This window comes from Mustelus asterias, unplaced genomic scaffold (genome assembly GCF_964213995.1).
Source record: "Mustelus asterias unplaced genomic scaffold, sMusAst1.hap1.1 HAP1_SCAFFOLD_655, whole genome shotgun sequence".
NCBI lineage: Eukaryota > Metazoa > Chordata > Chondrichthyes > Carcharhiniformes > Triakidae > Mustelus > Mustelus asterias.
Window position 1 is genome coordinate 176785 of NW_027590604.1, and position 64289 is coordinate 241073.

Genomic DNA, 64289 nt, shown 5'->3' on the forward strand with positions numbered 1-64289 from the left:
ACAGCTAATCGCCCACTCTGCTATCCAGGGAACAAGGGAGGTGGCTCCTAGATACCTACACAGGGACAGGAGGAGGCCATTCAGCCCTTCAACACTTACACAGGGACAGGAGGAGGCCATTCAGCCCCTCAATACCTGCACAGGGACAGGAGGAGGCCATTCAGCCCCTCAATACCTGCACAGAGACAGGAGGAGGCCATTCAGCCCCTCAATACCTGCACAGAGACAGGAGGAGGCCATTCAGCCCCTCAATACGTGCATCAGGACAGGAGGAGGCCATTCAGCCCCTCAATACCTGCACAGGGACTGGAGGAGGCCATTCAGCCCCTCAATACATGCATCAGGACAGGAGGAGGCCATTCAGCCCCTCAATACCTGCACAGGGACTGGAGGAGGCCATTCAGCCCCTCGAGACCAACACAGGGAGACAGGGGAAGACCATTCCTAGAATCCCTGCAGTTCAGAAGAAGGCCACGTGGCCCATCAAGTCTGCACTGACTCTCCAACAGAGCATCTTGCCCAGACCCTCTGCCCGCCCTATCCCCGTAACCCCACATATTCAGCATAGTTAATCCACCTAACCTGCACATCTTTGGACACAAAGGGGCAATTTAGCACGGCCAATCCACCTAACCTGCACATCTTTGGACTGTGAGAGGAAACCGGAGCACCCGGAGGAAACCCACGCAGACATGGGGAGAACGTGCAGACTCCACACAGACAGTGACCCGAGCCGGGAATCGAACCCGGGTCCCTGGCGCTGTGGGGCAGCAGTGCTAACCACTGTGCCGCCCCCAGATGTCATTCTATCATTACCCTCCCCTCTCACCGGAGAGGGGGAGTTAATGTCTCACAGGCTAACAATAATCCAGCAATGACCCAGAGTGAAGGGTGGTCACAGAACAACCCCACAGGGCAAGGTCCGAGGTCAGCACTGGGCAGCCCATTGGACAGGGTGAAAGGTCAACTCTGAGCAGCCCCACAGGGCAGGGTCAGAGGTCAGCACTGAGCAGCTCCACAGGACAGGATCAGAGGTCAACACTGAGCATCCCATTGGACAGGATGAAAGGTCAACACTGAGCATCCCATTGGACAGTGTGAAAGGTCAACACTAAGCAGTCCCACAGGGCAGGGTCAGAGGTCAACACTGAGCAGCCCCACAGGACAGGGTCACAGGTCAACACTGAGCATCCCATTGGACAGGGTGAATGGTCAACATTGAGCATCCCACTGGACAGGGTGAAAGGTCAACACTGAGCATCCCATTTGACAGGGTCAGAAGTCAACTCTGAGCATCCATTGGACAGGCTGAGAGGTCAACACTGAGCATCCCACTGGACAGGGTGAAAGGTCAACACTGAGCGTCCCATTGGACAGGGTGAAGAGTCAACACTGAGCAACCCCACAGGAGAGGGTGAAAGGTCAACTCTGAGCAGCCCCTCTGGACAGGACAAGTGGTAAACACTGATACTGAGGCCTGAGTGAAGCCAGCAGCCTTGCATCAACCTCGACTCTGGTATGGGAAAGATCTCGCAACAAGGCGGATGGAGAATGATGGAATTCCTGATACGGGAATCGCAAGTGTCCAAAACACCAGCGGCATTCCGATTTTTGGGGACAGCAAGACACTAAGTTTGGAACAATTGGATCTCACATGACTTTACACATTTTTGACTCCCACTTTCTCCTCCAGTTCGGACATTCCTGGTCATTCCCGTTGGTGGAACTCCTGGACTCCTGTGATCCTGAAGTTAAGCTGAAAAATAAAGAGAGAGGTGAGGGTTCTGAGGCCAATTCCCCCCCCAAACCCCGCCCCCCCCCACCCCCCCACTCACCTCTCCTAAACATACCCCACAAAATGGGGATATGTCTGGAGAAAGAGCATCCCCCACAACGCCCCCATCAAACACTCCCAGGACAGGTACAGCACGGGGTTAGACACAGAGTAAAGCTCCCTCTACACTGTCCCCTTCAAACACTCCCAGGACAGGTACAGCACGGGGTTAGATCCAGAGTAAAGCTCCCTCTACACTGTCCCCCTTCAAACACTCCCAGGACAGGTACAGCACGGGGTTAGATATAGAGTAAAGCTCCCTCTGCACTGTCCCATCAAACACGATGTGGAGATGCCGGCGTTGGACTGGGGTGAACACAGTAAGAAGTCTCACAACACCAGGTTAAAGTCCAACAGGTTTATTTGGTAGCAAATACCATACCACACTGTCCCCATCAAACACTCCCAGGACAGGTACAGCACGGGGTTAGATACAGAGTAAAGCTCCCTCGACACTGTCCCCATCAAACACTCCCAGGACAGGTACAGCACGGGGTTAGATACAGAGTAAAGCTCCCTCTACACTGTCCCCATCAAACACTCCCAGAACAGGTACAGCACGGGGTTAGATACAGAGTAAAGCTCCCTCTACACTGTCCCCCATAAAACACTCCAAGGACAGGTACAGCACGGGGTTAGATACAGAGTAAAGCCCCCTCTACACTGTCCCCATCAAACACTCCCAGGACAGGTACAGCACGGGGTTAGATACAGAGTAAAGCTCCCTCTACACTGTCCCCATCAAACACTCCCAGGACAGGTACAGCACGGGGTTAGATACAGAGTAAAGCTCCCTCGACACTGTCCCCATCAAACACTCCCAGAACAGGTACAGCATGGGGTTAGATACAGAGTAAAGCTCCCTCTACACTGACGAAACAGGGTTGTGGAAATTTGGATTTGCCATGTTATCCACACGTTAACATTCGCTGATGATTGCAGTGTCGAATCCGTGGTGATTCTGAACTCTAAGCTGGGAATTGGAATTCTGGGACCAATGCTTCGCTCCCCCAATCCCACTGGATATTTGAGATTGCCGAAACCAAGGCCTGCAGAGGCCAGTGACACGAAATTCCACCATGCACCAGGAATATTCAGACCTACCCTTGCTCAGCGGTCAACGTTCGCCCCAGCCTGAATGTCTCGTAGAAATGATCACCTGGCACGGAGAGAGAACGGGGAGAGTTGGTGGACAGAGTGGTGAAGAAGGCATTCGGCATGCTTGGTTTCATTGGTCAGAACATTGAATACAGGAGTTGGGGCGTCTTGTTGAAGTTGTACAAGACATTGGTAAGGCCACACTTGGAATACTGTGTACAGTTCTGGTCACCCTATTATAGAAAGGATATTATTAAACTAGAAAGAGTGCAGAAAAGATTTACTAGGATGCTACCGGGACTTGATGGTTTGAGTTATAAGGAGAGGCTGGATAGACTGGGACTTTTTTTCCCTGGAGTGCAGGAAGCTTTGAGGTGATCTTATAGAGGTCTATAAAATAATAGAAACATAGAACATAGAAAAACTACAGCACACAACAGGCCCTTCGGCCCCACAAGTTGTGCCAAACATATCCCTACCTTTTAGGCCCAACTATAACCCTCCATCCTATTAAGTCCCATGTACTCATCCAGGAGTCTCTTAAAAGACCCTATTGAGTTTGCCTCCACCACCACTGACGGCAGCCGAATAATGAGGGGCATAGATCAGCTAGAGAGTCAATATCTTTTCCCACAATGTGGAGATGTCGGTGTTGGACTGGTATACATAGTTGGACTGTTGGACATAGTAAAAGTCTCACAACATCAGGTTAAAGTCCAACAGGTTTATTTGGAATACGAGCTTTCGGAGCGCTGCTCCTTCACCTGATGAAGGAGCAGCACTCTGAAAGCTCGTGATTCCAAATAAACTTGTTGGATTTTAACCTAATGTTGTGAGATTTTTTACCCTTTTCCCAAAGGTAGGGGAGTCTAAAACCAAAAGGCATAGGTTTAAAGTGAGAGGGGAGAAATACAAAAGTGTCCAGAGGGGCAATTTTTTCACAGAGGGTGGTGAGTGTCTGGAACAAGCTGCCAGAGGTAGTAGTAGAGGCGGGTACAATTTTGTCTTTTAAATAGCGTTTAGACAGTTACACGGGTAGAGAGGGATTCATAGAATCCCTACAGTGCAGAAGGAGGCCATTTGGTCCATCAAGTCTGCACCAACCACAATCCCACCCAGGCCCTATCCCCGTAACCCCACATATTTACCCTGCTAATCCCCCTGACACTAAGGGTCAATTTAGCACGGCCAATCCACCGAACCCGCACGTCTTTGGACTGTGGGAGGAAACCGGAGCGCCCGGAGGAAACCCACGCAGACACGGGGAGAACGTGCAAACTCCACACAGACAGTGACCCGAGCCGAGAATCGAACCCGGGTCACTGGCGCCATGAGGCAGCAGTGTTAGCTACTGTGCCACCGTGCCACCCAAACAATATGGGCCAAATGCGGGCAATTGGAACGAGCTTAGTAGTTAAAAAAAAGGGGCGGCATGGACAAGTTGGGCCGAAGGGCCTGTTTCCAGACTGTAAACCTCGATGACTCTATGTTGGGGGTGGGGGTGTTGTGGGGTGGGGGAGGGGCTCAAACAAATGGAAAAAAAACCACTTGTATTTTTCCCGTGTCCTTCTGAACCGTTAGATGTCGCTGAGTGCTTTGTGTTCATCACCAATCCAATCATTTTGAGATACAGCCACTGAGGAGGAACACAGGAACAGGAGGAGGCCATTCAGCCCTTCGAGCCTGTTCTTGCCACTCTGATTCTCAATGGGACCCTGGTTATTCTGTGAAGTGCAGGCTGTCCATCTTCCCTTTGCCCACACCCATTGGTTCACAAGGTTTTTGGTTAACAACTGGTCTAGCGTCAGCCACTGTTCGTGAAGGAGTTTTCCAAACCTCTGCCACTCTGTGCCGTTCAGGGTGGCTCCCGCCTTCATCCCAAAAAGATTGAGTTCTTATATTTAGACTCACCTTTGTACACTGAGGGGCAATTTAGCATGGCCAATCCACCTAACCTACACATCTTTGGGCACTAAGGGGCAATTTAGCACGGCCAATCCACTCAACCTTTGCGTCTTTGGACACTAAGGGACAATTTAGCACGGCCAATCCACTCAACCTTTGCGTCTTTGGACACTAAGGGACAATTTAGCATGGCCAATCCACCTAACCCGCACATCTTTGGACACTAAGGGACAATTTAGCATGGCCAATCCACCTAACCCGCACATCTTTGGACACTAAGGGACAATTTAGCACGGCCAATCCACTCAACCTTTGCGTCTTTGGACACTAAGGGACAATTTAGCATGGCCAATCCACCTAACCTACACATCTTTGGGCACTAAGGGGCAATTTAGCACGGCCAATCCACTCAACCTTTGCGTCTTTGGACACTAAGGGACAATTTAGCATGGCCAATCCACCTAACCCGCACATCTTTGGACACTAAGGGACAATTTAGCATGGCCAATCCACCTAACCCGCACATCTTTGGACACTAAGGGACAATTTAGCACGGCCAATCCACTCAACCTTTGCGTCTTTGGACACTAAGGGACAATTTAGCATGGCCAATCCACCTAACCCGCACATCTTTGGACACTAAGGGACAATTTAGCACGGCCAATCCACTCAACCTTTGCGTCTTTGGACACTAAGGGACAATTTAGCACTGCCAATCCACCTAACCTGCACATCTTTGGACACTAAGGGGCAATTTAGCATGGCCAATCCACCTAACCCGCACATCTTTGGGCACTAAGGGGCAATTTAGCATGGCCAATCCACCTAACCCGCACATCTTTGGACACTAAGGGGCAATTTAGCATGGCCAATCCACCTAACCTGCACATCTTTGGACACTAAGGGGCAATTTAGCATGGCCAATCCACTTAACCTACGTATCTTTGGTCACTGAGGGGCAATTTAGCATGGCCAATCCCCCTAACCTACACATCTTTGGACACTAAGGGGCAATTTATCATGGCCAATCCACATAACCTTCACATCTTTGGAGTGTGGGAGGAAACCAACGCAGACACGGGGAGAACATGCAGACTCTGCACAGTTACCCGAGCCGGGAATTGAACCCGGGTCCCTGGCACTGTGAGGCAGCAGTGCTAGCCACTGTGCCACTGGACAGCTGATTTATCCTGGGTTGTGAAGCTGGTCTCTGCAATACTTACTCCTCTCTGCGGCTTTGAGGGTCTGGAGTGGTGGGTTGTTCAGATACGTGGGGTCCGGCTGTAGATACGTGTTGTTTAAGTTCCTGTGGGGGTGCGGGGGAGGGAGGGGAGAGGAAATAAGGCAGTTATTGGAAGCTGTAACCGTTTTGTGGCTTCGTCCCAAAACAGCCCGCATCTCAGAGTCACTGCTCCAATCAGTGGACAGTCCAACAAAGGAGGAGGGCTCCATTTCCCTCACGCCTTTGGCCACCTCAGGACATCGCAAAGTGTTTCACAGAGCGAAGTGCGCTCACTGTTGTAAGGTAGGAAACATGGCTTCCAACATGTGCACAGCAAGATCCCACAAGCAGCAATGTGATGATCTCCCAAATCATCTATTGTTTTGGATACATTGGTGAGGGAGGGGCTCAGGGTGGGGTGGTGCGACAGTGCGGCGCTCCCTCAGCACCGACCCTCCCACAGTGCGGCGCTCCCTCAGCACTGACCCTCCCACAGTGCGGCGCTCCCTCAGCACTGACCCTCCCACAGTGCGGCGCTCCCTCAGCCATGACCCTCCCACAGTGCGGCGCTCCCTCAGCACTGACCCTCCCACAGTGCGGCGCTCCCTCAGCACTGACCCTCCCACAGTGCGGCGCTCCCTCAGCAATGACCCTCCTACAGTGCGACGTACCCTCAGCGCTGACCCACAGTGCGGCGCTCCCTCAGCACTGACCCTCCTACAGTGCGGCGCTCCCTCAGCACTGACCCTCCCACAGTGTGGTGCTCCGTCAGCACTGACCCTCCCACAGTGTGGCGCTCCCTCAGCACTGACCCTCCCACAGTGCGGCGCTCCGTCAGCACTGACCCTCCCACAGTGTGGCGCTCCCTCAGCACTGACCCTCCCACAGTGTGGCGCTCCCTCAGCACTGACCCTCCCACAGTGCGGCGCTCCGTCAGCACTGACCCTCCCACAGTGTGGCGCTCCCTCAGCACTGACCCTCCCACAGTGCGGCGCTCCCACAGCACTGACCCTCCCACAGTGCGGCGATCCCTCAGCACTGACCCTCTCACAGTGCGGCGCTCCCTCAGCACTGACCCTCCCACAGTGCGGCGCTCCCTCAGCACCGACCCTCCCTCAGTGCGGTGCCCCCTCAGCACTGACACTCCCACAGTGCGGCGCTCCCTCAGCGCTGACCCTCCCACAGTGCGGCGCTCCCTCAGCACTGACCCTCCCACAGGGCGGCGCTCCCTCAGCACTGACCCTCCCACAGTGCAGCGCTCCCTCAGCACTGACCCTTCCACAGTGCGGCGCTCCCTCAGCACTTGACCCTCCCACAGTGCGGCGCTCCCTCAGCACCGACCCTCCCACAGTGCGGTGCCCCCTCAGCACTAACCCTCCCACAGTGCGGCGCTCCCTCAGCACTGACACTCCCACAGTGCGGCAGTCCCTCAGCACTGACCCTCCCACAGTGTGGCGCTCCCTCAGCACTGACCCCCCCACAGTGCGGCGCTCCCACAGCACTGACCCTCCCACAGTGCGGCGATCCCTCAGCACTGACCCTCCCACAGTGCGGCGCTCCCTCAGCACTTGACCCTCCCACAGTGCGGCGCTCCCTCAGCACCGACCCTCCCACAGTGCGGTGCCCCCTCAGCACTAACCCTCCCACAGTGCGGCGCTCCCTCAGCACTGACACTCCCACAGTGCGGCAGTCCCTCAGCACTGACCCTCCCACAGTGTGGCGCTCCCTCAGCACTGACCCCCCCACAGTGCGGCGCTCCCACAGCACTGACCCTCCCACAGTGCGGCGATCCCTCAGCACTGACCCTCCCACAGTGCGGCGCTCCCTCAGCACTTGACCCTCCTACAGCGCTGCGCTCCCTCAGCACTGACCCTCCCACAGAGCAGCGCTCCCTCAGCACCGACCCTCCCACAGTGCGGCGCTCCCTCAGCACTGACCCTCCCACAGTGCGGCGCTCCCTCAGCACTGACCCTCCCACAGTGCGGCGCTCCCTCAGCACTTGACCCTCCTACAGAGCAGCGCTCCCTCAGCACTGACCCTCCAGCTGTGCAGCAAACCCTAGGTGTTGTACTGATACTTACAGAATTAAGAGCCCCAACCGGAAACTGAGTCCCCCACCATCAACATCCTGGGGGTTACCATTGACCATCACTGAATCCCCCCCACTGTCAACATCCTAGCACCATGATAGGGCAGGTGTCTGCGAGGATGAAATTGGAACACACATTAGCCGTTACCTGTTGGCCTGAGGGGCGTTGTTTCCGGAGGGGTTGTCCTCCCGGAAAAATTCCTCATCTTCTGTGACGTCTGTGAGGTCTTCCTCCCCCTCCTCCGTCCCCTGTGTCTCAGCCCCGTGGCGGTGCTCATTTTCACTGTTCTCACGGTGTTCCACGCCACTCCCGATCTCCTCTGTTTCTGAAGGGAGACAGTTTGGGACATTTCTATCTGGGTCTAAACTGCGTTAATGTGAGAGGTGACAACACTCCTTTATTTAGAATCAATTCTGGCTATCTATATCGGTGTAAGGAAAAAGATTGTTTGCCCGCAACTGTTTCCTGGTCACGTTTCGTTTCGCTTGCGCTTTTGCATGTCAACACGTCAATTTAGCACGGCCAATCCACCTAACCCACACATCTTTGGACACTAAGGGGCAATTTAGCATGGCCAATCCAGCGAACCCGCACATCTTTGGACACTAAGGGACAATTTAGAATGGCCAATCCACCTAACCTGCACCTAACACTCCCCTCCCCTTCCCCTCTCCCACCCCCTTCCCTACCCCCTCCTCCTACCCCCTCCCCTCTCTGCCCTCCCCCTCCCCCTTCCCGCCTTCCCCTACCCCCTCCCCTCTCGCCTCCCCTTCCCCTCTCTCCCCTTCCCTTCCCCTCTCCCTCCCACCTTCCCCTCCCGTCGTCCGTTTCCCTCCCCCTCCCGCCTTTCCCTCCCCCTTGCCCTTCCCCTCTCCCCCTTCCCCTTCTCCCTCCATCCCCTCTCCCTCCCTTCCCCTCTCCTTCCCCTCCATCCCCCTCCCTCCCTTCTCTTCTCCATCCCCCTCCCCCTTCTCCCTCCATCACCTCCCCTCTCCCTCCCTTCCCCTCTCCTTCCCCTTCTCCCTCCATCTCCTCCCCTCTCCCTCCCTTCCCCTCTCCTTCCCCCTCCCTCCCTTCTCTTCTCCATCCCCCTCCCCCTTCCCCCTCCATCCCCCCTCCCTCCCCTTTTTTCGATTACCTCCGGTTCCGTTGCCGAGAGGCTGCTTGCTCCCTCCGGTGGGGGTGCCTGGGACTGCGGAGTCTCGGGGAGCGTACCCAGTGTCCCTCTGCCCTTGATGTTGGCACGTGCGCTGTGTCCCTTGGGCACCGGAGGGGCTGGTGGGAAATCTGTTCTCCACAGGCCTGCTCAACACAAGAGAACAAAAGGAGAGGCGAGGAACGCGGGAGGGGACGCCACATCGCCCACAAAACTTAACACACAGTTTTGTATTGTTATAAAGATTGATTCCCCCCCTCTGAGAACTAACACCCAAACCCCCAAAGAGGAATACCTCACCCTATAATCTGTAAAAAGTGTGTGTGAAGTGGTGTGACCTGCTCTTCAGCGTCCTCTAGTGGTTAAATACAAAATAAATCCCTGACACACTCTCTACAATCAACACCTAACAATGTATTTTGTTATTCATTCATGGGACACGGGCATCGCTGGCTGGTCCAGTATTTATTGCCCATCCCTAGTTGCCCTTGGAGGGCAGTTGAAAGTCAACCACATTGCTGTGACTCTGGAGTCACATGTAGGCCAGAGCGGGGTAAGGACGGCAGATTTCCTTCCCTAAAGGGAACCAGATGGGTTTTTCCGACAATGGGTCATCAGTAGATTCTTAATTCCGGATATTTTTTATTGAATTCAAATTCCACCATCTGCTGAGGTAGATGGGGATTGAGGGATATGGGGAGAGGGCAGGGAGTGAGGGATATGGGGAGTAGGTGGGATTGAGGGATATGGGGGAGTAGGTGGGATTGAGGGATATGGGGAGTAGGTGGGACTGAGGGATATGGGGAGTAGGTGGGATTGAGGGATATGGGGGAGTAGGTGGGATTGAGGGATATGGGGAGTAGGTGGGACTGAGGGATATGGGGAGTAGGTGGGATTGAGGGATATGGGGGAGTAGGTGGGATTGAGGGATATGGGGAGTAGGTGGGACTGAGGGATACGGGGAGAGGGCAGGGAGTGAGGGATATGGGGAGAAGGTGGGATTGAGGGATATGGGGAGAGGGCAGGGAGTGAGGGATATGGGGAGAAGGTGGGATTGAGGGATATGGGGGAGTAGGTGGGGTTGAGGGATATGGGGGAGTAGGTGGGATTGAGGGATATGGGGAGTAGGTGGGATTGAGGGATATGGGGGAGTAGGTGGGATTGAGGGATATGGGGGAGTAGGTGGGATTGAGGGATATGGGGAGTAGGTGGGACTGAGGGATATGGGGAGTAGGTAGGATTGAGGGATATGGGGGAGTAGGTGGGATTGAGGGATATGGGGGATAGGTGGGACTGAGGGATATGGGGAGTAGGTGGGATTGAGGGATATGGAGTAGGTGGGATTGAGGGATTTGGGGGAGTAGGTGGGACTGAGGGATACGGGGAGTAGGTGTGATTGAGGGATATGGGGAGTGGGTGGGATTGAAGGATATGTGGAGTAGGTGGGACTGAAGGTTACGGGGAGTAGGTGGGATTGAGGGATATGGGGAGTAGGTGGGATTGAGGGATATGGGGAGGTGGGATTGAGAGATACGGGGAGTAGGTGGGATTGAGGGATATGGGGAGTAGGTGGGATTGAGAGATACGGGGAGTAGGTGGGATTGAAGGATATGGGGAGTAGGTGGGATTGAGGGATATGGGGCAAAGGTGGGATTGAGGGATATGGGGCAAAGGTGGGATTGAGGGATATGGGGCAAAGGTGGGATTGAGGGATATGGGGCAAAGGTGGGATTGAGGAATATGGGGAGTAGGTGGGATTGAGGGATATGGGGAGTAGGTGGGATTGAGGGATATGGGGGGTAGGTGGGATTGAGGGATTATGGGGAGTAGGTGGGATTGAGGGATATGGGGAGTAGGTGGGACTGAGGGATGTGGGGGGAAGCTGGGTCTGAGGGATACGGGGAGTAGGTGGGATTGAGGGATATGGAGGGAAGGTGGGATTGAGGGATATGGGGAGAGGTTGGGTCTGAGGGATATTGGGAGTAGGTGGGACTGAGGGGTATGGGGGAAGGTGGGATTGAGGGATAGGGGAGTAGGTGGGATTGAAGGATATGGGGAGTAGGTGGGATCGAGGGATATGGGGAGTAAATGGGGATTGAGGGATATGGGGAGTAGTTAGGGATTGAGGGATATGGGGGAAGGTGGGATTGAGGGATATGGGGAGTAGTTAGGGATTGAGGGATATGGGGGAAGGTGGGATTGAGGGATATGGGGAGTAGGTGGGATTGAGGCATATGTTGAGTGTGGGATATGGAGACAGGGTGGGGATTGAGGGATATGAGGAGTAAGTGGGATTGAGGGATACGGGGAGTAGGTGGGATTGAGGGATATGAGGAGTAAGTGGGATTAAGGGATATGGGGAGTAGGTGGGATTGAGGGATATGGGGAGTAGGTGGGATTGAGGGATCTGGAGGAGTAGATGGGATTGAGGGATATGGAGAGAGGGTGGGAATTGAGGGATATGGGGAATAGGTAGGGGTTGAGGGATATGGGGGAAGCTGGGGCTGAGGGATATGTGGACTGGATGGGGCTGAGGGATGTGGACGAGGTGGTGGGACTGAGGGATATGGCGGGAAAGTGGGATTGAGGGATATGGGGATTAGGTAGGATTGAGGGATATGGGGACGAAGTGGGATTGGGGCATATGCTGAGTGTGGGATATGGAGAGAGGCTGGGAATTGAGGGATATGGATTGCAGTGATGGTGGAGTCAGACACTTTAGGGACATTTAAGCGGTTATTGGATAGGCACATGGAGCACACCAGGATGATAGGGAGTGGGATAGCTTGATCTTGGTTTCTGTGCTGTACTGTTCTATGTTCTATTTATATGGTGAGTAAGTGGGATTGAGGGATATGGAGAGTAAGTGGGATTGAGGGATATGGAGGGAAGGTGGGACTGAGGGATATGGGGACTGAATGGGGCTGAGGGATATGGGCGGGGTGGTGGGATTGAGGGATATGGGGGTAAGGTGGGACTGAGGGATTATGGGAGATGTATTTTAAGGCTCCTTTTACCCTGGTGAATGAACAAAGAGAAATAGGAGGGACCTGAGGATCGGTACAGCATTCTCCCTGGAGACTTGCTCTGACATTAAGAGTCACTTAACAATGGAGCCGGAATCTCAGGAGTGGGCAATGGGTAACGGGCAGTCAGAGGCAGGGAAATATGGCCTTGTGACAATGTCACTGGGCTACCAAAGCAGAAACCCAAGCGAATATCCTGGGGGAGTTGAAATATAAAAACAAAATCCAACACTAATAAATACCTCGAATTGAAGACTTGTCATAGGAACAGCACATGGAATTATCTGGATCATTGATGGTTGGCTCCTGCAGTCCAGGGATAGATAAGGACTAATCAGCTGAAGTCCCATCTAACCAAAAGCAGGGATGTACTTCTGAGGCTGTATAAGGCTCTGGTCAGACCCCATTTGGAGTATTGTGAGCAGTTTTGGGCCCCGTATCTAAGGAAGGACGTGCCGGCCTTGGAAAGCGTCCAGAGGAGGTTCAGAAGATCGATCCCGGGAATGAAGAGCTTGTCGTATGAGGAACGGTTGAGGACCCTGGGTCTGTACTCGTTGGGGTTTAGAAGGATGAGGGGGGGATCTCATTGAAACTTACAGAATACGGAAAGGCCTGGATAGAGTGGACGTGGAGGGGATGTCTCCATGAGTCGGAGAGACTCGGATCCGAGGGCAGACACAGAGTAAAGGGACGACCCTTTCGAACCGAGATGAGGAGGAATTTCTTCAGCCAGAGGGAATGGGTTTGAGAAACTTATCAGCCATGGCGGAGCAGACTCGATGGGCCGAATGGCCTATTTCTGCCCCTATAGTTTTATTTATTAGCCATGATGTGGAGATGCCGGCGTTGGACTGGGATGGGCACAGTAAGACTTACAAGATCAGATTAAAGTCCAACGGTTTATTTGGAATCACCAGCTTTCGGAGCGCTGCACCTTCACCAGGCGAGTGGGGAGCGGCGCTCCAAACGCTCGTGATTCCAAATAAACCTGTTGGACTTTAACCTGGTCTTGTGAGACTTCATGTATTAGTGTCACAAGTAGGTTTACATTAACACTGCAATGAAGTTACTGTGAAAATCCCCTAGTCGCCACACTCCGGTGCCTGTTCGGGTTACACTGAGGGAGAATTTAGCATGGCCAATCCACCCTAACCAGCACGTCTTTCAGACTGTGTGAGGAAACTGGAGCATCCGGAGGAAACCCACGCAGACACGGGGAGAAAGTGCAAACTCCACACAGACAGTGACCCGAGCCGGGAATCGAACCCGGGTCCCTGGCGGTGTGAGGCAGCAGCGCTAACCACTGAGCCCCCACCCTGCCGCACTGTAATGGTCTTAGGATCAATGAAGATTCCAGCACAGGAGGAGGCCATTCGGCCCTTCCTGACTGTGGTTGGCCATGGGTGGTGTGCGGGTCGCAGGGAAGGGGATCAGAATGGGCTGTCAATTCTGACTCGAAGGTGAGAATGCGGTACCAATTGGTTCACACTGAGTGAAATCCTCACGTTGTGCACACACAGACAGAACAGCTACTGACGGGAAGATAACTGGGGTATCAGGACCCCGAACAACAGGTTTTTAGGTGTCCAGATCACCAACAACCTGTCCTGGTCCCCCCACGCCGACACTATAGTTAAGAAAGCCCCACCAACGCCTCTACTTTCTCAGAAGACGAAGAAAATTTGGCATGCCCACTACGACTCTCACCAACTTTTACAGATGCCCCATAGAAAGCATTCTTTCCGCATGTATCACAGCTTGGTATGGGCTCCTGCTCTGTCCAAGACCGCAAGGAACTACAAAGGATTGTAAATGTAGCCCAATCCATCACGCAAACCAGCATCCCATCCATTGACTCCGTCTACACTTCCCGCTGCCTCGGGAAAAGCAGCCAGCATAATCAAGGACCCCACGCACCCCGGACATTCTCTCTTCCACCTTTTTCCGTTGGGGAAAAGGATACAAAAGTCTGAGGTCACGCACCGACCGACTCAAGAACAGCTTCTTCCCTGCTGCCGTCAGACTTTTGAATGGACCTACCTCGCATTAAGTTGATCTTTCTCTGCACCCGAGCTATGACTGTAACACTACATTCTGCACCCTCTCCTTTCCTTCTCTATGAACGGTATGCTTTGTCTGTATAGCGCGCAAGAAACAATACTTTTCACTGTATCCCAATACATGTGACAATCATAAATCAAATCAAATCAAATCAAATCAAAAGGACCCACCCCAGCGAGGGGCAGCACTTGACTTACTGAAGAATTTGTGTCCGATGCCCATTAGTATGTCCATGGGTTACAGGGACTGGGGCCCTCAGTGGATTCGTCCGAGGGAAATTTCCAGGCAGGCATTTCTGCAAAAAAAAACAGGTTGCTATTTATTCATCAAATCATGACTCAACTGTTCAAGGCACTGTCCCATCAAACACTCCCAGGACAGGTACAGCACGGGGTTAGATACAGAGTAAAGCTCCCTCTACACTGTCCCCCATCAAACATTCCCAGGACAAGAACAGCATGGGGTTAGATACAGAGTAAAGCTCCCTCTACACTGTCCCCCATCAAACACTCCCAGAACAGGTACAGCACGGGGTTAGATACAGAGTAAAGCTCCTTCTACACTGTCCCCATTAAACATTCCCAGGACAGGTACAGCACGGGGTTAGATACAGAGTAAAGCTCTCTCTACACTGTCCCCATTAAACATTCCCAGGACAGGTACAGCACGGGGTTAGATACAGAGTAAAGCTCCCTCTACACTGTCCCCCCATCAAACACTCCCAGGATAGGTGCAGCACGGGGTTAGATACAGAGTAAAGCTCCCTCTACACTGTCCCCCATCAAACACTCCCAGGACAGGTACAGCACGGGGTTAGATACAGAGTAAAGCTCCCTCTACACTAACCCCATCAAACACTCCCAGGACAGGTACAGCACAGGTTAGATACAGAGTAAAGCTCTCTCTACACTGTCCCCATCAAACATACCCCGGACAGGTCCAGCACGGGGTTAGATACAGAATAAAGCTCCCTCTACACTAACCCCATCAAACACTCCCAGGACAGGTACAGCACGGGGTTAGATACAGAGTAAAGCTCCCTCTACACTGTCCCCCATCAAACACTCCCAGGACAGGTACAGCACGGGGTTAGATACCGGATAAAGATCCCTCTACACTGTCCCCATCAAACACACCCAGGACAGGGACAGCACGGTGTTAGATACAGAGTAAAGCTCCCTCTACACTGTCCCCATCAAACACTCCGAGGACAGGTACAGCACGGGGTTAGATACAGAGTAAAGCTCCCTCTACACTGTCCCCCATCAAACACTCCCAGGACAGGTACAGCACAGGTTAGATACAGAGTAAAGCTCTTTCTACACTGTCCCCATCAAACATACCCCGGACAGGTCCAGCACGGGGTTAGATACAGAATAAAGCTCCCTCCACACTAACCCCATCAAACACTCCCAGGACAGGTACAGCACGGGGTTAGATACAGAGTAAAGCTCCCTCTACACTGTCCCCCATCAAACACTCCCAGGACAGGTACAGCACGGGGTTAGATACCGGATAAAGATCCCTCTACACTGTCCCCATCAAACACTCCCAGGACAGGTACAGCACGGGGTTAGATACAGAATAAAGCTCCCTCCACACTAACCCCATCAAACACTCCCAGGACAGGGACAGCACGGTGTTAGATACAGAGTAAAGCTCCCTCTACACTGTCCCCATCAAACACTCCGAGGACAGGAAAGGTTAGATCCAGAGTAAAGCTCCCTCTACACTGTCCCCCATCAAACACTCCCAGGACAGGTACAGCACGGGGTTAGATACAGAGTAAAGCTCCCTCTACACTGTCCCCATCAAACACTCCCAGGACAGGTACAGCACGGGGTTAGATACAGAGTAAAGCTCCCTCTACACTGTCTCCCATCAAACACTCCCAGGACAGGTACAGGACGGGGTTAGATACAGAGTAAAGCTCCCTCTACACTGTCCCCATCAAACACTCCCAGGACAGGTACAGCACGGGTGGGGGGGTGGTCATGGCTGAAACTTCAAATTCAATATCCTGATTCCCCCCCCCCCCACCCCCCCCCATATTCCTCGATCCTTTTAGAACACTTACCAAGGGCATAGCTGGAGAAATACCCCTGGCGTGGGGCAGTGCACTGTTCAGAGACAGCTTGTACTGAATGGCATCTGCAAGCTTATTCACAATCCGTTCCTGTGCCGCGCCAGTGGGTTCCTGCAGGATGTCGAGGGAGAATCCGGCATTAGTTGGGAATATTTAATTCCCTTTGAAGTTAGTCAAACTCGAGGTTTGTTCACAGATGGACTGTGACACTAAGGGGCAATTTAGCACGGCCTAAAACAGGGCATGTCAGGAGCAGCACAGTGGTTAGCACTGCTGCCTCGCAGCGCCAGGGACCCGGTTTTGATTCCCGGCTTGGGTCACTGTCTGTGTGGAGTCTGCGCGTTCTCCCCGTGTCTGCGTGGGTTTCCTCCGGGTGCTCCAGTTTCTTCCCACAATCCACAGATGTGCAGGTTAGGTGGATTGGCCAGGTTAAATTGCTCCTTAGTGTCCAAAGATGTGTTGTCAATGATCAGTCATTAGGTGTGCCACAATCCCGGTTGTGGGGCCTGCCTACATGCCTCTGAGTTGGGGCTTGGTTCCAGCCGTTCTAAGATCCCACGGGATTATTGGAAGGGGGAGTTCTCCCCGAAACCCCGGTGAATGATTTCTCCCTCACCTCCCGACCCAATCCCTCACCAGCCCCCCCCAGTGGAAAATGGCAGCACATCCCGCTGGCCTTCGTAACGCCAGTGACTGCACTCGGGGAAGGCCAACGTGACGGGTATCTGAAGCCTCGCAGCTGATCCCACACGGCCCCCACCCCACTCCCTACCCAACCGAGACCCGGGCCGTCAGCGCAGGGCCGGGAATGGGACTCAGGACCCTCCCGTTCCTCCCGGTTCCGCGCCACTCCCACCTGGCTGCTCCGACACCGCTCGGGTACCTGTGCTTTGCCAAGAGCGGCTAAGGCCTGCTTATAGTAGAGAATGGCCTTCTCGGGGTCTCCCAAGCGAAACTTGGCTGCTCCGAGGCCCTCACACGCCTGCCACTGTCCATGGAAATCGCCTGCATTCGGCAGAGAGAGGGAGATAGAACAAAGAAAATTACAGCACAGGAACAGGCCCTTCGGCCCTCCAAGTGCACCGACCATGCTGCCCGATTGAACTAAAAACCCCTACCCTTCCGGGGACCATATCCCTCTATTCCCATCCTATTCATGTATTTGTCCAGACGCCCCTTAAAACTCACTACCGTATCCGCTTCCACTACCTCCCCCGGCAGCGAGTTCCAGGCACCCACCACCCTCTGTGTAAAAAACCTGCCTCGTACATCTCCTTTAAACCTTGCCCCTCGCACCTTAAACCTGTGCCCCCGAGTAATTGACTCTTCCACCCTGGGAAAAAGCTTCTGACTATCCACTCTGTCCATGCCTCTCATAATCTTGTAGACTTCTATCAGGTCGCCCCTCAACCTCCGTCGCTCCAGTGAGAACAAACCAAGTTTCTCCAATCTCTCCTCATAGCTAATGCCCTCCATACCAGGCAACATCCTGGTAAATCTTTTCTGTACCCTCTCCAAAGCCTCCACATCCTTCTGGTAGTGTGGCGACCAGAATTGAACACTATGTTCCAAGTGCGGCCTAACTAACGTTCTATAAAGCTGCAACATGGCTTGCCAATTTTTAAACTCAATGCCCTGGCCGATGAAGGCAAGCATGCCGTATGCCTTCTTGACTACCTTCTCCACCTGCATTGCCACTTTCAGTGACCTGTGTACCTGTACACCCAGATCCCTCTGCCTATCAATACTCCTAAGGGTTCTGCCATTTACTGTATATTTCCTATCCGTATTAGACCTTCCAAAATGCATTACCTCACATTTGTCCGGATTAAACTCCATCTGCCATCTCTCTGCCCAAGTCTCCAACTGATCTATATCCTGCTATATCCTCTGATGGTCCTCATCGCTATCCGCAAATCCACCAACCTTTGTGTCGTCCGCAAACTTACTAATCAATCCAGTTACATTTTCCTCCAAATCATTTATATATGTTACAATCAGAAACAGAGATCAGGATAAAATCCCGGAGGATCGAAGCCCCTTAGCAATGTCCTGCCTTGGATCTGTTCTGCCCCTTCTGCCACCCACTGTTCTGTATTGACGGAAGCAGAGTACTTAACACTGGAGGAGGAGCTCATTTGGCCCATCCTGCCCATGTAGGCCCTTTGATAAAGCTATTGCAACCCATCCCAGCCCTTCCCCTTGACTGTCCGAATTGTCCAATCTCTGGCATTGCTCCATTAAAAACTCCCTCTAATGTCTTTGGTCAGGCAGGCGGTGTCTGCATCATGGAGACGCCAAATAAAGGCATGGAAGGCCATTCGTCCCATCGAGCTGATGCTAGCCCTCTATAACAGCAATCCAGTCAGTCCCATTCCCCTTCATTCGATTGAATCATCGAATGCCAACAGTGCAGAAGGAGGTCATTTGGCCCATCGAGCCTGCACCGACCACAATCCCACTCAGGCCCGATCTCTCAAACCTATGCATTTACCTTGTTAACCCCCTGACATTAAGGGGCAATTTATCATGGCCAATCCCCCCTAACCTGCACATCTTTGGACATTAAGGGGCAATTTAGCATGGCCAATCCCCCCTAACCTGCACATCTTTGGAGTGTGGGAGGAAACCGGAGCACCCGGAGGAAGCCCACGCAGACACGGGGAGAACGTGCAGACTCTGCACAGACAGTGACCCGAGCCGGGAATCAAACCGGGGTCCCTGGCGCTGTGAGGCTATGTTGTGGAGATGCCAGGGTTGGACTGGGGTAAGCACAGTAAGAAGCCTCACAACACCAGGTTAAAGTCCAACAGGTTTATTTGGCAGCACAAGCCACAAGCTTTCGGAGCGCTGCTCCTTCATCAGGTGAGTGGGAATTCTGTTCACAAACAGGGCATATAAAGACACAAACTCAATTTACAAAATAATGGTTGGAAAGCGAGTCTTTACAAGTAATCAAGTCTTAAAGGTACAGACAATGTGAGTGGAGAGAGGGTTAAGCACAGGTTAAAGGGGTGTGTATTGTCTCCAGCCAGGATAGTTAGTGAGATTTTGCAAGTCCAGGCAGGTTGTGGGGGTTACAGATAGTGTGACATGAACCCAAGATCCCGGTTTAGGCCGTCCTCATGTGTGCGGAACTTGGCTATCAGTTTCTGCTCAGCGACTCTGCGCTGTCGTGTGTTGTGAAGGCCGCCTTGGAGAACGCTTACCCGAAGATCAGAGGCTGAATGCCCGTGACTGCTGAAGTGCTCCCCCACAGGAAGGGAACACTCCTGCCTGGTGATTGTGCAGCAGTGCTAACCACCATGCCACCATGCCACCCAGTATTTCCTGCAATTTTATTTCCATTGAGCGCCCACTCAAATTCCTTTCGAAAGCATTCACTGGCCCCGCTTCCACCACCCTGATAGGCAGCGGAATCGAGCTGCAGTCTACGTGCTTCTGTATATCACCCTGTATTCCCTCTGTATTCGTTCTGTATACTGCTGTCTGTACAGGGGCTTGGTATCCCCTCAAAGGCACAGTGGGATGATCCTGCGTTCTCACACACTGCGTACAGCTCCTGTACCCCCCACTCTGTATTCTCACACACTGCGTACAGCTCCTGTACCCCCCACTCTGTATTCTCACACACTGTGTACAGCTCCTGTACCCCCCACTCTGTATTCTCACACACTGCGTACAGCTCCTGTACTCCCCACTCTGTATTCTCACACACTGCGTACAGCTCCTGTACCCCCCACTCTGTATTCTCACACACTGCGTACAGCTCCTGTACCCCCCACTCTGTATTCTCACACACTGTGTACAGCTCCTGTACCCCCCACTCTGTATTCTCACACACTGCGTACAGCTCCTGTACCCCCCACTCTGTATTCTCACACACTGTGTACAGCTCCTGTACCCCCCACTCTGTATTCTCACATAATGCGTACAGCTCCTCTACTCCCCACTCTGTATTCTTACACACACTGCGTTTAGCTCCTGTACTCCCCACTCTGTATTCTCACATAATGCGTACAGCTCCTGTATTCCCCACTCTGTATTCTCACACACTGCGTACAGCTCCTGTACTCCCCACTCTGTATTCTCACACACTGCGTACAGCTCCTGTACTCCCCACTCTGTATTCTCACACACTGCGTACAGCTCCTGTACTCCCCACTCTGTATTCTCACACACTGCGTACAGCTCCTGTGGTCCCCATTCTGTATTCTCACACACTGTGTACAGCTCCTGTACTCCCCACTCTGTATTCTCACACACACTGCATACAGCTCCTGTACTCCCCACTCTGTATTCTCACACACTGCGTACAGCTCCTGTACTCCCCACTCTGTATTCTCGCACACCGCGTACAGCTCCTGTACTCCCCACTCTGTATTCTCACACACTGCGTACAGCTCCTGTACTCCCCACTCTGTATTCTCACACACTGTGTACAGCTCCTGTACTCCCCACTCTGTATTCTCACACACTGCGTACAGCTCCTGTACTCCCCACTCTGTATTCTCACACACTGCGTACAGCTCCTGTGGTCCCCATTCTGTACTCTCACACACTGCGTACAGCTCCTGTACTCCCCACTCTGTATTCTCACACACTGCGTACAGCTCCTGTACTCCCCACTCTGTATTCTCACACACTGCGTACAGCTCCTGTGGTCCCCATTCTGTACTCTCACACACTGCGTACAGCTCCTGTACTCCCCACTCTGTATTCTCACACACTGCGTACAGCTCCTGTACTCCCCACTCTGTATTCTCACACACTGCGTACAGCTCCTGTGGTCCCCATTCTGTATTCTCACACACTGCGTACAGCTCCTGTATTCCCCACTCTGTATCCTCACACACTGCGTACAGCTCCTGTGGTCCCCATTCTGTATTCTCACACACTGCGTACACCTCCTGTACTTCCCACTCTGTATTCTCACACACTGCGTACAGCTCCTGTGGTCCCCATTCTGTATTCTCACACACTGCGTACAACTCCTGTATTCCCCACTCTGTATCCTCACACACTGCGTACAGCTCCTGTACTCCCCACTCTGTACTCTCACACACTGCGTACAGCTCCTGTGGTCCCCATTCTGTATTCTCACACACTGCGTACAGCTCCTGTATTCCCCACTCTGTATTCTCACACACCGCGTACAGCTCCTGTATTCCCCACTCTGTATTCTCACACTCTGTGTACAGCTCCTGTATTCCCCACTCTGTATCCTCACACACTGCGTACAGCTCCTGTACTCCCCACTCTGTATTCTCACACACCGCGTACAGCTCCTGTACTCCCCACTCTGTATTCTCACACACCGCGTACAGCTCCTGTGCTCCCCACTCTGTATTCTCACACACTGCGTACAGCTCCTGTACTCCCCACTCTGTATTCTCACACACTGCGTACAGCTCCTGTATTCTCTTCTCTACACCCTTTTATTTATGCCTCTCACCAGTATCTCTGAAGGCCTGGAGGGCGTGTAGGTAGTTTTCCGCCGTGTCTTCGTGGTCTCCCAGCTGACTATAGGCGTAAGCCAGATTACAGAAGCACTGCCCCTGTGCATTCCTGTTCCCAAGCGACCCTGCGGAGAGACGTGGGATCCCGTTATTCCTCAGATCAGGTTGATTCCCGGGATGCAAGGGTTGACGTATGAGGAGAGATTAAACAGTTTGGGCTTGTACTCGCTGGAGTTTAGCAGGGTGAGAGGGGGATTGAGTAAAGTAAATGTAGACCGAATGTTTCCCCCCTTGCGGGGCAATCTGGAACAACAGGTCACGGGGACAGGTTGAGAGACGGTCGATTTAGAATCAAATCACAGAATAGAATCCCCACAGCACAGTTAAAGTGAAAGTTTATTTATTAGTCACAAGTCGGCTTACATTAACACTGCAATGAAGTAACTGTGAAAATCCCCTAGTCGCCACACTCCGGCGCCTGTTCGGGTTACACTGAGGGACAATTTAACACGGCCAATGCATCCTAACCTACACATCTTTCGGACTGTGGGAGGAAACCAGAGCACCCGGAGGAAACCCACGCAGACACGGGGAGAACGTGCAAACTCCGCACAGTGAGTGACCCAATCCGGGAATTGAACCTGGGTCCCTGGCGCTGTGAGGCAGCAGTGCTAAACCACTGTGCCACCGTGCCGCCCCTACAGAAGGATGTCATTCGGCCCATGGAGTCTGTACCCGCCACAATCCCACCCAGACCCTATTCCCGTGACCCCAAGTATTTACCCCAGCCAGTCCCCCTGACACTAAGGTTGAATTTAGCACGGGCAATCCACCTAATCTACACATCTCTGGACACTAAGGGGTAATTTAGCATGGCCAATCCAACTAACCTGCACATCTTTGGACACTAAGAGGCAATTTAGCATGGCCAATCCACCTAACCCGCACATCTTTGGACACTAAGGGGCAATTTAGCACGGCCAATCCCCCTAACCTGCACATCTTTGGACACTAAGGGGCAATTTAGCATGGCCAATCCACATAGCATGCACATCTTTGGACACTAAGGGGCAATTTAGCACGGCCAATCCACCTAACCCTGCATATCATTGAAGTGTGGGAGGAAACCGGAGCATCCAGAGGAAACCCACGCAGACACAGGGAGAGAACGTTCGAACTCCACACAGACGGTGACCCGAGGCTGGAGATTAAAACTGAGATGAGGAGGAATTACTTCTCGCAGAGGGTGGTGAGTTTGTGGAACTCGCTGCCCCAGAGCGCGGGGGAGTCTGAATCATTGAATGGTTTCAAGAAGGAGAGAGATATATTCCTAATAAAAAAGGGATCGGGGATGCGGGGAACAGGTGGGGAGGTGGATTTGAGACCAGGGAGAGATCAGCCAGGATCTGATTGAATGGCGGAGCAGGCTCGAAGGGGCTGAATTTACCCAATTCCGATGTTCCGATGACTGGTGGACGGGTGGGAGAGGTCACCAAGTCAAAGGGAATCTCTCCTCACAACAATCAAACGGTGGTTGGAATTAACAGTAAGAAGTCTCATAACACCAGGTTAAAGTCCAACGCCGGCATCTCCACACCATGACTACCATCGACACCGCAAACTGCCGGCTCCAAGTGGAGAGGATCTCCAAGAAGATTGCGCATATCGACAAAGACATCAAGTTTCTACAAAGATGCAGGTTGGACTTTAACCTGGTGTTGTGAGACTTCTTACTGTGCTTACCCCAGTCCAACGCCGACATCTCCACAGGTTGGAATTAAACCAAGGCACCTCACTCCAACAGCAAGGCCATCCATTCACCCCAGTTATCGGTGTCACTGTCCATGCGGTCAACCCAATGTGGTTACATTAGCCTTCAGCTGCCAGGGGGAGGCCCTAAGCTCTGGAAATCCCTCCCTAAACCTCTCCACCTCTCTCTCTCCATCTCTCTCTCTCTCAATTTCCGTCTCTCTCTCTCTGTTCTTTCTCTCCCTCTCTAAAACTCTCCTTACAAACTGGCTTCTTTGACTAAGCTTTTGGTCACCTGTCCAACTCGCACGCATTCCCCCCCCCCCCTCCAACCCTTGCCCTGTCACCAACGCTCCCCCATAATTAACCCTTCACCCCGGCTGAGATCACAGAAACATTGAAAGTAGGAACAGTAGGCCATTCGGCCCTTCGAGCCTGCTCCGCCATTCATTATGATCATAAAATCATAGAAGGATCATAGAATCCCTACAGTGCAGAAGGAGGCCTTTCGGCCCATCGAGCATGCACCGACAACAATCCCACCCAGCCCCTATTGCCGTAACCCCAAGTATTTACCCTGCTAATCCCCCTGGCACTCAGGTTCAATTTAGCACGGCCAATCCACCTAACCTACACATCTTTGGACGCTAAGGGATAATTTAACATGGCCAATCCCCCTAACCTGCACATCTTTGGACACTGAGGGACAATTTAGCATGGCCAATCCACCTAACCTACACATCTTTGGACGCTAAGGGATAATTTAACATGGCCAATCCCCCTAACCTGCACATCTTTGGACACTGAGGGACAATTTAACATGGCCAATCCCCCTAACCTGCACATTTTTGGACACTGAGGGACAATTTAGCATGGCCAATCCACCTAACCTACACATCTTTGGACGCTAAGGGATAATTTAACATGGCCAATCCACCTAACCCGCACATCTTTGGACACTAAGGAGAAATTTAGCATGGCCAATCCACCTAACGTACACATTTTTGGACACTAAGGGATAATTTAGCATGGCCAATCCACCTAACCCTGCATATCTTTGAACTGTGGGAGGAAACCGGAGCACCCAGAGGAAACCCACACCGACACGGGGAGAGAACGTGCAAACTCCACACAGACATTGGGCGGAGAAATGGCAGATGGAATTTCATAGAAATCATAGAAACCCTACAGTGCAGACGGAGGCCATTCGGCCCATCGAGTCTGCACCGACCACAATCCCACCCAGGCCCTACCCCTACACCCACATATTTTACCCGCTAATCCCTCTAACCTACGCATCTCAGGACTCTAAGGGGCAATTTTTAACCTGGCCAATCAACCTAACCCGCACATCTTTGGACTGTGGGAGGAAACCGGAGCACCCGGAGGAAACCCACGCAGACACGAGGAGAATGTGCAAACTCCACACAGACAGTCACCCGAGCCGGGAATCGAACCCGGGACCCTGGAGCTGTGAAGCAGCAGTGCTAACCACTGTGCTACCGTGCCGCCCGGTTTAATCCAGATAAATGCGAAGTGATGCATTTTGGTAGATCTAATGCAGCGGGGAGCTATACAATAAATGGCAGAACCATCAGGAGTATAGACACACAGAGGGATCTGGGTGTGCAAGTCCACAGATCCTTAAAGATGGCAGCACAGGTGGAAAAGGTGGTGAAGAAGGCATATGGCATGATTGCCTTTATTGGACGGGGCATAGAGTATAAAATTTGGCATATGATGTTGCAGTTATATAGAACATTGGTTAGGCCACATCTGGAATACTGCATCCAGTTCTGGTCGCCACACTACCAGAAGGACGTTGAGGCTTTGGAGAGCATGCAGAAAAGGTTTACCAGGATGTTGCCTGGTATGGAGGGTATTAGCAATGAGGTGAGATTGAGTAAACTAGGGTTGTTCTCCCTGGAAAGACGGAGGTTGAGGGGCGACCTAATAGAAGTTTATAAAATTATGAAGGGCGTAGATAGGGTGAACAGTTGGAAGCTTTTTCCCAGGTCAGAAATGACAAACACAAGGGGTCACAAGTTCAAGGCAAGGGGGGCAAGGTTCAATACAGATATGCGGGGGGCGTATTTTACACAGAGGGTGGTGGGGGCCTGGAATGCACTGCCAAGCAAGGTGGTTGAGGCAGACACGCTGGGATCATTTAAGACTTATCGAGATAGCCACATGAACAGACTGGGAATAGAGGGATACAAACGGATGGTCTAGTTAGGAACTCATGATCGGTGCAGGCTTGGAGGGCCGAAGGGCCTGTTCCTGTGCTGTATTGTTCTTTGTTCTTTGACAGTGACCCGAGGCCGGAATTTAAAACTGAGATGAGGAGGAATTACTTCTCACAGAGGGTGGTGAGTTTGTGGAACTCGCTGCCCCAGAGCGCGGGGGAGTCTGAATCATTGAATGGTTTCAAGGGGGAGATAGATATGTTTCTAATAAAAAAGGGATCGGGGATGCGGGGAACAGGTGGGGAGGTGGATTTGAGACCAGGGAGAGATCAGCCAGGATCTGATTGAATGGCGGAGCAGGCTCGAAGGGGCTGAATTTACCCAATTCCGATGTTCCGATGACTGGTGGACGGGTGGGAGAGGTCACCAAGTCAAAGGGAATCTCTCCTCACAACAATCAAACGGTGGTTGGAATTAAAACAGGGCACCTCCCTCCAACAGCAAGGCCATCCATTCACCCCAGTTATCGGTGTCACTGTCCATGCGGTCAACCCAATGTGGTTACATTAGCCTTCAGCTGCCAGGGGGAGGCCCTAAGCTCTGGAAATCCCTCCCTAAACCTCTCCACCTCTCTCTCTCTCCAACTCTCTCTCTCAATTTCCGTCTCTCTCTCTCCCTCTGTTCTTTCTCTCCCTCTCTTAAACGCTCCTTACAAACTGGCTTCTTTGATCACCTGTCCAATTCACACGCATTTTCTACCCATCCCCCCCTTGCCCTGTCACCAACGCTCCCCCACAACTGACCCTTCACCCTGGCTGAGATCACAGGAACATGGAAATCAGAGAAACTAGGAGCAGGAGTAGGCCATTCGGCCCTTTGAGCCTGCTCTGCCATTCATTATGATCATAGAATCATAGAAGGATCATAGAATCCCTACAGTGCAGAAGGAGGCCATTTGGCCCATCGGGTCTGCGCCGACAACAATCCCACCCAGGTCCTATTCCCGTAACCCCAAGTATTTACCCTGCTAATCCCCCTGACACTAAGGGCAATTTAGTATGGCCAATCCACCTAACCTACACATCTTTGGACACTAAGGGGCAATTTAGCATGGCCAATCCACCTAACCTGCACATCTTTGGAGTGTCGGAGGAAACTGGAGCACCCAATGCACAGTGGTTAGCACTGCTGCCTCACACCACCAGGGACCCAGATTCGATTCCCGGCTGGGTCACTGTTTGTGTGGAGTCTGCACATTCTCCCAGTGTCTGCGTGTGTTTCCTCCGGGTGCTCCAGTTTCCTCCCACAGTCCAAAGATATGCGGGTTAGGGGGATTGGCCATGCTAAATTGCCCCTTATTGTCCAAAGATGTGTGGGTTAGGTGGATTGGCCATGCTAAATTGCCCCTTAGTGTCCAAAGATGTGTGGGTTAGGTGGATTGGCCATGCTAAATTGCCCCTTATTGTCCAAAGATGTGTGGGTTAGGTGGATTGGCCATGCTAAATTGCCCCTTAGTGTCCAAAGAAGTGCGGGTTAGGGGGATTGGCCATGCTAAATTGCCCCTTAGTGTCAGGGGGACAAGCAATGATAAATGCATGGGGTTATGGGAATAGGGCCTGGGTGGGATTGTGGTCGGTGCAGACTCGATGGGCCGAATAGCCTCCTTCTGCAATGTTGGGATTCTATGATACTATAATACAGAAACATAGAAACTAGAAGGGGAACTAGATCAGTGTTTGGTGGTGGGTCTGTGGGTCACGGCAGGACCCTCTCCCCTCCCCCTGCCAGGGCTCGATCCTCGCCGCGATCCTCACCGTGCAAGGAGGCGGCGCTCTGGTGGAAGGCCAGGGCCCTGCTGTAGTTGCCCGTGGTGTTGTAGACGGCGCCCAGGTTCTGAAGGACCACGGCCTCCTTGCGGCGCTCCGAGCTGTCCCGCTGGCAGTAGGGCAGGGCCAGCTCGAAACACTCAGCTGCCTGCCGGAAGATCTTCAGCTGCGAGTAGCTGAGCCCAATATCGTTGTAGAGTTTCCCTTGAAGAAAGGAGAGCAGAAATGGTGAGTCACTCAGTCCACGGTACACACATGCCGTCTTCACACAACCTTTTGGGGAACTGTTGGCAGGACTAGCAAGGACCATTATCAACCATCCAAAGAGCGACATGGAACGCTCCTTCCATTTGTTTCTATTTATTTGTGGGACCAGGACTTCACTGGCTGGCCTAGAATTTATTGCCCATTAATTACACATTTGCTGTGTCTCTGGATTCAGTAAGAAGTCTCACAACCCCAGGTTAAAGTCCCAACAGGTTTATTTGGAATCACGAGCTGTCGGAGCGCCGCTCCTTCATCTGGTGAGTGGAGAGGTCGGTTTCACAAACACGGCGTATAGAGGCCAAGACACAATTGCAATTGGAATGCGAGTCTTTACAGGTAATCAAGTCTTTACAGGTACAGACAGTGCAAATGGAGAGAGGGATAATCACAGGTTAAAGAGGTGTGAATTGTCTCAAGCCGGGACAGTTTGGAGGATTTCGCAAGCCCAGGTCCAATGGTGGGGGTTACACGTAGTGTGACTGAACCCAAGATCCCGGTTGAGGCCGTCATCATGCGTGCGGAACTTGGCCATCAGTTTCTGCTCGGCGATTCTGCGTTGTCGTGTGTCGCGAAAGCCGCCTTGGAGAACGCTTCCCCGAAGATCTGAGGTTGAATGCCCGTGACCGCTGAAGTGTTCCCCAACTGGACATTCCTGCCTGGCGATTGTCACGCGGTGTCTGTTCATCTGCTGTCGTAGCGTCTGCGTGGTCTCGCCGATGGACCCTGCCTTTCCTGCAGCGTAACCCTCTCTCCACTCGCACTATCTGTACCTGTAAAGACTTGATTACCTGTAAAGACTCGCATTCCAACCATTATCCTGCAATTGTGTCTTGGTCTATGTGTTTGTGAAACCGACCTCTCCGCTCACCTGGTGAAGGAGCAGAGCTCCAAAAGCTCGTGATTCCAAATAAACCTGTTGGACTTTAACCTGGTGTTGTGAGACTTCTTACTGTACCCACCCCAGTCCAACGCCGACATCTCCACCTCAACTCTAGAATCAAATGTTTTTTTTTATTCATTCCTGGGACATGGGCGTCGCTGGCTGGGCAGCATTTATTGCCCATCCCTAGTTGCCCTTGGAGGGCAGTCGAGAGTCAACCACATTGCTGTGGCTCTGGAGTCACATGTAGGCCAGACCGGGGTAAGGACGGCAGATTTCCTTCCCTAAAGGGAACGAGATGGGTTTTTCCGACAATCGACAATGGGTCATCAGTAGATTCTTAATTCCAGATATTTCTTTTGTTGAATTCAAATTCCACCATCTGCCGTGGCGAGATTCGAACCCGGGTCCCCCAGAACATTAGCTGAGTTTCTGGATTAATAGTCTAGCGATAATACCACTAGGCCGTCGCCTACCCTAAACTCAAAACGTTAACTTGCTTTCTCACCCGGCCGGCCTGTTGAGTATTTAGATCATAGATCATAGAATCCCTACAGTGCAGAAGAAGGCCATTCGGCCTATTGAGTATGCACCAACCACAATCTCACCCAGGCCCTATCCCCGTAACCCCATGCATTTACCCTAGCTAGTCCCCCTGACACTAAAGGGCAATTTACCATGGCCAATCCACCTAACCTGCACATCTTTGGACAATAAGGGGCAATTTAGCATGACCAATCCACCTAACCAGCACATCTTTGGACACTAAGGGACAATTTAACATGGCCAATCCACCTAACCTGCACATCTTTGGACACTAAGGCACAATTTAGCATGGCCAATCCACCTAACCTGCACATCTTTGGACACTAAGGCACAATTTAGCATGACCAATCCACCTAACCAGCACATCTTTGGACACTAAAGGACAATTTAACATGGCCAATCCACCTAACCTGCACATCTTTGGACTGTGGGAGGAAACCGGAGCACCCAGAGGAAACCCACACACACGGGGAGAACGTGCAAACTCCACACAGACAGTCATGCAAGGCCGGATTTGAAACTGGGTCCCTGGCTCTGTGAGGTAGCAATGTTAACCACTGTGGGACTACACGAGGATGTGCCTGGCGTGAGGGAAATGCAATTCTTTCCAATCAGGCAGAGATTAGTCATCTAAAAGAGACACTTGAGAGAGCAGACTGACCGAGCAGGCCCTTGTTCTGGATGTTTCCGCAGACGTTCCGGCATTCGTCCAACACCTCTGCAATCTCCCCGGCGCTGAAGCGCCGGCACTGCAGCATGTGGCGGGCGGCCTCTCCCAGGGCGACGGCGGCGAGATCCGGGCTGCCCGCCTGCCGGTAGGCCCGGCCTGCCCCCTGGTAGCAGCGGCCGGCCTGGGCCAGCTCGCCCGCCCTGGCCTGGCAACTGGCCAGCTTCATGCGGGTGTCGGCCTCTCCCTGGGCCTGCCCGCTCCGGTAGTGATCCAGGGCCTGCTGGTAGTGCTCCGTGGCCCCCGGCAGGTCGCCCAGCCCCTCGCGGGCCAGTCCCAGGTTGAAGTGGAGGTCGGCCAACCTCTCGCCGCCCTCGGTGGGCTGCGAGCGGAGCAGGAAGTCCAGGCCTTTCCCGGGCCTGCCCGAGGCCACGTAGGCCGCGCCCAGGTTGAAGGCGCAGGCTCGCCGCACCCCCTGCTCCCTCACGTCCAACGAGAGGAGGAAGGCCTTCTTGAAAGCGGCCAGCGCCTCCTCGGGACACTCCCGAGCCAGGGCCTGGCTCCCGACCCTGGTGAGGCCCTCGATCTCGGCCTGGGCTTCCAGTGGCTCCGGGTCGCCTTCTGCTGCCTCCCGTCCACTCTGCCGTTTCTTCTTCTTCATACTCTTCTTCTCGTTCCCCGGCTGGACCCGGCCAGCACTCGCCGCCTCAGCCGGACTTGCCACATCGGAAGACATCGTCCAACGTCCAAGGTCGGAACCTGTCAAGAGAGGACAGAACGTTAACCCTCCGAGCATCGATCTCCCGGCGCTGTACTTGAGAAAGCCCCACCAACGCCTCTACTTTCTCAGGAGAACATTGAGTACAGGAGCTGGGACGTCTTGTTGAAGTTGTACAAGACATTGGTAAGGCCGCACTTGGAATACTGTGTGTAATTCTGGTCACCCTATTATAGAAACAAAGAAAAGTACAGCACAGGAACAGGCCCTTCAGCCCTCCAAGCCTGCGCCGATCATGATGCTGCCTAAACTAAAACCGTACGCATTTACGTTGTCCTTATCCTCCCATTCCCATCCTATTCACGTATTCGTCTAGTTGCCCCTTAAATGCCGCTATCGTACCCGCTCCCACCCCCTCCCCGGGCAGCGCGTTCCAGACATTCACCACCCTCTGTGTAAAAAAACTTACCTCGCATATCTCCTCTAAACTTTTCCCCACGCACCTTAAACCTGTGTCCCCGAGTACTTGACTCTTCCACCCTGGGGAAAGAGCTTCTGACTATCCACTCTGTCCGTGCCCCTCATAATCTTGTAAACCTCTATCAGGTCACCCCCTCAACCTCCGGTGTTCCAGTGAGAACAAACCGAGTTTATCCAACCTCTCCTCATAGCGAACACCCTCCAGACCAGGCAACATCCTGGTAAACCTCTTCTGTACCCTCTCCAAAGCATCCACATCTTTCTGGTAGTGTGACAACCAGAATTGTACACAATATTCTAAATGAGGCCTAACTAAGGCCATGCAGCATGACCTGCCAATTTTTATACTCAATGTCCTGACCGATGAAGGCAAGCATGCCATATTCCTTCTTGACTACCTTATCCACCTGTGTTGCCACTTTCAGTGATCGATGGACATGTACACCCAGATCCCTCTGCCTGTCAATACTCCTAAGGGTTCTACCATTTACTGTATAATTCCGACATGCATTGGACCTTCCAAAATGCATTATCTCTCACTTGTCCGGATTAAACTCCATCTGCCATTTTTCCGCCCAAGTCTCTAACCGGTCTATATCTTGCTGTATCCACTGACAATCCTCTTCACTATCCGCAACTCCACCAATTTTTGTATCATCTGCGAACTTACTAATCAGACCAGAATAGTATTAGAATCATAGAATCCCTACAGCGCAGAAGGAGGCCATTCGGCCCATCGAGTCTGCACCGACCACAATCCCACCCAGGCCCTACCCCCACATATTTACCCGCTAATCCCTCTAACCTACGCATCTCAGGACACTAAGGGGCAATTTTTAACCTGGCCAATCAACCTAACCCGCACATCTTTGGACTATTTATATTATATTTATTATAGAAAGGATATTATTAAACTAGAAAGAGTGCAGAAAAGATTTACTCGGATGCTACCGGGACTTGATGGATTGAGTTATAAGGAGAGGCTGGATAGACTGGGACTTTTTTCTCTGGAGCGTAGGAGGCTGAGGGGTGATCTTATAGAGGTCTATAAAATAATGAGGGGCACAGATCAGCTCGATAGTCAATATCTTTTCCCAAAGGTAGGGGAGTCTAAAACTAGAGGGCATAGGTTTAAGGTGAGAGGGGAGAAATACAAAAGGGTCCAGAGGGGCAATTTGTTCACACAGAGGGTGGTGAGTGTCTGGAACGAGCTGCCAGAGGCAGTAGTAGAAACGGGTACAATTTTGTCTTCAGACTGTTACATGGGTAAGATGGGTACAGAGGGCAAATGTGGGCAATTGGGACTAGCTTTAAAAAAAAAGGGCAGAATGGACAAGTTGGGCCGAAGGTCCTGTTTCCATGTTGTAAACCTCTATGAGGCCAAGGAAATTCGGCAAGTCTGCTATGACTCTCTCCAATTTTTATGGATGCATCAAAGACTTTTGAATGGACCTACCTTGCATTAAGTTGATCTTTCTCTACACCCTAGCTATGACTGTAACACTACATTCTGCACCCTCTCCTTTCCTTCTCTATGAACAATATGCTTTGTCTGTATAGCGCGCAAGAAACAATACTTTTCACTGTATCCAATACATGTGACAATAATAAATCAATCAATCCATCACGCAATCCAGCCTCCCATCCATTGACTCCGTCTACACTTCCCACTGCCTCAGGAAAAGCAGCCGGCATAATAAAGGACCCCACACACCCCGGACATTCTCTCTTCCACCTTCTTCCGTCGGGAAAAAGATACAAAAGTCTGAGGTCACGCACCAACCGACTCAAGAACAGCTTCTTCCCTGCTGCTGTCAGACTTTTGAATGGACCTACCTCACATTAAGTTGATCTTTCTCTACACCCGAGCTATGACTGTAACACTACATTCTGCACTCTCTCCTTTCCTTCTCCCCTCTGTATTCTATGAACGGTATGCTTTGTCTGTATAGCGCGCAAGAAACAATACCTTTCACTGTATCCCAATACTTGTGACAATAATAAATCAAATCAAATACTGAAGATAATTCTATGGATTTAACACAGAATAACAGATACCCGGGGGTGAGTTACAGACTGGAATCTAATCGAGGGGTTCGGGGTGGTTTATATATAGAATAACAGATACCCGGGAGTGAGTTACAGACTGGAATCTAATCGAGGGGTTCGGGGTGGTTTATATATAGAATAACAGATACCCGGGAGTGAGTTACAGACTGGAATTTAATCGAGGGGTTCGGGAGGGTTTATATATAGAATAACAGATACCCGGGGGTGAGTTACAGACTGGAATCTAATCGAGGGGTTCGGGAGGGTTTATATATAGAATAACAGATACCCGGGGGTGAGTTACAGACTGGAATCTAATCGAGGGGTTCGGGAGGGTTTATATATAGAATAACAGATACCTGGGGGTGAGTTACAGACTGGAATCTAATCGAGGGGTTTGGGGTGGTTTATATATAGAATACCAGATACCTGGGAGTGAGTTACAGACTGGAATCTAATCGAGGGGTTTGGGGTGGTTTATATATAGAATACCAGATACCTGGGAGTGAGTTACAGACTGGAATCTAATCGAGGGGTAACCCCCAGGATGTTTATAGTGGAGGGAATTCAGCGATGGTCAATGATAACCCCCAGGATGTTGATATTGGGGGGGATTCAGCGATGGTCAATGATAACCCCCAGGATGTTGATATTGGGGGGGATTCAGCGATGGTATTGCCATTAAATGTCATGGGGCGATGGATGATAAGATTCTCTCTTATTGGTGACGGGCATTGCATGGCACTTGTGTGGCGCAAATGTTACCCGCCACTTGTCAGCCCCGAGCCTGGACATTGTCCAGGTTTGGATCCGGACTGCTTCAGTATCTGTGGAGTGGCGAATGGTGCTGGACATTGTGCAACCATCAGCGAACATCCCCACTTCTAACCTTCAATAAAAATGCAAGGATATAAGGATATATTAACAACTCTCTTGACTTCCACTGTCCCTTCTAATGATCTTTTTGAACATAAAGCATGGCCAAGGAGAAGAAAAACAGTAAAATGTGGGAATGACTGGCACTGGTCTGAACTGGAGTTCTACTGGTCTGAACTGGAGTTCTACTGGTCTGAACTGGAGTTCCACAGACCGGTACTGGTCTGAACTGGAGTTCCACCGACTGGTACTGGTCTGAGCTGGAATTCTACTGACTGGTACTGGTCTGAACTGAAGTTCCGCTAACTGGTACTGGTCTGAACTGGAGTTCCACAGACCGGTACTGGTCTGAACTGGAGTTCTACTGACTGGTACTGGTTTGAACTGGAGCTCCCTCGAGTAGTACTGGTCTGAACTGGAGTTCCACTGACTGGTACTGGTCTGAACTGGAGTTCCACAGACCGGTACTGGTCTGAACTGAAGTTCTACTGACTGGTACTGGTCTGAACTGGAGTTCCACCGACTGGTACTGGTCTGAACTGGAGTTCTACTGACTGGGACTGGTCTGAACTGGAGTTCCACTGATCGGTACTGGTCTGAACTGGAGTTCCATTCTAAGGAGCCCATTTAAAAGTCCTTTCCTAGGTTTTACTGGCTTTTCTTTAAGGACTAAGTAATTTAGGATTATATTCACTGGAGTTTAGAAGAGTGAGAGGGGATCTCATAGAAACTTAAAAATTCTAACAGGGTAGATTTAGAAAGAATGTTCCCGATGGTGGGGGGAGTCCAGAACGAGGGGGTCAGAGTTTGAGGAAATGGGGTAAACCTTTTAGGGCTGAGGTGAGGAGAAATTTCTTCACCCAGAGGGTGGTGAATGTGTGGAATTCACCCCCACAGAAAGTAGTTGAGGCCAAAACGTGTGATTTCAAGAAGGAATTAGATATCGCTCTTGGGGCTAAAGGGATCGAGGGATATGGAGGGGAAAGGGGAATCAGGATATTGAATTTGATGATCAGCCATGATCAAAATGAATGGCGGAGCAGGCTGGAAGGGCCGAATGGCCTCCTCCTGCTTCTGGTTTCTATCTTTCCAAGACACTCTCCTGATTTTACCATCCAAAATGCATCAATTCAATGAACAAAATCAGTCTTTGTTCTCCTGGGCTTTGTTACTATGCACCCCACTGTTTACAACCTTTCCAAATCCTGTGTCAAGTTAAGAAGTGCCTGAGTAAATACAGCAAAACATTGCGGTCCTTTCCTGAGAGAAAGGGATTGAAAAAAAAAGCCAAGTTACATCGAACTTCAGTGCAACGTCTGTGAGGTGACACTTTTAGTGCACAGTTCTGGCTTCTAAACCGGTGAGGTGGGCTGGGGAGAAGGTTCTGCAAAAGTTTACAAGAATCTGCGAGGTCGCAAAACAACCAAAAACGCCTGAGACCAAAACAGAAAATGGTGGAAAGACTCAGCAGATCTGCTGACTTCCTCGCTGTTAGAAGTTTAACAACACCAGGTTAAAGTCCAACAGGTTTATTTGGTAGCAAAAGCCACACAAGCTTTCGGAGCTCTAAGCCCCTTCTTCAGGTGAGTGGAAGTCCACTCACCTGAAGAAGGGGCTTAGAGCTCCGAAAGCTTGTGTGGCTTTTGCTACCAAATAAACCTGTTGGACTTTAACCTGGTGTTGTTAAACTTCTTACTGTGTTTACCCCAGTCCAACGCTGGCATCTCCACATCATGACTTCCTCGCTCACAGACCACAATCAGTAAGGACAGGCAACAACACCTCCTCCACGATCATCCTCAACACCCGTGCCCCACAAGGCTGTGTTCTCAGCCCCCCGACTATACTCCTTATACACCTATGACCGCGCGGCCAAATTCCCCTCCAACTCCATTTTCAAGTTTGCTGACGACACCACCAGAGTGGGTCGGATCTCAAACAATGACGAGACAGAGTACGGGAATGAGATAGAGAATCTGGTAAACTGGTGCGGCAACAATAATCTCTCCCTCAATGTCAACAAAACGAAGGAGATTGTCATCGACTTCAGGAAGTATAATGGAGGACATGCCCCTGTCTACATCAACGGGGACAAAGTAGAAAGGGTCGAGAGCTTCATGTTTTTAGGTGTCCAGATCACCAACAACCTGTCCTGCTCCCCCCATGCCAACATTATAGTTAAGAAAGCCCCACCAACGCCTCTACTTTCTCAGGAGGCTAAAGAAATTTGGCATGTCTAAGCTACGACTCTCACCAACTTTTACAGATGCACCATAGAAAGCATTCTTTCTGGGTGTATCACAGCTTGGTATGGACTCCTGCTCTGCCCAAGACCGCAAGGAACTACAAAGAGTTGTGAATGTAGCCCAATCCATCACGCAAACCAGCCTCCCATCCGTTGATTCTGTCTACACTTCCCGCTGCCTCGGGAAAAGCAGCCAGCATAATTAAGGACCCCACACATACCGGACATTCTCTCTTCCACCTTCTTCCATCGGGAAAAAGGTACAAAAGTCCGAGGTCACATACCAACCGACTCAAGAACAACTTCTTCCCTGCTGCCATCAGACTTTTGAATAGACCTACCTTGCATTAAGTTGATCTTTCTCTACACCCTAGCTGTGACTGTAACACTACATTCTGCACTCTCTCCTTTCCTTCTCTATGAACGGTATGCTTTGTCTGTATAGCGCGCAAGAAACAATACTTTTCACTGCACACAAACACATAAATCAGTAAACCAACACACAGACAAAGAGTGAGAATAGGTCATTCAGCCCCTTGAACCTGTTCCGCCATCTAATAAGATTATGCCTGATGTGAGGGCAAACTCAAATCTGCATACCGCCAACCCTCCAGATAATTCAGTGATGGTCAGTGATAACCCCCAGGATGTTGATAGTGGGGGTTTCAGTTTCTGGTCAGTGGTAACCCCCAGGATGTTGATAGTGGGGGCGATTCAGTGATGGTCAGTGATAACCCCCAGGATGTTGATAGTGGGGGGATTCAGCGATGGTCAGTGATAACCCCCAGGATGTTGATAGTGGGGGCGATTCAGTGATGGTCAGTGATAACCCCCAGGATGTTGATAGTGGGGGCGATTCAGCGATGGTCAGTGGTAACCCCCAGGGTGTTGATAGTGGGGGCGATTCAGTGATGGTCAACGGTAACCCCCAGGATGTTGATAGTGGGGGGATTCAGCGATGGTCAGTGGTAACCCCCAGGATCTTGATAGTGGGGGGATTCAGCGATGGTCAGTGGTAACCCCCAGGATCTTGATAGTGGGGGGATTCAGCGATGGTCAGTGGTAACCCCCAGGATGTTGATAGTGGCGGGGTAGGCAATGCCATTGAGCAGGTCTCCTGCCTGGATCCTGTAAACACAAGAACAACCATTGTAACATTGAATGGCAGTGTCTTACCTCAAGGGGAGGATGGTGCAGCTGGTCTCAGGTCCCCCCTCTTGCTCCTGGGCCAGAGAGGAGCCATGGAGGGGAGCTTGTGCAGCAACAGGGGCTCCAGGCTGCCTGATAGCGGAAAGCTCTCCCCACTCACCCTGGCTTGTGTGCCTCCATTGCCATGGCAACAGGTCCCGCCCCGCGCCCTGCCGCCGATTGGCGCCGCCTGAACCTGATTGACAGCAGCCTGGGCCAATCGGCTGCCCGCGTCTCAGCGCGCAGACGCAGCTTCCCTCCTGGCATTTGATGGCCCTCGCTTGGGTTTGAAGTAGACGATAACGCATGGTACGCATGCGCGCATCGGCGCCCTTGACTGCTGGGAGTTGTAGTCCCACTGCACGGGTTGGGGGACTACAACTCCGGGTGCGCAGGCGCAGGGAGCCCTTTGCATTCTGGACGTGGTCGTCAACTTCGGGTTGGCCGGGTCGCTACAAATCCAGGTGCGCATGCGCCTGTCGCACTGCATTTTGGAGGTTGTAGTCCTCACCGAGGGATTGGGGGAACTACAACACTGTGCGGCAGCATTGCACCCTGGAAATCGTAGTCCCTTCCGGAGGGGTTGGGGGGACGACAACTGCCAGTGCACAGGCATCCTGGGAGGCGTTGTCCTCTCCCATGAGCTGGGAGGGAACACTAAAAAATCTCCTGTTGCGCACGCGCAATGTAGCCTGGAGCTGCAGTCCCTGAGGACTGATGAGGACTACAAATGCCAGTGCGCCGGCGCAGTAGCGTTGTTGCATCCCGGGAGTTGTAGTCCTTTCTGTCTGGTTAAAGGACTACAACCACCAGCGCGCAGGCGCGGCGGCGCGGCATTGCATCCTTCTGGGAGGGGGCACAGGACGAACTGCCGCTGCGCACGCGCGGACAGCATTGCAACTTGGGAGTTGTAGTCCCTGCAAGCTGGTTAAAGGACTACAACCTCCAGTGCGCAGGCGTAGCCTCGCTTTGCATCCCGGGAGGCGTTGTTCTCTCCCTTGAGCTGGGAGGGCGCTGGAGGAACTCCCGTTGCGCACGCGCGCGGCGCAATGCCGCCTGGGAGCTGTAGTCCCTTCGGACTGATGAGAGGACAAACAAGTGCCAGTGCGCCGGCGCGCGGTAGCGTTGCATCCCGGGAGTTGGAGGCCGCTGCGGACTACAACTCCCGGCGCCCCTCGCGCCGCCAATGGCCGTTGGGATTGTGGCGGGATTTTCAGGCGTCCACAACAGCCGCCGCTGCCTCTCAGGAGGAAAGATCCGTTTTTTAATCGTTTTCTAAATAAATTGCCTGTGAGGAAAGGATTGAATCGGCGAGTTAAAGTGTGAGGAGGACGATGGAGAGCGGGCAATGCCAAGTTGGATGTGAGTAGAAAGTCCTTGAGGCAGACAGTGGGAGCTTTCCCCCTCACTCCCCTCCTATAAATCAGTATAATTGTGTCAAGGATGTGATTTAGTTCACTTGCTGCAACACTTGTTCTGTTACAAATAGCCAGAAAGATGCTGTGAACCTGTGCAGTGGGGTTGCCAACCCTCCCGGATTGCCCGGGAGCAGTCAAATTCCACCTTTTTATCTTTACATTTTCAAACTTTACTTTGGACTCTTTAACCCCTTCGGGTTCAATCCCCACCACCCCGCGATGTTGGACAAGCTGTTGTGGGGCTGGGAGGTTTCTTTTTCTCCCTTTCCCCCGCCTTGTCTGGTGCCTGTATCTCCCGGGAATCTGATCCTGAAATGTTGGCAACTCAAAAGTTGGGTTTTATTTTCTATCTTTTATAATTCAAACCTTTTGGAATTGATTTACAGCGATCACTGGGTGGAATAAAACCCCAGGTAGGGAACTGGAGGCCAAAGAACAGCCCCTGGTTACCTCCAAAGGAGGCCATTTGGCCCATTTATGCCCATGCTAGCTATCCAATTCATGCCATTTCTCCTTTCCCTTCATGATCATGCCGGTTTCTCCTTTTAAAGTATTTATTGTAGCCTTGTGCAGATTACTGACACTATTTTCACGCTCTTCAGATTCCAATTCCCCAAATCTGCTCATCTTTGGACACTAAGGGGCAATTTAGCACGGCCAATCCCTCTAACCCACACATCTTTGGACACTAAGGGGCAATTTAGCATGGCCAATCCACCTAACCCGCACATCTTTGGACACTAAGGGACAATTTAGCATGGCCAATCCACCTAACCTACACATCTTTGGACACTAAGGGGCAATTTAGCATGGCCAATCCACCTAACCTGCACATCTTTGGACACTAAGGGACAATTTAGCATGGCCAATCCACCTAACCTGCACATCTTTGGACACTAAGGGGCGATTCAGCATGGCCAATCCACCTAACCTGCACATCTTTGGACCCTAAGGGGCAATTTACTACGGCCGATCCACATCTTTGGACCAGAGCACCCGGTGGGGACCTGTGCAGATACAGGGAGAAAGTGCAAGCTGCACACAGAATGTCACCTGAGTCCTGGATCGAACCTGGGTCCCTGCCACCCATTCAATGAATTGAGGGTGACATTCTGACGACAGGCAGCACGGTAGCACAGTGGTTAGCACTGCTGCCTCACAGCGCCAGGGACCTGGGTTTGATTCCCAGCTCGGGTCACTGTCTATGCGGAGTTTGCACGTTTTCCCCGTGTCTGCGTGGGTTTCCTCCGGGTGCTCCGGTTTCATCCCACAGTCTGAAAGACGTGCTGGTTAGGTGGATTGGCTGTGCTAAATTCTCCCTCAGTGTACGCGAACAGGTACCAGAGTGTGGCAACTAGGGGATTTTCACAGTAACTTCATTGCGGTCTTAATGTCAGTCTACTTGTGACTAATAAACAAACTTTAAACTTTACTTTAATCTCAGGAGGGCATTAGGTGGATGTTAGGTAAGGGGATGTGGGTGGGGTTAAGGGTTACAGATCCAAGGCAGCTAGATGGGGTTAAGATACAGAATCAGCCAGGATCTGAATGAACGCTCAGATGGGAAATCTTAAAGAACTCAGTTAATGGTAGGGTGTTGGGGAGAGTTCTAGAACAAAGAGATGTAGGGGTACAGGGTCATAGCTCCTTGAAAGTGGAGTCACAGGTGGACAGTGGTGAAGAAGGCATTCGGCATGCTTGGTTTCATCGGTCAGAACATTGAATACAGGAGTTGGGACGTCTTGCTGAAGTTGTACAAGACATTGGTAAGGCCACACTTGGAATACTGTGTGCAGTTCTGGTCACCCTATTATAGAAAGGATATTATTAAACTAGAAAGAGTGCAGAAAAGATTTACTACCGGGATTTGATGGTTTGAGTTATAAGTAGAGGCTGGACAGACTGGGACTTTTTTCCCTGGAGCGTAGGAGTCTGAGGGGTGATCTTACAGGGGTCTATAAAATAATCATAGAAACCCTACAGTGCAGAAGGAGGCCATTCGGCCCATCAAGCCTGCCCTACCCCCATATCACTACATATTTACCCGCTAATCCCTCTAACCTACGCATCTCAGGACTCTAAGGGGCAATTTTTAGCATGGCCAATCAACCTAACCCGCACATCTTTGGACTGTGGGAGGGAACCGGAGCACCCAGAGGAAACCCACGCAGACACGAGGAGAATGTGCAAACTCCACACAGACAGTGACCCAAGCCGGGAATCGAACCCAGGTCCCTGGAGCTGTGAAGCAGCAGTGCTAACCACTGCTACCGTGCCGCCCATGATGAGGGCATAGATCAGCTAGATAGTCAACATCTTTTTCCAAAGGTAGGGGAGTCTAAGACTAGAGGGCATAGGTTTAAGGTGAGAGGGGAGAGATACAAAAGGGTCCAGATATGCAATTTTTTTCACACACACAGAGGGTGGTGAGTGTTTGGAACAAGGTGCCAGAGGTAATAGCAGAGGCGAGTATAATTTTGTCTTTCAAAAAGCATTTAGACAGTTACATGGGTAAGATGGGTATCGAGGGATATGGGCCAAATGCGTGCAATTAGGATTAACTTGGGGGTTAAAAACTGTTACGTGGGTAAGATGGGTAGAGAGGGATATGGGCCAAATGTAAGCAATTGGGGCTAGCATAGTGGTTAAAAATAAGGGGGCGGCATGGACAAGTGGGGCCAAAGGGCCTGTTTCCATGCTGTAAACCTCTGTGACTCTGACTCGAACTGCACGTGACTTGGAGCTTGCACCCTTGTGAATAGTTCCCCTGCGTTGGCTGATTATTTAGCTGTGTTTTTGCATCCAAGCGTGGATTTAAAATTTGAAAATCAAACTGTAAGTCTGCTTCACATCTCCTGTACAATGAAGTTGATTATTTCTGGAGATTTAATAGAAAGTTTGAGCTGCGAAACGTCCTGGTGACCTTCTCCCCCCCCCCCCCCCGCCCCCATCAACCCTGAAGTTGTGTTGCATTAGCAGCCCCTCCCAGCGTGTCAACATTGGCTTCTGGCAAATGTTTAATATCTGATTATTTAAGGGTTGCCAACTCTGGTTTGGTTTGCGTTGCTATTTCTGGTAATCGCTTGGCAACGTTTTGAACAAGTGGTTTCACTGTGCACTCCTGGGTGAGGGGTGACTCATTGACATGGTTAATTCATCATTTTATTTGCTTGTATTTCTGGCTAATTGGTCCCTCTGTGCAGTATTGCGTTTGTTTTGGAAGTCTTCCCTTGTCCTGGTTGCCACTGGTGTGCCTCTGATGGAACGTAAAACCCTGCCGGAACTTTGCCTGATCTTCCCAACTCACTTTCGTTTATAAAGTTTTTTGTAAAGTTTATTTATTCGTCACAAGTAGGCTTACATTAACACCGCAATGAAGTTACTGTGAAAATCTCCGAGTCACCACACTCCGGCGCCTGTTCGGGTTACACTGAGTGAGAATTTAGCACGGCCAATCCACCCTAACCAGCACGTCTTTGGATACTAAGGGGCAAGTTAGCATGGCCAATCCACCTAACCCACCCACCTTTGGACACGAAGGGGCAATTTAGCATGGCCAATTTATCTAACCAGCACGTCTTTGGACATGAAGGGGCAATTTAGCGTGGCCAATCCACCTAACCAGCGCATCTTTCGGACTGTGGGAGGAAACAGGAGCACCCGGAGGAATCCGTGTCGCCCTGCAGTATAATAGTGAACTAATCTGTATCTTAGCCACGGCGCACTCAGCGCCTTCTCATTAAGCAGTGGGTGGCACAGTGGTTAGCACTGCTGCTTCACAGCGCCAGGTCCCTGGCTTCAATACTGGCCTTGGGTCACTGACTGTGTAGAGTTTGCGCGTCTCCCCGTATCTGCGTGGGTTTCCTCCGGGTGCTCCGGTTTCCTCCCACAGTCCGAAAGACGTGCTGGTTAGGGTGGACTGGCCGTGCTAAATTCTCCCTCAGTGTACCCGAACAGGTGCTGGAGTGTGGCGACTAGGGGATTTTCACAGTAACTTCATTGCAGTGTGAATGCAAGCCTACTTGCGATACTAATAAATAAACTTTGTTTTCAGACGTTGGGAAGATGTTCCTGTTTGAGGGAGGGAGAGTGGGGGGTAAATATCAAAGATATGGGGCCTTAAATATAAATCTGGCAGGGATTTCAGAAGAAACTTTATGTTGAGGATGTAGCAGCAGAGGGAGCGGTTGAGGTGCAAAATGCATTTGAGGGAAGCTGTTTGGACAGAAGGGGGAGAAGGAACAGAGAGACAGACTTGCATTTACAGACTCATCGTCCCAAGCACTTTCCGGTTACTGAAGTGTGACGTAAGGAAAACCTGCAGACAGTGTGCCCCCACAAACAGAACATGATAATGACCTGCTCACTCTCTGTGATTAAAAACAGAAAATGCTGGAAAATCTCAGCAGGCTTGACGGTGTCTGTGGAGAGAGAATAGAGTAAGAAGTTTGACAACACCAGGTTAAAGTCCAACAGGTTTATTTGGTAGCAAAAGCCACACAAGCTTTCGAGGCTCTGAGCCCCTTCTTCAGGTGAGTCCCTTCTTCACCTGAAGAAGGGGCTCAGAGCCTCGAAAGCTTGTGTGGCTTTTGCTACCAAATAAACCTGTTGGACTTTAACCTGGTGTTGTCAAACTTCTTACTGTGTTTACCCCAGTCCAACGCCGGCATCTCCACATCGAGAGAGAATAGAGCCAAAGTGTCGGGTGTGGATGACCCTTCCTCACTCTGACTCGAAGCATTGGCTTTATTCTCTCTCCACGGAGCCTGTTATGCCTGCTGAGATTTTCCAGCATTTTCATAGTTTTTCATAGAATCCCTACAATACAGGAGGCCAGTCGGCCCATCGAGTCTGCACCGACCACAATCCCACCCAAGTCCTATTCCCGTAACCCCACACATTTTCCCTGCTAATCCCCCTGACACTGGGGGGCAATTTAACACGGCCAATCCCCCTGACCTGCCCATCTTTGGACTGTAGGAGGAAACTGGAGCAGCCAGAGGAAACCCACGCAGACACGGGGAGAATGTGCCAACTCCGCACCAGACAGTCACCCAAGCCGAGAATCGAACCCAGGTCCCTGGCGCTGTGAGGCAGCGGTGCTAACCACTCTGCTGTGTGACCTTATTTTGGATCTGTTTTCCAACCCCTCCTCACCCATCAAAACTGTGGTTGAAAGGATGAGGGTGGGAGTGCGAACATTAGCTGGGATAATTGTGGGTTTACTCCCTGTCTGGTTTTTTTTAACTGTCTCTGGTTTTGGAGTGGGCCACCTGCATGTTTCTCCCGTTCGAGCTTTAGATGTCAAAACTGTGGTTTTTAAAATAACTCATTCCCTCACCACCTCTGTCCAACTACCCAGTGACAACTGTTAACAGGGCTTCTGTTGATGGAGAAAGCTCCAGAACATGACACTTGGCCTCCCGGGCGGCACGGTGGTTAGCAATGCTGCCTTTCAGCCCCAGGGACCTGGGTTCGATTCCCGGCCTCAGGTTACTGTGTGCAGTCTGCACGTTCTCCCCGTGTCTGCGTGGGGTTTCCTCCGGGTGCTCTGGTTTCCTCCCACAGTCCAAAGATGTGTGGGTTAGGTTGATTGGCTATGCAAAATTGCCCTTATTGTCCCGGGATGCGTAGGTTAGAGAGATTAACGGGCTAAATATGTGGGGTTATGAGGATAGGGTCTGGGTGGGATTGTTGTTGGCGCAGATTCGATGGGCCGTATGGCTTCCTTCTGCACTGTAGGGATTCTATAAACTTCAACACACGATTCCACTCATAGAATTGCTGCACTACAGAAGGACACCATTCGGCCCATCGAATCTGCACTGAGAACAATCCCACCCTATCCCGTAACCTCTCATATTTACCCTGCTAAACCCCCCAAAACTAGGGTCAATTTATCATGGCCAATCAACGTAACCCACATATCTTTCGGACTGAGAGAGGAAACCAGAGCACCTGGAGGAAACCCATGCAGACACTGGGAGAACGTGCAGACTCCACACCGACAGTGACCCGAGCCGGGAATCGAACCCGGGTCCCTGGCGCTGTGAGGCAGCAGCGCTAACCCACTGTACCGCTCCATTGGGCCTTTTGCGTGTCAGCCTTTATAGCATGCACAACGAGCATGGCATCAAATTCCTCTCGCTCAAGAAATCCTTTGAGGGATCTTCTAACCCCTAAGGAAGCCCTCAGGATTTGCCTTACCCTCATTCTTTCCTCAAACACTTCTGTAACATTGTGACTATTCACAGAACCCCTACAAAGCAGAAGGAGGCCCATTGAGTCTGCACTGACTACAATCCCAGCCAGGCCCTATCCCCATGCATTTACCCTAGCTAGTCCCCCTGACACTAGGGTCAATTTACCAAGGCCAATCCACCTAACCTACACATCTTTGGACGCTAAGGGACAATTTAGCACGGCCAATCCCCCTAACCCGCACATCTTTGGACTGTGGGGGGAAACCGGAGCACCCGGAGGAAACCCACGCAGACCTCGGGGACTCTTGGCCCCCTTTCATTCCAGCGGTTAAGGGTTCGAGTCCCACCTCAGTGCAATAGCGAGGAGGCGGGGGGGGTGTTGTCTCTCTCTCTCTCTCTCTCTCGGACAAATCAAGGCCCTATCTAACTCCCTCGTAAAAGATCCCACAGCACCCTTGGAGGTAAAAACAGAGTTCTCCCCAGTGCCCTGGGCCGATGGCGGTGTCTGAACCAACATTACAACATAGACCATCTGGGTCATCATCGCCCTCTGTGCACAATTGGTTGCCCTGTTTGCTACATTATAGTAGTGACTACACTTAAAGTGCATCCTAGGCTGTAAAGTGTTGTGGAATGTGGATCTAAAAGGTGCTACATAAAGGCGCGACTTTTTCCATTGTCTATATGTATGAGTTTTTACCGCTGAGCCTGCTATGGGGCTGTTCTTCCCTTATTGTCAGTGTGAGTGTTTTTCTGACCCTGCCCTTTGACAGATGCTCTGGGTAACGAGCGCCTCACCGCAGAGGAGATGGACGAACGCAGACGGCAGAACATCGCCTACGAGTACCTCTGTCACTTGGAGGAGGCAAAACGGTGAGATGGCTTTCCACTCAGGTCGAGTCTTTGACCTCCTCTTCCACCATAGAATCCCTGCAGTGTAGAAGGGATTCACCTAACCTGCACATCTTTGGACACTAAGGGGCAATTTAGCATGGCCAATCCACCTAACCTGCACATCTTTGGGGTGCGTGCGCACGTGTGCGTTTTATCCATATTGGGTGGATAGTTGAATGCTTTTGGCCTGTGGAGATAGTGGGTAAAAGACCTCTTGCATTGTGTCCCCCTCTTTTTTTGATGACTCGAGGATACAAATCTTCACGCAGTGCAGCGGGATCACTCCCAGTATTCATGTGGATCTAAGTCGGTGGCACAGTGCTGAGCACTGCTGCCTCACAGCGCCAGGGACCCGGGTTCAATTCCCGGCTAGGGTCACTGTCTGTGCGGAGTCTGCACATTCTCCCTGTGTCTGCGTGGGTTTCCTCCGGGTGCTCCAGTTTCCGCCCACACTCCAAAGATGTGCAGGTTAGGTGGATTGGCCGTGCTAAATTGCCTCTTAATGTCAGGGGGACTAGCTAGGGTAAATGCATGGGGATAGGGCCTTGGTGGGATTGTGGTTGGTGCAGACTCGATGGGCTGAATGGCCTGCTTCTGCACAGTAAGATTCTATGATCTATGCAAGTGCATGCCATGGTGCAAGAATGGCATTCTTGCCTTTGCGTCCCGAGGTGTGGGTTTAAATCCCAGCCCTGGACTGCTGTTCTCTTCCCCTTGCCTAACCCCTGTCGTTGGGTATGAAATATCCCACAGAGCAGGGAACTCTCACTACCCTGAGCCAACACTAAAAACAGATGATCTGCACCATTAAGGGGAGGCGATGATCTAGTGGTATTATCGCTCAACTATTAATCCAGAAACTCAGCTAATGTTCTGGGGGACCCGGGTTCGAATCCCGCCACGGCAGATGGTGGAATTTGAATTCATTAAAAAATATCTGGAATTAAGAATCTACTGATGACCCATTGTCGGAAAAACCCATCTGGTTCCCTTTAGGGAAGGAAATCTGCCGTCCTTACCCTGGTCTGGCCTACATATGACTCCAGAGCCACAGCAATGTGGTCGACTCTCAACTGCCCTCCAAGGGCAACTAGGGATGGGCAATAAATGCTGGCCAGAGAGTGTGTGTGGGGTCCTTGATTATGCTGGCTGCTTTTCCCGAGGCAGCGGGAAGTGTAGACAGAGTCAATGGATGGGAGGTTGGTTTGCATGATGGGATTGGGCTTCATTCACGACCCTTGATAGATTTGGTCTTGGTCAGAGCAGGAGCTATGCCAAGCTGTGATACATCACAGTCATTGTCACTGAGACTATGCTAGTGCTGTGATAATATCACCACACCATCTTCTCTGCTCCCACCCTGTGAGCTGTTTGATCCAGATACTGGCCATTCAGCCCATTGAGCCTGTACTGGCCATTCAGCTACACCATGGCTACCCATCCCAGGATCAGTAAGTAGTCTCGCAACACCAGGTTGAAGTCCAACAGGTTTATTTGGTAGCGTGAGCTTTCAGAGCACTGTTCCTTCATCAAGTGAGCACACACTCACCTGATGAAGGAGCGGCGCTCCAAAAGCTCGTGCTACCAAATAAACCTGTTGGACTTTAACCTGGTGTTGTGAGACTACTTACTGTGCCCATCCCAGTCCAGCATCTCCACATCAATCCCAAGATCGGGCAGGGAAGGAATCCCCTGATGAACAGAGGCTGGGATTATTTGTATCTCCCCTGATCAAGACAACATTCAGATTGACATGCAATGCTAAAGTACTTTAGTGATAAGGAGCCTTCTTTCTGCTAACCCCTGGCTTTGTGTCCTCTGGCCATTTAGATGGATGGAGGCCTGCTTAGACGAGGAGCTCCCGCCAACCACCGACCTGGAGGAGAGTCTGAGGAACGGAGTGATTCTGGCCAAGCTGGGCCATCGCTTTGCTCCTGACGTGGTCCCACAGAGAAAAATCTATGACCGGGAGCTGCAGAGGTACAAGGTACGGTGAATACTGAGTGACTAGATGCTGCACCTAGTGCCGCAACGGGCAGTTCCCTGGGAGAATGCTGCATCCGAGGAACCTGACACCCTGGAGCTTAGGAGGACAAGGGGGTGACCTTACAGAAATTCATAAAATCACGAGGGGGCATAGGTAAGGTGAATAGCCAAGATCTTTTCCCCCAGCATAGGGGGGAGTCCAAAACTAGAGGGCAGAGGTTGAAGGGGAAAGGGGACCCGAGGGGCAACTTGTTCACCCAGAGGGTGGTGTGTGTGTGGAATGAGCTTCCAGAGTAGGTGGTAAAGGGGACTACAATGATATTTAAAAGACATTTAGAACAAAGAACGGTACAGCACAGGAACAGGCCCTTCGGCCCTCCAGGTCTGCGCCGACCACGTTGTCCTATCTAGACCAACCCCCTGTATCCCTCCATTCCCCACATGTTCATGTTTCTATCCAGATAAGTCTTAAATGTGGCTAACGTGTCTGCCTCAACCACCTCACTTGGTAGTGCATTCCAGGGCCCCACCACCCTCTGTGTAAAAAAAACTTCCCTCGCACACCTCCACTGAACCTCTTTCCCCCCTTACCTTGAACTTGTGCCCCCTTGTAATTGTCATTTCCACCCTGGGAAAAAGCTTCCAACTGTTCACCCTATCCACACCCCTCATAATTTTATAAACTTCCATCAGGTTGCCCCTCAGCCTCCGTCTTTCCAGGGGGAACAATCCCAGTTTATTCAACCTCTCCTCCGAGCTGATACCCTCCATACCAGGCAACATCCTGGTAAACCTTTTCTGTAACTCCCTCCAAAGCCTCAATGTCCTCCTGGTAGTGTGGTGACCAGAATTGGACACAGTATTCCAAATGTGGCCTAACCAACGTCTTATACAACTGTAACATAACTTGCCAACTTTCATACTCGATGCCCCGTCCCATGAAGGCAAGCATGCCATATGCTTTCTTCACCACCTTTTCCACCTGTGCTGCCACTTTTAAGGATCTGTGGACCTGTACTCCCAGATCTCTGTGTCTATGGACAGATACGTGGATGAGAAAGGTTTGGAGGGATATGGGCCAAAAGCAGGCAAGTGGGACAAGTTCACTTCAGGAAACGTGGTCGGCATGGAGGAGTTGGGCCAAAGGGCCTGTTTCCGTGCTGTGTATCTCTATGTCCCTGCTCAGAAAGTGGATCTCGGTGTTAAGTCTTGCTGGAGGCTCCCACGGGTCAAATCACCTGACAGCATTCACCGTCCAGGTGTGTACGCGAGAGGAGGAGGTAGTGACCGGATTAGTAACAGCATCGGTGTATTTCAGTTGTTGATCCCGGGGAGCGTCGAGGCGACTTGGGCCCCTCATTCGATCTGAGGCCACCTCGTTCAGCTCCTCACCGAACCCTGGGTTCAGGCAGGGACCACTTGCTGATGGTGCCACCGCATTGAGTTTAATTTTTTTTCTCACCTCGTGTTTCTGTGCAGGCGACCGGGCTGAATTTCAGGCATACGGACAATATCAACCATTGGCTGAACGCGATGGGCAAGATCGCCCTCCCATCGGTATGGTCCAGGCCATTTCCTTTCTCTTTCTCTCTCTGTAATCTTTGGAAAGTCTATTGTGCTTACAGCTTTATCATTTCTTGGAGTTGAATACATGTGCGCAAATCTTTCAAAAGTGACCGGGTGTTAAAAGACAGAGATTGATTTCCCCCCCCTCTGAGAACTAACACTGAAACCCCCAAAGAGGAATACCTCACCCTATAATCTGTAAAAAGTGTGTGTGAAGTGGTGTGACCTGCTCTTCAGCGACCCCTAGTGGTTAAATACAAAATAAATCCCTGACACACTCTCTACAATCAACACCTAACTATTTATTCATCTAACTGACAACAAATTAACTAAACTATTAACAAACCGAAGAAAACCATTCGCCGCTCCTCAGATACTGAAGCAGTCCATGTCCAAATGCAACAAGGCCTGGACAATATTCGGGCTTGTGCTGACTGGTGGCAAGTAACATTCACACCACACACGAGGGCCAGACAGTGAGCATCTCCAACAAGAAAAGCTAACCATTCCCCTTGACATTCAATGGCAATACCATCGCTGAATCCCCCCCCACTATCAACATCCTGGGGGTTATCATTGACCAGAAACTGAACTGGACCCAGCCATATAAATACTGTGGCTACCAGAGCAGGTCAGAGGCTGGGAATCTTATGGAGAGTAACTCACCTCCTGATTCCCCCAAAGCCTGTCCACCATCTACAAGGCACAAGTCAGGCGTATGATGGGATACTGTCCACTTGCGAGGATGAGTGCGGTTCCAACAACACTCGAGAAGCTCGACACCATCCGTACAAAGCAGCCCCACTCAATCGACACGCTAACCACAAACATTCACTCCCTCCACCACCGACGCACAGTGACAGCCGTGTGTACCATCTACAAGATGCACCGCAGCGACTCGTCAAGGTTCCTTCGACAGCACCTTCCAAACCCGCCACTTCTATCATCTAGAAGGATGATGGGGGTGGGGGCAGCAGACACATGGGGACACCACCACCTGCAAGTTCCCCCTCCGAGCCACTCACCATCCCAACTTGGAAATATATCGGCCGTTCTTTCACTGTCGCTGGGGTCAAAATCCTGGAACTCCCTCCCTAACAGCGCTGTGGGTGTACCTACCCCACACACGGGGACTGACTGATGTCCAATAACAATCCTGGAACTCCCTCCCTAACAGCACTGTGGGTGTACCTACCCCACACACAGGGACTGACTGATGTCCAATAACAATCCTGGAACGCCCTCCCTAACAGCACTGTGGGTGTACCTACCCCACACACAGGGACTGACTGATGTCCAATAACAATCCTGGAACTCCCTCCCTGGTTGCCCTCCTTGTTTATTTAGTGAATTCCTGGGATGTGGGTATCACCGGCCCATCTCCAGTCGTTCCTGAGAAGATGGCAGAGCTGCCAGCAATCCTGGTGGGGAAGGTGCTGTCTGGGAGGGAATTCCAGGACAAAGTGTGTTTTCCATCATTCCCGACTTTGTACTTCTGCTGGGAAGCACCTGGCTTTCCATCTGGAGGCAACGCTATGACGCCAGTCATGTTGGGATTTGTACGTCTCCAAGTGCCAGTTTTCATTAAAATACACAGTATGCTACCTACATTACCGCAGTTGTTACTCTACAGGAGCACTTCAGAGCCGTGGAACACTTTGGGGATGTCCTGTGGCGGTCGAGTACAAACGGGAGACTTTATTCATCTGTGGCACTTCTTGTGAAAGCTAACTTTAACTGCCCCCTTTCCTTTCCAGATATTTTATCCAGAAACTACAGATATCTACGACAAGAAGAACATCCCCCGTGTCGTTTATTGCATCCATGCTTTCAGGTATGGTCACAGAGGTTTACAGCATGGAAACAGGCCCTTCGGCCCAACTTGTCCATGCCACCCTTTTTTTAAAATCACCCCCTAAGCTAGTCCCAATTGCCCGCGTTTGCCCTCTACACCCATGTGACTGTCTAAATGCTTTTTAAAAGGCAAAATTGTACCCGTCTCTACTACTACCTCTGGCAGCTCGTTCCAGACACTCACCACCCTGAGTGTGAAAAAATTGCCCCTCTGGACACTTTTGTATCTCTCCCCTCTCACCTTAAACCTTTGCCCTCTGGTTTTAGACTCCCCTATCTTTGGGAAAAGCTGTTGACTATCTCGCTGATCTACGCCCCTCCTTATTTTATAGAGCCCCTAAGATCACCCCTAAGCCTCCTACGCTCCAGGGAAAAAAATAAGTCCCAGTCCATCCAGCCTCTCCTTATAACTCAAGCCATCAAGTCCCGGTAGCATCCTAGTAAAGAAATCCTTTCAATAAGATTCCCCTCTTTCCATTCGTGTTACTGAGTGTCCTGTGGTGTTTCTCACACTGCCTCGGGTGAGGTGCAGTTTACAAGAAAGCGCTCCCCATTTCTGTAACTCCCTTCGACCTTCTGACTCCTCCTGTGATCTTCCAATTCCAGCCTCTCGAACATCCACCGATTTCCATCACTCCACCATTGGTGGCCCTGCCCCCGGGGGGGGGGGGGGGTGTCTGCCCCCCTGCCTGGCCTCTCTCTCTGCGTCTCTGGCACCCCCCTCTCTCTCTCTCTATTGGGTCAACTGTGGTATTCTAGCTGCCTTGTACAGGCTGTGTGCGTGTGTCAGTAATTTAACTGAACAGAAGACAATTGGGTTGCAAGAATTGAGAACTCCAGGGTATAGGTCTGAAAAGCAGTTTCTTGAACTGCATGTGACAGGGAGGCAGTGATGTTTTTTATTCATTCGTGGGACATGGGTGTCGCTGGCTGGGCCAGCATTTATTGCCCATCCCTAGTTGCCCTTGAGAAGGTGGTGGTGAGCTGCCTTCTTGAATCATTGCAGTCCATGTGCTGTGGGTTGACCCACACTGCCATTAGGGAGGAAATTCCAGGATTTTGACCCAGCGACTGCAAAGGAATGGCCGATATATTTCCAAATCAGGACGGTAAGTGGCTCAGAGGGGAACTTGCAGGTGATGGTGTTCCCCATGTATCTGCTGCCCTTGTCCTTCTAGCTGGAAGTGGTCGTGGGTTTGGAAGGTGCTGTCTAACTATCTTTGGATCTACTGCAGTGCATCTTGTAGATCGTACACACTGCTGCTACTGAGTGTCGGTGGTGGAGGGATTGAATGTTTGTGGATGTGGTGTCAATCAAGCGGACTGCTTTATCCTGGATGGTGTCAAGCTTCTTGAGTGTTGTTGGAGCTGCACCCATCCAGGCAAGTGGAGAGTAGTGGTGTTGTCACTGGATTAGGAATCCAGAGACCCAGGGTACTGCTCTGGGGACCCGGATTCGAATCCCACCCTGCTAGATGGTGAAATTTGAATTCGATAAACATCTGGAATTAAGACGTGTAATAATGACCATGAAACCTTGTTGTCAAAACCCATCTGTTTCACCAATGTCCTTTAGGGAAGGAAATCTGCCGTCCTTACCCGGTCTGGCCTACATGTGTCTCCAGGCCTACAGCAATGTTGCCAGTGACATCCCTTGAATAAATAAAAGAAAAGTTAGATGTTCTGCAAGTAAACGCAGCATGGGTAGAAATTTGCATCAGGAGATAAAGGAAGTCTGTCATGTCCATCTGTTACAGAAATATAAATAAGTACAGGAAAGGTCAAACATTTTGTGTTACCTGGAAGTAGTGGCCACAAGGAGGACACTAAAAGCTTTGATATCCTGGGAAAGGTAAATTTCAAACAAGGATAAGGTCACTGGGCAAAAAGGAAAGAGGAAATAAACATATTTGAAGAGAGTTGGAAGCAGTGGTCGGTGTCGCTATGTAAAATCTACTGAAGAGAGTGCTCGGTGCTAGGACAGAAGTGTGAAGAAGTGAAGCGAGCAGCCATCGTCCGCCCCAGGGAAGTGTCTGGTTGTTCCAGAAAGTCCCTAATTGTTTTGTTTTAAAGTCTTGAATTTCCACAGCAGAGTGGAAGTAAGAGAGAAGTCCTGTGAAATATCTCCCTATAGCAATAGAGGGTTATGGTAATATTACTAGAATATTTATAGATTAAGTATCTGTTCACACCAAGGGGTGCGTATTTGTGAGTCTAACCAAGTAAGAATCTTGGGGGGAAAAGTTCATTGGGCTAATGTTAACTGAGTAATTGTAATCTTTTGTGTTAAAGTTTTCTTTTCTTTTGTTAATACATTTTTAAATTTTAATAATTAGAATCTCAAACCGTGACTGGAATTAGTGGCTCTTGACCTCAGTGTACTTACTTTCTCGTGGTAGAATACAAGTAGAAAACAGTTGTGATGGCTTGTCAGGTAACACCTCCTTTAAGACGCTCCTTAAAACCGACCCCTTTGGCTGAGCTTTTGTTCACCTGTCCCTAAGATCTCCGTACTTGGCATGTCGTTGGATAATGATCCTGTGACACCGTCTTGGGGGCAATTTATCATGGTAAAGGTGCCAGATGAATCCAAGTTGTTGATGGGGGTACACTGCGCAGTGTGTGCTCTGCTTAGCCAGAACCGCGTCTCCTCAAAGCCGCAGCGTCTGGCCTTTAAAGTAAGCAGAGCCTTGGATCGTTCAGAACCAAACTCTGAAAACTTCGGGTGCTCCGGTTTCCTCCCACACTCCAAAGATGTATGGGTTACATTGATTGGCCAGGTTAAATCCAAAGATGTGCGGGTTAGGTTGATTGGCCAGGTTAAAAAAAAAAAATTGCCCCTTAGAGTCCTGGGATGCGTAGGTTAGAGGGATTAGCGGGTAAAATATGTGGGGGTAGGGCCTGGGTGGGATTGTGGTCGGTGCAGACTCGATGGGCCGAATGGCCTCCTTCTGCACTGTAGGGTTTCTATGATTTCTATGATAAATTGCCCCTTAGTGTCCAAAGATGTGCGGGTTAGGTGGAGTGGCCATGCTAAATTGTCCTTTAGTGTCAGGGGGATTAGCAGGGAATATGTGGGGTTACGGGGATGGGGCCTGGGTGGGATTGTGGTCGGTGCAGACTCGATGGGGCCGAATAGCCTCCTCCTGCACTGTAGGGATTCTATGAAAATGTGCGGATTGGAATTCTCAACCTGGAGGCTCCGACTGGCATCATTTCTAACTCGGGTTGGCACCAGCACGGTATCTTCAATTGTAAATTGTGTAAAGACCAGTTGCTGTGTCTGATCTCAACCCTCGGCTGACCCACAGACCCTCAATCGCGCGCACACAGTTCCTGAGGTTCTTGTTTTGCCTCGCAGCAAAGTGAGCACAAATAGTTTGTTACTGCAGGGATCTGAGTTTTCTTTTTGTTTTTCTACCCCCCCCCCGCCCCATCCCCTTTTGCAGCCTCTACTTGTTCAAACTGGGCCTGGCTCCACAGATACAGGACCTGTACGGCAAGGTGAAATTCACAGGTAAGGAGGTCGGGGTCGGTGGGGTTGGGGAGGCGGGGGTGTTGGTGGGGTGGGGGGGGGGGGGGGTGGAGGATGGTGTGACGCGATGCTTACCTGTCTGACCCAGGGTGTTTCTTTCCTCAGTGTGTGGTGTGTAGTTGGGGGTGTAACGGCTTTCTTAAAAAAAAAAAATTCTGACCAACTTGTCGCAGCACGGTGGCACAGTGGGTTCGCACTGCTGCTTCACAGCGCCAGGGACCTGGGTTCAATTCCCGGCTTGTGCCGAGTCTGCACGTTCTCCCCCCGTGTCTGCGTGGGTTTCCTCCGGGGGCTCCGGTTTCCTCCCATAGTCCAAAGATGTGCTGGTTAGGGTGGATTAGCCGTGCTAAATTGCCCCTTAGTGTCAGGGGGATTAGCAGGGTAAGTGTGTGAGGTTATGGGAATAGGGTCTAGGTGGGATTGCAGTCAGTACAGACTCAATGGGCCAAATGGCCTCCTGCAGGGATTCTGTGATTCTAACGGACTCTGACAAAGCACGGATATATGTCTCATTACTGTTAATGAATTTGCTGTGCACACGTTAGCTGCTTCGATTCCAGGCTTACATTAGTTAAGGGCACTTTGGAAGCACTTTTTGGCTTTGACGCACTTTGGGAAGTCTGGATAGCAGTGGTTTCACCTCTCCATCTTTCGTTTTTGGGTCCAGATTCACAGAGGGGGAGTTGGCAGCTACTTTCAAAATGCTTTACCTGTCGGCAGTGGGAAGATAGGCACTGCAGACTAACCTCTTCCTTTTTTTTTTGTATATATTAATTCATGGGACATGGGTGTCGCTGGCTGACCATTTATTGTACATCCCTATCATAAAACCAAATTACTGTGGATGCTGGAATCTGAAACCAAAAGAGAAAATGCTGGAAAATCTCAGCGGGTCTGGCAGCATCTGTACGGAGAGAAAAGAGCTGACGTTTCGATGACCCTTTGTCAGAGCTAAAAGGCATAGAAAGTGGGAGGTATTTACACTGCAGGGTGAGGGAATGAAAGATGAGTCATAGCCACAGAAACCTCTAATGGCAGCGCCATAGAGAGAATAAAGGGTGTGAATGGCCAAATGAGAGGGTAAACTGACAGATGAAGATGTGGGGAGAGAAGATGGGATAGAGGTAAAACGTAGAAACGGGGAGACGGAGGGGAGAAAGGGTAAGGGAAGGGGGATGAAGTAGGGGGAAAGAGTTGGGGGCGGGGGGGAAAGAAAAATAAAAAGGTAGAGAGAGTAAAAAATTGAATAAAATGAAACCAAAGGGGTGGAGATGGGGTAGAGCAAATCATCTGAAGTTATTGAATTCGATGTTGAGACAGGAAGGCTGTAAAGTACCCAGCCAGAAGATGAGATGCTGTTCCTCCAGTTTGCGTTGAGCTTCACTGGAACATTGCAGCAGGCCAAGGACAGACTTTGATTTGATTTATTATTGTCACATGTATTGGGATACAGTGAAAAGTATTTTCTTGCGCACTATACAGACAAAGCATACCATTCATAGAGAAGGAAAGGAGAGGGTGCAGAATGTAGTGTTACAGTCATAGCTAGGGTGTAGAGAAAGATCAACTTAGTGCAAGGTAGGTCCATTCAAAAGTCTGATGGCAGCAGCAGGGAAGAAGCTGTTCTTGAGTCGGTTGGTACGTGACCTCAGACTTTTGTATCTTTTTCCCGACGGAAGAAGGTGGAAGAGAGAATGTCCGGGGTGCATGGGGTCCTTGATTATGCTGGCTGCTTTTCCCGAGGCAGCGGGAAGTATAGACAGAGTCAATGGATGGGAGGCTGGTTTGCGTAATGGGACTGGGCTACATTCACGACCTTTTGTAGTTCCTTGCGGTCTGGACAGAGCAGGAGCCCATACCAAGCTGTGATACAACCAGAAAGAATGCTTTCTGTGGTGCATCTGTAAAAGTTGGTGAGAGTCATAGCTGACATGCCAAATTTCCTTAGTCTTCTGAGAAAGTAGAGGCGTTGGTGGGGCTTTCTTAACTATAGTGTCGGCATGGGGGGGACCAGGACAGGTTGTTGGTGATCTGGACACCTAAAAACATGAAGCTCTCGACCCTTTCTACTTGGTCCCTGTTGATGTAAACATGTGGGCATGGGAGCAGGATCATGTGTTCACATAGAACATTACAGCGCAGTACAGGCCCTTCGGCCCTCGATGTTGCGCTGATCAGTGAAACCAATCTAAAGCGCATCTAACCTACACTATTCCAATATCATCCATATGTTTATCCAATGACCATTTAAATGCCCTTAATGTTGACGAGTCCACTACTGTTGCAGGCAGGGCATTCCACGCCCTTACCACTCTCTGAGTGAAGAACCTACCTCTGACATCTGTCCTCTATCTATCACCCCTCAATTTAAAGCTATGTCCCCTCGTGCTAGCTATCACCATCCGAGGAAAAAGGCTCTCACTATCCACCCTATCTAATCCTCTGATCATCTTGTATGCCTCTATTAAGCCACCTCTTAACCTTCTTCTCTCTAACGAAAACAACCTCAAGTCCCTCAGCCTTTCCTCATAAGACCTTCCCACCATACCAGGCCACATCCTGGTAAATCTCCTCTGCACCCTTTCCAATGCTTCCATATCCTTCCTATAATGCAGCGACCAGAACTGTACACAGTACTCTCAAGTGTGGCCGCAACATGACCTCCTGGCTCTGAAACTCAAGCCCTCTACCAATAAAAGCTAACACTCTGTACGCCTTCTTAACAACCCTATCAACCTAGGTGCCAACTTTCGGGGATCTATGCACACGGACACCGAGAGATCTCTGTTCATCCACACTACCAAGTATCTTACCATTAGCCCAGTACACTGTAATCCTGTTACACCTTCCAAAGTGAATCACCTCTCACTTTTCCACATTGAACTCCATTCGCCACCTCTCAGCCCGGCTCTGCAGCTTACCTATGTCCCTCTGTAACCTGCAACATCCTTCCGCACTGTCCACAACTCCACCGACTTTAGTGTCATCCGCAAATTTACTAACCCATCCTTCTACGCCCTCACCCAGGTCATTTATAAAATGTCAAGCAACAGGAAGGTCAGGGTCCTGAAGGTGCTCAGCAAAGCAATTCCATCCCTAGAGAAGGTGGTGGATCTCCCCACCCTCCCTTGCTGCCTGTTCTGAATTGCAGCTTGAGAGGCTTCCTCCCTTTTTGAACCGCTGCAGTCCGTGTGGTGTAGGGACACCAGACTTATAGCCATTAGGGAGGGCCTGCCAGGACTTTGACACAGCCGTGACGAAGGAAAGGCTGATTGGACGTCCACTCGAGGGTGCATATAACTCAAGTGGAGGACTTGACAGTGATTTTGTTCCCATCTGCCCTTCTGCTCTCCTCTGCTTAAGTGTCGAAGCTTACAGTAGTTTAGTTTATTTATTAGTGTCGCAAGTCAGCTTGTATTAACACTGCAATGAAGTTACAGTGAAAATCCCTAGTCGCCACACTCCGGCCCTTGTTGGGGTACACTGAAGGAGAATTTAGCACGGCCAATGCACCTAACCAGCATGTCTTTTGGACTGTGGGAGGAAACCGGAGCATCCGGTGGTATAGTGGTTAACACTGCTGCCTGGGTCCCTGGAGCTGTGAGGCAGCAGTGTTGACCACTGTGCCGCCTGGTTTGGGAAGTGCTACCGAAGGGGCCGTGGCGAGTTTGCTGCCCTGCTCCTGCAGGTTGAGCGCGAACGCTGCCACCAGCGCATGGTCCGGGTGAGGGAGTGACTGGTTTAAGGCGCCGCAGGCGGAGCCCAACAAACGGGGGCTGCTTTAACCTGGACAGTGTCGTCGAGCGTTGTTGAGGGGGAATGTGTTCAAATTCTAATTGCTTCGCCCTGACAGAGGAAGAGATCAATAACATGAAAAGGGAGCTGGAGAAGTACGGGATTCAGATGCCTTCGTTTAGTAAGATTGGCGGCATCCTGGCGAACGAGCTTTCTGTCGATGAAGCAGCCGGTAAGATCTGAGACAGATTGTGGGCCGAGGGTCCACGTGTAAACTATTAGCCTTCCAAAGCTGTGAGGGGGAAGGCAGGACTCCCGGACTACACTCCCGGGTGCAGCGTCCCACTTTGCTCTCCATGCTTATTATATAATTAAATTAAATCTCGATGCACTGAGAAGGTTGATATATTTATAACCCTTGCCCTTTTGGGAAAAAGTTCCGAGAAATAAAATAAAATTGGGGAAAACGCGTTCCCTAATTGCCCCTTGAGAAGGCGATGGTGAGCTGCCTGCTTGAACCCGCTGCAGTCTGTGTGGTGTAGGTACCCCTGTTATAAAGCGGAGGTTGATTTTTTCCCCTCCCTCGCAGAACAGACTCCCAAAGAGGAGCACCTCGCCCTATAATCTGTAATAAGTATGTGTGAAGTGGTGCGACCTGCTCTTCAGCGACCCCTAGTGGTTAAATACAAAATAAACCCCTGACGCACTCTAAAATCAACACCTAAAAATTTATTAATCTTAACTAACAGTGAGCAAATTAACTAAGCTATTAAACCGAATACATCCCTTCTAACTATTCCCGAATATAACAAGATTCTAATGGAATGATGTTACAATAAATACAAGTCCCACTCATTAACAAAAATAGAAATTAGTCCCTCTCTAAATTACAACCAGGTTTTGTCTCTTCAGGGATATTCTGGGTCTTCAGTTGATTCATCTGTCTGGAACTTCTTTGGTACCATTGCTATCTACACGGTGCTTTCTCTAAGACATAGATGAATCTATAAGAGTCAGCAATTCTCTCCATTTGAGCTGTGAGCTGTTATCTCTGGCTCTCTCGTTTTGTCCCACTGCCCCCCCTTTTTATACCCGTGATGACTTATCAATATTTCCCACAATAGGATTCGTCCTAGGTTGCCAAAACCTATTTAAATTGAACAGATTCTTGGTATCTAAGTGCCTGATTCAAATTGATTGGCTAAATTCAAAGCCTGTTGCCTTGGTAACACTGCTGCCTGGCCTTTCGATATAAATGTTTCAGTCTGGGCTCTCTGTGTACTTGCATTTTTTTTTAACACTCTCCGCACAGAAAATGCACCACCTTTAAAAGGGACCACGCAATGCTTCCCCCCCCCCCTAGCATTTTACTATCTTACAAACACCAATCTACAATCACTCAACGCAACATCGCAACACCCATGCAGAGCTCTTTAGGGAGGAAGTTCCAGGATTTTGTCCCAGTGACAGTGAAGGAACAGCCGAGGTGTTTCCCAGTCTGGATGGTGAGTGGCTCGGAGGTGGTGGTGTTCCCCATGCGCCTGCTGCCCTGGTTTCCTCTCGGTATTAGAGGGTTGTGGGTTTGACTGGGGGACTGTCAAAGAAACCTTGGCGAGTTGCTGCAGTTCATCTTGTAGTTAGTACAGGTTATCATTGTCTCAAACTCTGAGTATTATAGAATCCCTACAGTGCAGAAGGAGGCCATTCGACCCATCGAGCCTGCACCAGCAACAATTCCACTCGGGGCCCTATCCCCGTAAGCCCATATATTTACCCTGTTCGTCACCCTGACACTAAGGGGCAATTTAGCCTGGCCAATCCACCTAACCTACACATCTTTGGACTGTGGGAGGAAACCGGAGCACCCGGAGGAAACCCATGCAGACACTGGGAGAACGTGCAGACTCCACACAGACAGTGACCCATGGCTGGAATCGAACCCAGGTCCCTGGTGCTGTGAGGCAGCAATGCTAACAGCTGGGCCACCGTGCTGCCCACTATGTACAGACTGACTGGGTCGAATGCCCTGTTTGTGTCATAACGTATGTATTGAACGTATTCAAGAGGCGGCTGGATATAGCACTTGGGGCGAATGGGATCACAGGTTATGGCAGGATTAGGCTATTGAGTTGGATGATCAGCCATGATCATAATGAATGGCGGAGCAGACTCGAAGGGCCGAATGGCCTCCTGCTCCTATCTTCTATGTTTCTACGTCTGTATGTGATTAAGGCCAGCCTTGCTCTGTCACCGAATGTGTGTTGCAGGTTGGTCGGTTTACAAAGCACACCGGTGGCATCTACTGGTAGTGAGTAAGTTACACACTCCCTGGTGTAATTTTCCTTTTCTGCTCACTGCCACAAGCTGCATTGGTGACTGTGCTGCTTAACCCTGTGGGTTGGCTTTCCGATGTGGAGATGCCTGCGTTGGACTGGGGTGGGCACAGTAAGAAGTCTCTCAACATCAGGTTAAAGTCCAACAGGTTTATTTGGTAGCACGAGCCACAAGCGTTTGGAGCATTGCTCCTTCATCAGGTGACTCAGGGGCAGCGCTCCGAAAGCTAGTGGCTTGTGCTACCAAAGAAACCTGTTGGACTTTAACCTGGTGCTGTGAGACTTCCTGCTGGGGTTGGCTTTCTCCCAGGCTTGCTCTGTGCACAGCTGTCACAGTGCCAACACTGAAACCTAGCCACACAGTAGAGTCCCATCACCACTCTGGTTTAGATTACAGCGTGGAGCATCGCTGCGTGCAAGAGCAGCGCTAAACAGCCTCATTTGGAATATTGTGTACAATTAATTCTGGTCGCCACACTACCAGAAGGATGTGGAGGCTTTGGAGAGAGTACAGAAGAGGTTTACCAGGATATTGCCTGGTCTGGAGGGTGTTATCAATGAGGAGAGGTTGGAGAAACTTGGTTTGTTCTCACTGGAACGACGGAGGTTGAGGGGGTGACCTGATAAAGGTTTACAAGATTATGAGGGGCACGGACAGTGTGGATAGCCAGATGCTCGTTCCTAGGGTAGAAAAGTCAAGTACTCGGGGACATAGGTTTAAGGTGCGTGGGGAAAAGTTTAGAGGAGATGTGCGAGGTAAGTTTTTTTACACAGAGGGTGGTGAATGTCTGGAACGCGCTGCCCGGGGAGGGGGTGGGAGCAGGTACGATAGCGGCATTTAAGGGGCAACTAGACGGATACATGAATAGGATGGGAATGGAAGGATACGTACTCTGTATGCGCGTACGGTTTTAGTTTAGGCAGGCATCATGATCGGCGCAGGCTTACATGGAAACATAGAAGATAGGAGCAGGAGGAGGCCATTCGGCCCTTCGAGCCTGCTCCGCCATTCATCACCATCATGGCTGATCATCCAACTCAAGAGCCTAATCCTGCTTTTTCCCCATAACCTTTGATCCCGTTCGCCCCAAGTGCTATATCCAGCCGCCTCTTCAATACATTCAATGTTTTGGCATCAACTACTCCCTGTAGTAATGAATCCCACAGGCTCACCACTCTTTGGGTGAAGAAATGTCTCCTCACCTCTGTCCTAAATGACCTACACTGTATCCTCAGACTGTGACCCCCCTGGTTCTGGACACCCCACCATCGGGAACATCCTCCCTGCATCTCCCCTGTCTAGTCCTGTTGGAATTTTATAAATCTCGATGAGATCCCCCTCTCATTTGTTTGAACTTCAGCGAAAACAATCCTAACCTCGTCAATCTCTCCTCATACATCAGTCCCGCCATCCCTGGAATCAGCCTGGTAAACCTTCGCTGCACTCCCTCGAGAGCAAGAGCATCCTTCCTCAGAAAAGGAGACCAAAACTGCACACAGTACTCTAGATGTGGCCTCACCAAGGCCGTGTATAATTGCAACAACACATCCCTGCTCCTGTACTCTAAATCTCTCGCAATGAAGGCCAACATATCTTAATAAAAGCAAATTACTGCGGATGCTGGAATCTGAAACGAAAAGGGAAAATGCTGGAAAATCTCAGCAGGTCCGGCAGCATCTAAAAGGAGAGAAAAGAGCTGATGTTTCGAGTCCAGATGACCCTTTGTCAAAGCTTTGACAAAGGTCATCTGGACTCTAAACGTCAGCTTTTTTCTCTCCTTACAGATGCTGCCATACCATTTGCCTTCTTTACCGCCTGCTGCACCCGCATGCTTACCTTCAACGACTGATGCACGAGGACACCCAGGTCCTGCTGCACGCTCCCCTCTCCCAATTTACAGCCATCCAGATTATGGAGGACCGAAGGGCCTATTCCTGTGCTGGACTGTTCCTTGTTCTTGGCACACTGACTCGCCCAGGGAAACCACACACTCCTGCCACTGCTGGACCTTGTGAGACATTTATGTCATAACTAACCAACATCACTCCTACAAATTAAAATTAATCCAGGCCTCTGAGCGGCAGCTAAGGCTATAATAGGATTCTAACCTGGCAGCAGCCATCGATCTTCCAAGTCTGACGTTTATTTTACACAGCAGCTTGTCGCCAATTACTGGAACCACCTTCACCTACTTTGTGACACTAATTGCCTAAAGCCTGCTTCGAGAGAATGGACTCTCATTGATCCCAACTAGTGCTGCAGTACTTGTGTTATTGACTTAAAACGCTGGGACCCTCCTGCTCCTCTGAAAGCCTGGACTCCTGTTGGAAGTACAGTGCACCCTTTCTCCTCTAGTCCTGTTGGGGGTATAGTGCAGGGAGTCAGGTAGCTTGTTCCAGGAGGGGTGGGCTTGTTCCCAGATGAACACAATCCCGCCTGGGTGTGCACAGATTTCCATTGACATAACAGTATAATCAAGGACTCCCACGCACCGCGGACATTCTCTCTTCCACCTTCTTCCGTCGGGAAAAAGATACAAAAGTCTGAGGTCACGCACCAACCGACTCAAGAACAGCTTCTTCCCTGCTGCTTTTGAATGGACCTACCTCGCATTAAGTTAATCTTTCTCTGCACCCTAGCTATGACTGTAACACTACATTCTGCACCCTCTCTTTTCCTTCTCTATGAACGGTATGCTTTGTCTGTACAGCGCGCAAGAAACATTCTTTTCACTGTCCTAATACATGTGACAATAATAAATCAAATCAAAAATTACTTGATTTATTATTGTCACATGTATTGGGACAGTGAAAAGTATTGTTTCTTGCGCGCTGTACAGACAAAGCATACCATTCATAGAGAAGGAAAGGAGAGAGTGCAGAATGTAGTGTTACAGTCATAGCTAGGGTGCAGAGAAAGATCGGCTTAATATAAGGTAGGTCCATTCAAAGTCTGGCAGCAGCAGGGAAGAAGCTGTTCTTGAGTCGGTTGGTACGTGACCTCTGACTTTTGTACCTTTTTCCCAATGGAAGAGAGAATGTCCGGGGTGGGTGGGGGTCCTTGATTATGCTGGCTGCTTTTCCCGAGGCAGCGGGAAGTGTAGACAGAGTCAATGGATGGGAGGCTGGTTTGTGTGATCGATTGGGCCTA

At 50.8% G+C, this 64289-nt stretch overlaps 1 protein-coding gene and 1 long non-coding RNA gene across 2 annotated transcripts; one reads left to right on the forward strand and one right to left on the reverse strand.

Moving 5' to 3' along the window:
* Positions 1–2885: 2885 nt before the first annotated feature.
* LOC144487223 (uncharacterized) lies at positions 2886–8421 on the reverse strand. The gene is made up of 3 exons (XR_013496378.1): positions 8297–8421; positions 6061–6143; positions 2886–2993 (listed from the first exon to the last, which is right to left on the reverse strand). It is a non-coding gene; the product is annotated as an uncharacterized LOC144487223 (long non-coding RNA).
* Positions 8422–38881: 30460 nt separating this feature from the next.
* LOC144487226 (ras GTPase-activating-like protein IQGAP1) lies at positions 38882–59037 on the forward strand (the record flags this gene model as incomplete). The annotated part of the gene is made up of 7 exons (XM_078205298.1): positions 38882–38976; positions 46009–46108; positions 47960–48116; positions 49595–49672; positions 51439–51515; positions 54985–55052; positions 58924–59037. Coding segments are annotated over exons 1-7 (622 nt in total), but the record flags the coding sequence as incomplete, so codon positions are not given.
* Positions 59038–64289: the final 5252 nt, after the last annotated feature.